The sequence below is a fragment of the Nicotiana tabacum genome, chromosome 9 (assembly GCF_000715075.1).
Source record: "Nicotiana tabacum cultivar K326 chromosome 9, ASM71507v2, whole genome shotgun sequence".
NCBI classification, from domain to species: Eukaryota; Viridiplantae; Streptophyta; class Magnoliopsida; order Solanales; family Solanaceae; genus Nicotiana; species Nicotiana tabacum.
This window is the reverse complement of record NC_134088.1, coordinates 127,452,481-127,524,569: the sequence shown is the minus strand read 5'-3', so window position 1 is coordinate 127,524,569 and position 72,089 is coordinate 127,452,481. Positions and strand designations below refer to the sequence as shown.

Here is a 72,089-nt window from a genome sequence, read left to right as displayed (position 1 = left end):
AAGGACTGAGTAAGGCCGAGGGCCTGTTAGTGAGGTAAGGATATTATGGGATGTGAGTTATCCGTGCAGGATATTATAGCACGTGAGTTGTCCGTGCAGATTATGGCGCTTGGGTTGTAGGAGCCCTTCCGGAGTCTGTACACACCCCCAACGAGCGCGAGTACCCATTGAGTGTGAGTGTTGAGGGCTGAGAGCCGAGTGGTTGAGCTGTTGTGATGAGCTGAGTGACTGTTGCCTGAGAGGTTGTACTTGCTTTGAATATGTTATTGCACTTGGTTACTATTTGTCATTGTTGTGAAATCTCTGAAAACATTTATATCCGGATTACTTGAAATTGAACTGTATAAAATTGATTTGACTTAAACTGCCGGATTTGAAAGCATGTCTATTCTTTGCTTGAACTACTGAAAGTGAACCATGATTGTGTAGCTTGCCATTATCTTCAGTTCCTTAGTTATTATTGTTACTTGCTGAGTTGGTTGTACTCATACTCCACCCTGCACTTCGTGTGTAGATCCAGGTGTTCCTGACCATAGCGGGTGTTGATCATTTCACGCAGTTGATTTTCAGGAGATTTTGAGGTAGCTGCTGTGTTCCGCAGACCTTGTCTCTCCTTCTCTATCTCCTTGTTTACTGTATTTGGTCTCAGACTATTATAGACCGTATTTTCCAGACTTGTACTCATATTAAATGCTCATATACTCAGTGACACCAGGTTTTGAGAGTGTTGTATCAAAAATTGGTAGATTCTTGGTATTGTATTAAACGTTACATTTTTAAATTTAAGGGAAATCGTGGGTTATTTATGTTGTCGGCTTGCCTAGTACTGAGATAGGCGCCATCACGACAGATTTGGATTTTGGGTCGTGACAAACATGGTGCATGGGATACCATCAATCAACCATCCCAATCAATTGTGTGAAGCTTGTCTTCTTGGAAAACATGCAAGGAGGAGTTTTCCAAAGGAGGCCATGTCAAGATCAACCAAACCGCTCCAGCTTGTTCACACTGATGTGTGTGGGCCAATCAATCCACCTTCCTTTGGTAAAAGTAAATACTTTCTACTCTTCATTGATGACTTTAGTAGAAAGACTTGGGTTTATTTCTTGAACCAAAAATCTAAAGCCTTTGCTGCTTTTAAAAATTTCAAAGTACTTGTAGAAAAAGAAAGTGGCTATGAAATAAAAGCTTTAAGGTCCGATAGAGGAGACGAATTCACTTCAAAAGAATTTAATAACTTTTGTTAATCTCATGGAAGTCGTCGCCCTTTAACGATACCTTATTCACCCCTACAAAATGGAGTTGCAGAGAGAAAGAATCGAACGATTCTTAATATGGCTAGATGTATGTTGAAAGCTAAATGTATACCCAAGGAATTTTGGGCCGAAGCTGTTTCTTGTGCAGTTTATTTGAACAACAGGTCTCCAACAAGGAATGTTAGAGATCAAACCCCTCAATATGAATGGAGTGGAAGAAAGCCAAGTGTCAAGAACTTGAGAATCTTTGGGAGCATAGCCTATGATCATGTGCCACATCAAGGGAGAGCGAAGCTTGACGATCGAAGTGTCAAGCAAGTGTTTGTTGGCTATGATACGAGTTCAAAAGGCTGCAAGTTATACAACACAAGTAGCGACAAGATGGTTGTAAGTCACGATGTTGAATTTGATGAAGAATTGGCATAGAACTGGGAAGCTCAGAAAGAAACTTCATAAGATTTTCTTCCATACTTTGGTGATGAAGAAGAACCAGAGACCGTGGAACCTGTTGTTGCGACCAAACACACTCACACAAGTATACTTGGTCGTCAAGTAATATAGTAATGAGTAGAGTATCGTTCCCACGGAGACTTATGATTAACTTTTGACTAACTCAAACTCAAATAACTTATCGATTCAAGCGATTTCTCACAAAATAGATAATTTTCTAATTTACTACCTAAAAACTATCAAGTAATGAAATACTAAAGATCAAACACAACACTTAAATGATTTCGAATAACAATCAATAGGAGATAATATTCCAGGGTCACGGGTTATCTAACAATCATGTTGCATTCTTAGCTTAAAATAACTAATTGATTTATCTGGATTGTTGATTGACATTGTTGATATTACTCATAAAAATCTGTCAAGTTCTTACTCGCCTATTCAAGCTAACTTAATGCCTATATGTCTATGGAATTAAGATTAACAAGAATGCATTTACACTTCCTGTATTTCAACCGAGCAAGACAATTAGGTATATTTCTATCCTAATTGCGAATCTGTTCCCCGATGTCCGGGTTCAAGAACTTGCTCTATTTAATTCTATATGCAATCTAGAATTCTCACTTTCGAGTTCAACTCTAGATTCATAGATAGTAATTCATTGTTAGCTACTGAGCAAATTGATTAAAAACAGAATTAAATAAACAACCCAATATAATAAAATCAACTTTGTCAAATTAAACTTCAAACATCAACATTCATGTATCGCCCATGACCCTAGAATAATAGGGTTCTTAGCCACTCATGTTCATGCAATCATCAAATAATTCACAAGAGTGCATAAGAATCAATAAAAGAAGGAAAAATAAGAACTCAAGATGAATTCCGTGGTTCCCCAGCTTTGTCGTGGCTTTTTCCCCCTTCCCAATATGTTAGATGACCTAAAAGAGGCATTTTTGGCTTATATATTGCGTACAAAAGTCGTGGGCCAAAGTTCTCCTATTCCTAATCTGACTCAGCTTAAGGGATTGATACTGGGGTGGATGCGTCGCATCCACCCTTTGTTCCTCTATCTCAGCTTTTCCCAGGTGCGGATGCTAAGGCAGATGCTACGTGCCGACTTCACTGCTAAGGGTGCACGAAATCTGATTTTTTTTCTCTAGATTGGATGCGACGCATCCAACCCTCTTCCTCTAGCTAGAGCACCTTTTCTTCATATTTTTGCACTCCAAACACCCTAAATCATCACACACAACTCAATTAGTCATAAGACCAATAATTAAACCATGTTGGGCATTTTAAAGATCAAATAGCATCAAAAAGCGGTTAAAACATGGGTAAAGTAACATCAACACATATCGAAATATGCCCAACATCACCACCCCACACTTAAACCTTTGTTCGTCCTCGAACAAACCATCACTATAGTAGACGAAACAAAATTAAGCTCTTATCATTCAAAGCACACTACACCTATGACCATGGTTATTTGCTACAATTAGGCTCTAGAATATGCATCACATACACTTCCCTTTACTTATGTCATTCTTTTAAAAATATTCAAACAAAGACAACATGCTCACAATAATCCTAACCTCAAAAACCGACTCAATGTCACAATGCACTCATGGCTTGAACACCCAACATCATAGAGAAGTCTAATAACGTTACCTATCCCTCGTGAAACCATGTGCCCTCACAACAAGAACAAGAGAGCGAGTTCAATCCACACATTCGAATCTCATGATCAAATATATTTTAATGACTCACATATATCAAAGAAAATCGCCCACTCTCACAAAGAAGTCACATGCATGCAATTGGTACCATAGGCTTGCCCTTAATGTAAATCTCTACTAATGTAAGCTCGCTCGATCTAAAATCAATTAGGAATTTTTTATGGTTGTAATGTGGGCTAAGGGACGGGTAGGATATATTTAAGGAATAGTGACTCACCCTCCTAAGCACTTTAATACATCACAAAATTACTTTAAGCGTATTTTCTTCAACACCACTTCAATTTCACAAACAATATCACCCCCAAAACAGTCCCTTTTTCTTTAAGCACTACTTTAGTTCATACCCACTAGCAAGAACAAGACAACAATTTATTCATTTCTATTTTTCCTTCTTTCTTTCTTTTTTTTTTCAATTTCCGCTAGTGGTGTAGTATTTTACAAAACAGGTGCATCTTTCTTCCTTTCATTGGTTCCACTCAAAAGTCACCCCACACTTAGTCCCTTCTTACTTCTTTTAGCGCTCATCTAACAATTAAAGTGCTTTAAGAGGTAAAAGGATCAAAACAATATCAATTAAGAATAAAAAGGGTATAGGCTTGTAATGTGGGTATCAAATAAAAGTCAATAGGCTCAAAATGGTTAACTAGGGATAAATTTTATTTATGATAAGCAATAAGCTTAAAAAGATCAAAGAAAGCCTAAAATCATTTTTCAAACCGAGCATCACATCAAATTTCGCTTCAACTCACATACTGGGCAAGTTCTAGACACAAGTACAATACATGGACTACACAAAAACCTCACCACACATGGCACATGACTCACTAAGGACGATCACATTCCGACTCTCAAACAATGTAAGTATTCACGGAGCAACGAGATATTAAGCATTAAGCACAAGGTGAACACAAGTCATGTAAACGAGACATAGGCGCCACAAAACATGCTATCCAATTTAACAAGGCATCATCAATAATTTCAAATCATACAGAAGATACTACACATGCCAAAGCATAAATATGCTACTATCAAACAAGTCAAGGGCGCCTAGGTTCATCATTCTTGCTCCTTTTATTCCCTAAATTCCTAATCTACTCTAAAAATAAACAATTACTACCCAGTTCAAAATACATCCCATGGAAAAGAACCGAGGCACAAAGAAAAACCACAGGAGATTATTACTACCTAAAGAAAATTTACTAACTACTCAAGGCTACTACTCTATTTTTGTGCTTTTCTTTAGTTTTTTGTCAATCTCCTAATACTAACACTAATTTCAAAAATCAAATGAAAATCTTTTTGTATTTTTCTAAGGACCTTAATCCCTCGAGAGAACTATCCAGGTAGTCCGTCATCGAAAAAAGTCCTTTATTTTCTATGACTACACATAACAATGAACTGAGAGTTACTCCATATAGATGAATTTACTAACTATTACAGGCCATTAATCCAGTGAATATTACAGCCCTCAACAGTATCAAAATCAACAAAAATTATAATAGTTAAGTACATTCATCCACAAAAATAAGAATAACCCCCCACCCCACATTTAAAAATGCGCTTTGTCCCCAATGCACACAAATAAAGTAAAGTAGGGTGAGAAGAAACTCCCTCAAGTCAAGGTGGAAGGCTCATCCGCAGTCGGCGGAAGAGCATCAACATCCATGGCATTCATCAAGACCCCCTCCGGCCTTGCAATAGCATCCTCACGAATAGGGAGAGCTGTCACAGTCCTATCATCACCAACTGGAGCTGAGTCTGTAGCAGGTGGTACATCGGCCTCAGTAGGCATGGTGTGTAGAGCCTCAGGGACTATAGGAGGAGCAGAAGTGGATGGTCCAGCCATGGACGATGCAAGCAGCTGTGATATGTCTATATATGCACGTTAAACCAGAGCACGAAGGAGTAATGATACCTCCCTCATCATCGTGGCCTGCTCAGTCTGGACTCGGCTTAGATCCGCACGAGTCTGACTCAACTCATCCCTGGTGGCACTCAACTCTACACGAGTCACTATCAACTCAGCCTTGTTCTCTTGCATATCAGCTTGTATCTGCTCAAACAACTGTTGAATGGTGAGCTTAGAAGACCTTCCCTTATTCGGCTCTAGTACATGAGTAACATCATATGGTCCTGGAGCTTTAGCCTCAATGTCGTCATTCTCCTTGTCCCATAGTACTCCCATCTCTGTCAAGAAAGCCGATAAGGTATTTGCAAAGAACAACCTCCACTTGTATTTCATCCTGGTGCGCTGCATTTAGTCATGCATGATGGCTCCCAAGTTGAGCGGTATCCCCTCCAATAGTGCTCGGTGTCGAGGGACATCAGTTTTGTGTTGGTATGGCATCAGGCGGTTGCATATGAAATTTAGAGCCACACGTGCTAACGCACTCATGAATTCCTTGGCCAGGGAATGGTACTCCATACTCCCATGCTTCCAATTTGCATCCTTCCTGGTAGGGCATATGACCGACCTAATGTGTGTATAATCTGGTGCTTTGCATATGGAGTCAAACCTATCTGTTAGTGTGTGTGGCACCCCTAAGAAATTATTCAGAGCTTCAGCTGAGACATTAATATCCACCCCTCGTACTCTCACAATGCTGCCCCTGGAGTGATGCCAATTGGCGTAAAGCTCTCTGACGATAGTGAGGTTGGCCTTGTCATAGACCTTCAAGATAGGTCCCCATTGTTTCACCTCTCGAATTGATTTTAGAAACTCTGGGTACTTTTTCTTAAGTGCTCCGATGTTGATTGGCTTTTCTGGAATGTACTTCTTTGAACCCAGTATCTTATTATAAGCTCGGAATGCCTTTTCATTAATAAAGTTCTTCTCCCAAGCAGCTCGGTCTATTGGTTCACCCTCATCTTTGTCACTCATGTCGACATGTAGAAGCTCATTATCCGAATCAGACTCGGACTCAGATTCTGCAGTAATCTTCTGCTTTCCTTTATCATTCAGGTCACTTTGTTTGGAGGCTTTTCTCTGGTTCGGCACAGGTTCTCTTATCTCTATCCCTTTGCTTGGCGGATTTAATGATGTTGTTGTAATACCCTTCTTCACTGTCCTCCTTACTAATGGTTCCTCCTCTTCTTGCTCTGATTCATCAATTAACTGCCTAGTCTGCAGTTCCTTCTCTTTGTCAGTCCGCTTCCTTTTTTCTGTGGATTTGGAGCACTTGTTGACTTTCCGGTAGGCTTTTTGGGCGGTTGCTTGTTATTATCTTTGTCTTGTTGCTTGGACTATTTGCTCGTTGCTGCCATTTTTGAGCCTCAGTACCTGCAATGCAAAGAAATCAACAATTAGCGTATAGAACAGTGAAGTTCAGCTATAAAGCAGTTGCAACATCTTGCACTTCCAATCATTCGCATAGTCATGTCATTCAGTACTTCATGAAACTATAGCCCATGGCTTTCAGCAGGGATATGATAACTCTTTTCAAGTTTACAAATAAGCACTTCGCTATATAGATATCATTATGCACAACATGAGGTTTATCCGAGCGACGCTCACTAACCATGTTCAATTACACATAGCAGCTCACTCGATTCAACACTTATTCTCACGACATATCATTACGCATAGAGCTCACACAATTCAAATCGAGTAACACTTTAAAATTCAAGACGTCTAGCATGTGCCGGATGTTCAATTTATTTAGACAATCTATCATAGGCTCAAAACATTCAGACAATGCTATACATTATCATGACAAATGACCCTACACTTATTCACTAGCATATACCAATGTTGCTCGGTTACTCAGACTTCACCGGCGCCTAAATTTACCTCACGGGCAATTCGTCGAACAGGTGATATGCAACAGTTGTGCCTAGTTTCTTCTATCAGTAGGGTAAGTCGACTACCCTTCCAAAATTAACGAGATGAAGGGAATTATAGTTTATCATCTCGTAACCGTTACAACTAACAGGAATGACATCCCCAAACCTCAAACTTTTTGAATCACATGTGTGACATTTAAATTGGTAAAACTTAACCTAGGGGAATTTGGGGCATGGGGTCTGTTGCTACCAGCCAGAGAGAGAAGAGAGGAGAATGAGGAGAGAAAAGAAAAAGAAAGAATGAGGAAGAAGATACATACCTGTCGTGTTTGGGGTGAGGCAGTGGTGGTGCGAGGGAGAGGAGATGTGGTGGTTGCAAGTGAGATGAGAGGGAGGGTCTGTGAAGAGGGGAATTTCGTGTTTCACTGCTAAGGGATGTTGAGCATATGATGTGTCAAAATATAACACCTACCTGTGCGTGCGAGCTTGGACGTGACGTCCCCACTGCTTTCTCTGAAATTGTTTGGACGCGGTTGTGGATGCTATAGGCAGACTTCACTGCCTTGAGCAATTGGTCCGTCAAATTTTTATTTTTTTTTATGCTGAGGGGGATGCGACGCATCCACCCTATTTTACTAAAAAAAACTAAAATATAAGAACTAATTCCTAAAAATTTAACTAACTATGAAAACAAAAGAAAAACAGGACTTGGGTGGCCTCCCAAGAAGGGCCTGATTTAACGTCGCGGCACGACGCAACATGTTCTTCATGCCTCCACCAAATCCATCGAGGTCTTGTGACGTGCAATGTCACCACCCCAATAGTGTTTAACTCTCTGGCCATTTACCAAGAATGTCACATTGGAACTCGTCTCACGTAATTCCACCGCCCCATGAGGTTTCACACTAACCACTTCAAACGGACCCTACCATCGAGATTTAAGCTTTCCGGGAAAAAGCTTTAGCCTCGAATTAAACAAGAGAACTTCTTGACCTGGCTCAAACTCACGATGTTGGATGTGCTTATCATGCCACCTCTTTGTCTTTTCTTTATACAATTTGGCATTTTCATACGCATGCAATCGAAATTCATCAAGCTCGTTGAGTTGTAGCAATCTCTTCTCACCGGCCAAGTCCATCTCCATATTTAGCTTTTTAATCGCCCAATAGGCTTTGTGTTCAAGCTCAACGGGCAAGTGGCACGCCTTCCTATAAAATAACCTGTACGGAGAAGTACCTATGGGGGTCTTGTATGCAGTGTGATATGCCCATAATGCATCATCCAGCTTTCCAGCCCAGTCCTTTCTATTCCCACTTACTGTTTTCTCAAAAATCTATTTTACCTCTCTGTTGGAAACTTCTACTTGACCACTCGTTTGGGGATGATAGGCAGTGGAAACATTATGCTTAACTCCATACTTTGCAAGAACATTATTCAGCAATTTGTTACAAAAGTGAGTTCCCCTGTCGCTTATCAGCACTCTTGGAGTCCCAAAACGTGTGAAGATGTGCTTCTTTACAAAGCTTACCACTACCTTTGCGTCATTAGTAGGAAGAGCAATGGCCTCCACCCACTTAGAAACATAGTCGACTGCCACCAAGATGTACCTGTGCCCATTAGAATATGGGAACGGTCCCATGAAATCAATCCCCCAAACATCAAAAATCTGTCACAATTTTAACAAAGGCATGTGCATCCTTAAACAATTTTGGCCAATAGAAACCTGATTGTAGCACTTTTTGGGTGGTTCTATCCCCGACGTGATGACCTCCATATGGCGAAGCATGGCAGTCATGCAGTATAGCATTCATCTCTTCCTCAGGAACACACCTTCGCACCAACTGATCTACGCACTGCCTATATAAGAATGGCTCATCCCACATGTAGAGCCTCACATCATGTAAGAATCTTCTTCTATTGTCAGGTGTCAATTCTAGTGGTGTCACCCCACTTGCAATAAAATTCACATAATTTGCATACCATGGGGCTTCACCTGAGGTGACTGCTAATAACTGCACATCAGGAAATGTTTCTTTGATTGACCCTCCTTCAGCTACACGGTTCCGACTTTCTAATCTGGACAAGTGATCAGCCACTTGATTTTCTGTCCCTTTTCGATCTCGGATCTCTAAGTCAAATTCTTGCAAACCAACGAATCAGCCTCGGCTTGGCGTCTTTCTTTTCAAACAAGTATCTAATAGCTGAATGATCTGTGTAAACGATGACTTTGGTTCCCACTAGATAGGATCTGAACTTGTCAAACGCCCACACCACTGCAAGCAACTCCTTTTCAGTAACTGCATAATTCATCTAAGCTAGATTCATAGTTTTGCTCGCATAATAAATGGAGTGAAAGATTTTATCCCTCCTTTGTCCCAAAATAGATCCGATTGCTATGTCACTTGCATCGCACATCAACTCAAATGATTGCGCCCAATCTGGGCCAATGATAATTGGTGCAGTCACCAACCTTCCCTTCAGCTCCTCAAATGCTCTCAGACAGGTATCATCAAACTTGAAGGGCACATCTTTCTCAAGAAGCCTGCACAAAGGAGAAGAAATTTTCGAAAAATCTTTAATGAAACGACGATAAAAACCTGCATGGCCCAAGAAACTGCGAATGCCTTTGACGGATGTCGGTGGGGGAAAATTTTCAATCGCCTCCACCTTCGCTTTGTCCACCTGCAAACCACTTTTGGACACCTTGTGCCCCAAAACTATACCTTCACGTACCATAAAATGGCACTTTTCCCAGTTTAGCACCAAGTTCGTCTCTTCACACCTAGCAAGCACTTTATCAAGGTTCATTAAACAATTATCAAAAGAACATCCAAACACAGAAAAATCATCCATGAACACTTCTACAAATCTTTCAATCATGTCAGTAAAATAGCCATCATACACCTTTGAAAAGTCGCAGGTGCATTACAAAGACCAAAGGGCATTCTTTTGAATGCATATGTGCCATAAGGACACGTAAATGCCATTTTCTCTTGGTCCTCTGGGGCTATAGCAATCTGATTATACCCCGAATAACCGTCCAGGAAACAGTAGTATTCCTGGCCAGCTAACCTATCAAGCATTTGGTCAATAAAGGGGAGGGAAAAGTGGTCTTTTCCGGGTGGCATTGTTCAATTTTCTATAATCTATGCAAATTCTCCATCCAGTGACAGTTCTTTTAGGAATTAAGTCATTGTTTTCATTAACTACTACAGTCATCCCCCCTTTCTTCGGCACACATTGAACGGGGCTTACCCATTTGCTATCAGAGATTGGAAATACAATACCTGCATCAAGCCACTTAATCACTTCTTTTCTTACCACCTCTTTCATGATTGGATTTAGTCGGCGTTGTTGCTCTACACTTGGCTTGTGTCCGTCCTCCATGAGGATTTTATGCATGCAAAAAGCTGGACTAATGCCTTTAATGTCAGACATTGTCCACCCAATTGCTCGTTTGTGCTCACGTAGCACCCTCAATAGCTTTTCTTCCTGCAATTTAGACAAGTGAGAAGAAACAATAATAGGTAAAGTATCAGAACTACCCAAATAAGCATATTGAAGGTGAGGGGGTAGGGGTTTAAGCTCCAATTTTGGAGCTTCTTCAATTGACGGCTTTGGAGGGGGACCACTTGGCCTATTCAGGGGCTCAAACGGGTGTATTCCTTGCATGTAAGCACATGATGCATCTAGAATATGCATCATCTCCTCAACCTCATCATCAATCATCAAGCTATCAAATAACATGAGTGCTTTATCTAGAGAGTCGTCTAGATATACACTCGTGTCAAGAAGTTGCTCATCCACCTCCACAACAGATATCATATAGAGCTCCTCATAGTGGCGGGGAAGTTGGATTGCTTTGTAGACATTAAAGACTTCTTCCTCATTGTCCACCCTCATAATCATTTTCCCTTCTCTCACTTTAATTATTGAATCACCAGTAGCCAAGAGAGGTCGTCCCAATATGATTAGAACTTATTCATCAGCCTCAAAATCTAGAATAATGAAGTCAGCTGGGAAGATAAATTTCCCAATTTGCAGCAGCACATCTTCTATCACTCCTTCAGGGTAGGCTATGGACCTATCAGCTAATTGCAACATCACAGTGGTTGGTCTTGGAGCTCCCAGACCCAATTGCTTAAATAAGGACAATGGCATCAGATTTATGCTCGCCCCCAAATCACAAAGAGCACGACCCACATCAATATTACCGATTTGCACTGGAATGGTGAAGCTGCCAGGATCCTTAAGCTTTTGAGGAAGCTTGTTTTGGACCCTTGAAGTGCACTCCTCAGTAAGTGCAACTGTCTCGAACTCAGTCAATTTCCTCTTGTGAGCCACTATATCTTTTATGTACTTAGCATACTTTGGAATTTCACGAAGTACATCCTCCAATAGAATATTTAATTGAACCTGACTCAACATAGAGAGAAATTTGTTGAACATGCGATCGTCATTCTTTTTCTGCAATCTCTAGGGGAAAGGTGGTGGTGGCCTTGCAGCCTCCACTCGCTCTGAACTTGCATCATTTTTCTTTGACTCGTGTATTGCCTTAGGGGTCAGCTCCCCCTCAGGTATAGGTTTGTCCTTTCTCTTCTTTGGCACTTCCTCTAGTTCCCTCCCGTTTCTGAGTGTAACTGCATTAACTTGAGGGTTCTTCTCTGTATCACTGGGAAGAGAGCCTATAGGTCTAGTATTTTGATTTGCTGCTAACTGCCCCATTTGCCTCTCAAGATTTCTGAAATCGGTCCTGAGCTGTTGATTGTCCCACATAGTATATAGATTCAGGATTCGTGGGGCACATGTCACTCATATGACTGCCACCACATAGTTCGCAGCAAATAGACATCTGTTGTACATGTTGCATCTATTGTGTTTGTTGCATTGTCATTCTGTTCATCTGATTTGCCAGCTTTGCAATATCTGCTCTCATGGCTGAGAAGTCATCAAGCTCAATTACCCCGGCTGCCTTCTGTTTAATTGCTCTTCTTGCGTCCCCATCTCCTTGCCAATTATGATCATTAGCAGTGAAGTTATTTAGCAAGATTTGTATTTCACTATACGGCCTCGCCATGCAACTACCCCCACAAGCTGAATCAAGATTCATCTTTGATGCCTCGTCTAGCCCATCAACAAAAGTGTGACCCAATACCTCATCAGTCTGACAATGATGTGGGCAGTCTCTGAGTAGCTTCTTGTATCTTTCCCAAGCTTGACGAAGTGTCTCGTCATCCCGTTGTTGGAACCCAAGAATTTGGCTCCTCAGCAATTTTGTCTTCTTAGTGGGGAAAAACTTGATTAGGAATTTCCTTGCTAAATCATCCCAAGTATGGATTGAGTTCGCGGGCTCCTTTTGCAACCATTCCTTAGCTCCCCCAATAATGAAAAGGGAAATAGTGTCAGCCTGACATAGTCCTTGGAACATTCGGATAATTGTAAGTGTCCGTAATTTCCAAGAAGTTCTGAATATGCCTCTGCGGGTCTTCATGAGATAGACCCACATATTGCCCTGTGGACTGAATCAGCTGTATCATGTACTGTTTGAGTTCAAAATGCCCCGTGATATCAGGCCTCACGATAGCCTGAGTCATATTAGCAATATTGGGCCTTACGGCTTCTATCACCAGACGCTCCTCATTACCTGCCATCTCTATTGGCTGTGGTTGAACTACGATGTCCAACTCTCTTTCTATTCTCGTTCTAGCTTCGACTCCCCTCCTCACTCTATGAAGTGTTCTTTCAATTTCTGGATCAAAAGAAAGGAGGTTGTTTGCACTTCTACTCCTCCGCATTCAAGAGAAGATCCTGCGTTAACACAAACAAGGAAAACTGAAAATTAAAACTTGAACAAATAAGTAATAAAAGCTTAACTCAGTCAAGTAGCTAATTTCTAGGTCCCCGGCGACGGCGCCAAAAACTTGTTGCGACCAAACACACTCACTCAAGTATACGTGATCGTCAAGTAATATAGTAATGAGTAGAGTATCGTTCCCACGGAGACTTATGATTAACTTTTGACTAACTCAAACTCAAATAACTTATCGATTCAAGCGATTTCTCACAAAATAGATAATTTTCTAATTTACTACCTAAAAACTATCAAGTAATGAAATACTAAAGATCAACCACAACACTTAAATGATTTCGAATAACAATCAATAGGAGATAATATTCCAGGGTCACGGGTTATCTAACAATCATGTTGCATTCTTAGCTTAAAATAACTAATTGATTTATCTGGATTGTTGATTGACAGGGTTGATATTACTCATAAAAATCTGTCGAGTTCTTACTCGCCTATTCAAACTAACTTAATGCCTATATGTCTATGGAATTAAGATTAACAAGAATGCATTTACACTTCCTATATTTCAACCGAGCAAGACAATTAGGTATATTTCTATCCTAATTGCGAATTTGTTCCCCGATGTCCGGGTTCAAGAACTTGCTCTATTTAATTCTATATGCAATCTAGAATTCCCACTTTCGAGTTCAACTCTAAATTCGTAGATAGTAATTCACTGTTAGTTACTCAGCAAATTGATTAAAAACAGAATTAAATAAATAACCCAATATGATAAAATCAACTTTGTCAAATTAAACTTCAAACATCAACATTCATGTATCGCCCATGACCCTAGAATAATAGGGTTCTTAGCCACTCATGTTCATGCAATCATCAAATAATTCACAAGAGTGCATAAGAATCAATAAAAGAAGGAAAAATAAGAACTCAAGATGAATTCCGTGGTTCCCCAGCTTTGTCGTGGCTTTTTCCCCCTTCCCAATATGTTAGATGACCTAAAAGAGGCATTTTTGGCTTATATATTGCGTACAAAAGTCGTGGGCCAAAGTTCTCCTATTCCTAATCCGACTCAGCTTAAGGGATTGATGTTGGGGTGGATGCGTCGCATCCACCTCGTCCTCCACTTCTCAGCTTCGCATGCTAGGGTGGATGCGTCGCATCCACCCTTTGTTCCTCTATCTCAGCTTTGCCCAGGTGCGGATGCTAAGGCGGATGCTACGTGCCGACTTCACTGCTAAGGGTGCACGAAATCTGATTTTTTTTCTCTAGATTGGATGCGACGCATCCAACCCTCTTCCTCTAGCTAGAGCACCTTTTCTTCATATTTTTGCACTCCAAACACCCTAAATCATCACACACAACTCAATTAGTCATAAGACCAATAATTAAACCATGTTGGGCATTTTAAAGATCAAATAGCATCAAAAAGCGGTTAAAATATGGGTAAAGTAATATTAACACATATCAAAATATGCCCAACATCACCTGTGCAGGATACAACTCCACCTCCTTCTCCAACAAATGTTGCATCTCCCTCTTCTCAATAAATTTCAAATGAACAACCGAAAAGGACAAGGAGTATTCAAGAGATCTATGAGGACATAAAAGAAGTTACTAATTTTGATTTTTTATATTGTCTCTTTGCTGATAGTGAACCAATGAAATTTGATGAAGTTGTTGAAGACAAAAGGTAGAGACAAGCCATGCAAGAGGAGATCGAGTCAATAGAGAAGAACAACATTTGGGAGTTAACAACACTTCCAAAGGGTCATCGAGCAATTGGAGTTAAATGGGTATATAAGGCAAAGAAGAATGTTGATGGAGATGTGAAGAGATACAAGGCACGACTTGTGGCTAAAGGCTACAAGCAAAGGCAAGGCATTGACTATGAAGAAGTCTATGCACCTGTTGCCCACATGGAGATGAATCGTTTGCTTATCTCTTTGGCAGCGCAAATGAAATGGAAGATCCACCAACTAGATGTCAAGTCAGCTTTTTTGAATGGCTATCTAGAAGAAGAAGTCTATGTTGAACAACCATTGGGATTTGTGGTCAAAAACCATGAAGATAAAGTGTTGCGGTTGAAGAAAGCTTTATATGGATTAAATCAAGCCCCACGAGCATGGAATGGTTGCATCGACAAGTATTTTCAAGACAATGGGTTTACTCGTTGTCTCCATGAATATGCTTTTTACCTTAAAGTTCATATTAATGGAGATATCTTACTTATTTGTCTTTATGTTGATGATCTTATTTTCACAGGTAATAACCCAAGTTTGTTTGAAGCTTTTAAGAAAGGAATGTCTCGTGAGTTCGAGATGACAGATGTAGGGCGCATGTCATACTAATTGGGTGTAGAAGTGAAGCAGATGGAGGATGGAATTTTCATCTCTCAAGAAAGATATACGAAGGATATCTTGAAGAAGTTCAACATGCTCGATTTCAAACCCGTGAACACACCGATAGAGAGTGGGACAAAATTGTCCAAGTTTGATGAAGGAGAAAATGTTGATCCCACATTTTTCAAAAGTCTTGTGGGAAGTTTGAGGTACTTGAATTGTTGCCAGATATACTCTTTGCAGTTGGAGTAGTAAGTCACTTCATGGAAGCTCCTACCTCCACCCATTTGAAAGTCACTAGAAGAAGTCTTCGTTACCTAAAAGGTACGATCGACTTTGGGTTATTTTATTTTTCTTCTAATGATTTCAACCTTATGGTATTTTATGATAGTGATTATGCGAGAGATATTGATGATAGAAAAAGCACAACTGGTTTTGTAGTTTTCTTGGGTTATTATGTTACTTCTTGGAGTTCAAAGAAACAGTCCTTAGTTACTCTCTCGACTTGCGAAGCCGAATATGTAACAGCAACATTATGTACCTGTCATGCTATTTGGCTAAGAAGATTATTGAAGGAGCTCAATTTACCACAAATTGAAGCTACAGAGATTTATATTGATAACAAATCTGCACAGGCACTCGCCAAGAATCCGATGTATCATGATCGAAGCAAGCATATAGATACAAGATATCACTTCATCAAAGAGTGCATTGCCAAGAAGGAAGCCAAACTCAAATATGTGAAGTCTCATGATCAGGCTGCAGATATCTTTACAAAGCCTCTTAAGTTTGAAGATTTTCAGAGATTGAGATCAAGTCTTGGAATGAAAAAGAAAAATTAAAATTAAGGGAGAGATATGTGGGACCCATAAATGAAACAAAGAAAAGGATTGAAAAGTTGAAGAAGCAGGTGGGCGGCTGATTCAACAATTTGCAAATTGTTGAATGAGGAAATTTGATTGGATGAGAGGTTGGCAATTTTGCCTATAAATATAGATGCTTCCCTCTATGTTTAATACGCAAAAAACAAAGCGAAACTAAATAGAAAGAAAAGCAGCGAGAGTAATCCACAGATTGTTGTCTGTGAGATAAATAGTGAGTGGCAATATTATTGTAGTGAGGTGTTTTAAAGTAAAGAATTTTATTTCTTTCGAAGTTGTAGTAGTCTCTTGACACTACTAAATTATAATATTATAGTGGTAATATTGCTCCGCTCGGGTATTGTATTTTACCCCGTAAAACGATTTGGTGTTATTATTACTCTCTTGTGTTATTATTATTTGTCGTGGATATTATTCGTGGGAGGGATATATTTATTTTCCCAACAAACATTGGGTTAAGTGTTCCTTATCCTATATTGATTATATTTCATGATTCCATACTCATTTACATCATAAATCCGTGAATTTATGGAAGAAAAATCAAGAGTATTGCAAAATCTTCCAAAAATGAATATTTAAGATTTGGAGGTCGAGTTGTTATCGGAATTTATAAAATTGGTATGGGTGAACTCGTAATTGAATGGGTTATCAGATTTTGTGAGTTTCATTGGATTCAGTGATGTGGGCCCCATGAGCGATATTTGAGTTAAATTTTAGATTTTGTTGGAAAATTAGTATTTTCATATGGAATTAATTCCTATAATTCGTATTAACTGAATTGAATTAATTTGGATAGATTTGAGCTGTCCAGAGATCAATTCAAGTGAGAAGGCTATTTTGAACTATCGACATAACTTCAAAAAGGTAAGTGTCTTGCCAAACCTTGAGTAGGAAAATTACCCCTTAGGCATCGAGTTTAATGCGCCATTAGTGAAATGTGAAAAACCGTGTATGCGAGGTGACGAGTACGTACTCGGGCTTATATGTGCAAAATTTATTGAGTTAAAGTCTTGGGCATATTGTGTAGTAAATTGGATAATTGTTGGTATATATTTAATCATCTGATTGCCATGCCTCAAATCACAATTATTGAACTTGTTTTTATATGACAATTCGATGTAATTATTACTTGTATAGTTATGTGGTTTCCGTGAGTTTGATGGTTTGATATTTCTTGGAATTTGATTTCATTATGAATTTTCCCTATGCAAATAATTAATTAAGCAAGCTTAAGAAGAAATGTTAATATAATTATCTAAATTTAGATTAATGAAGGTGTGCCCTATGTTGATTATTTTACTATCTCTGTTGATTGTTTTTGAGGTTTTATATACATTGTGTGGAGCGTTGGGATATTTGTTGTGAAATTAATTGATTTTGTTATATCCTTGGAATTTGTTGTGGCCATTGGGCAAATTGTGATATGAATTGATTTTTTTTACATTGTCGTGATAATATTCCGTGTAAATTGTTGTGTTAATTGAGTTATCATTTTGAGGATATAAGGGTGGCATCTCACTATTGATATTATGTGGTCATAAGGGAGGTATATCACTGTTGTTATGTGTGTTGGAGTATTGTCTGGGCGGAGCGATAAGGGTGGTTATAAGAGCGATAAGGGTGGCTATTGATATTGTCAGGGCGGGGGATAAGGGAAGCTATTATAGGAGTGATAAAGGTGGCTATAGGAGAGATAAGGGTGGCTATTGTCAGGGATGATATGTGATGATGTGGAGGTTGTTGCATTGGAAATTTTTATGTGATGTTGTAATTTTCATTGTGTTTATTTTTATATATTGTTCAATTGGTCATGTTGTTGGTAAATTGTTAATAGTATGATTTATGTTGAAATTGGGGTCTATGGCCATTGTTAGGTGGATTATGATATGAAATGTGGGCACGAGGTGTCGCGAGTAAATAATGATGATATTGGCACGTGAATTGTCCGTGCAGTTGTGACATGAAATAAGGGAACGAGGTGCCGGGGATATATGATAATTTAATTATAGGCACGAAGTGTCGTGAAAATATGAAAGTGGACTGAGACCCGTGTTTATGAAAAATATGAAAATGGGCTGAGACCCGTAGTTGTATGATTATGAAATAAAGTGTCACATGATGACGTTTTAATTGAAAGAATTATATTCAACATATTTATTTGGAAGGATTTATATTCAAAAATATTTATTTGAAAGAATTACATTCGAAAGGTATTTAGTTGAAGAAATTATATTTGAGATAAATTTATTTAAAGGAAGTATATTTGAAAGATATTTATTCGAAGGAATTATATTTGAAAGAGGTTTATTCCGAAGAATTATATGTGAAAGATATTTATTTAAAATACTTGATTTAATTGGGTGTACTTATATTTTTAAATTGTTGAGCATTATTAATGGTGTTCTTGTTGCCCTTATTGTTATTTGTTTCATATTATTTTGTATATCTTATTGCACAGGCTGTTAGACTAGTGAGTGTCTTGACTGTACCTCGTCTCTACTCCACTGAGGTTACTTTTGATGCTTACTGGGTACCGACCATGGTGTACTCATACTACACTTTTGCACATTTTTGTGGAGAGCCAGGTATTGAAGCTATTGGACTCGGATAGAGTTAAAATGTGATCGCAAGGATTCAAGGTAGAGTTGCTTGGTCGTCGCAGTCCCTTAAAGTCTTTTCATTTTAGTGTACTGTTAATTATTAATCAAATAGTATTGAGTATTCGATCCTTGAGATCATTTCATGTATTCAGTTAGAGTTCGTGACTCATTACTACCAGTCTTGGGAGGTTGTTATATTCATATTTTTTCCATTATTGGTTTTGATTATCTATTTAATTCAAATTCTATTTAAAAAAGATATGGCTTCGAAATGTATTGGAAATTGGCTTACCTAGTCTTAGAGACTAGGTGCCATCACGACGCCTGTGGTGGGATTTTGGGTCATGACAAGTTGGTATCAGAGCTCTAGGTTCATAGGTTCTACGAGTCACGAACGAGTTTAGTAGAGTCTTGCGGATTAGTACGGAGACGTGTGTACTTATCTTCGAGACACTACAGAACTGCTAGGAAATTTTCACTTCTGTCATTCCTTATCGTGCGACATTTATTCAGCTAGAAGCATATATCTTATGTTTATTTGCATCCACTCGTGTATGAAATTGTGCACTCGGTATCAACGATGCGCCAACGGTTCGTGATACTACAGGGGTTTATAAGGGAGCCAGGGTTGCTCAACCATTGTTATAACGTGTCTTCCAGATCGAGGACGCGGGAGTATTGAGAGATCATTCAGTTGTGCACATGGGGGTGAAACAGGTTCTGACATCTGGTTGATAAGTATGATCTTGAGAAGGTTTAATTAATTACCTAATCATCACAATCGTGGTAGGTTTATGAGGTGGATGTAGATCTGAAGATAGTTGGTGGTATTAGAGACTATGTAGTTCGTATGGGATTTCTATTTAGCGAAGGGTACATACTAGCAGCCAAGGCACTGAAGGAAACGAGTCTAACTGTCATGGGGATGAAATGCGCCAAATAAATGGCTTGAGGTGTCTTATGACCAATGTCGTACGAGCGATAAAGGTTAGTATTGTGGATCTTCAGAATGTGTCCTATGGCTTTGCGCCAAGTGAGGGGAGTCAACTATCAACAATTAGATTGCGGGGTCATGTGTTAGATCAATTTTAGCGTGAGATGTATTTATGTGGTATTGAAAGGTTCTCCAAAACTTGTATCTGATTAAGAGTTAAGATTTCTATGGGATAATGAAGGAACTTGTAGTATTCCCGCTTCCTTAATAATTCTACATTTCAGTACCAGCGAGGTCACAGAAACAATTTCAGAATACTCGGGGTGCTACAGTATGTTCTTTTAATGCACCACCGACACGGGGTTCCTATAATGGTTGTTCCAGTTATCCGACAGAGACTTAGTATGAGCAGCCGAACCCGCAAAGGGGTTGTTATCAATGTTATTGTACTAGGAAATTCATGATAGAATGTCCCAGACTTGGGAGAGACGGATTTCATCAGAATAGTTAGGCTACAAGCTTTATTCCAGTTAATACTCCACGTGCACAACCAGCTAGGGGTGGAGGACAGGCGGGTAAAGGGCACCCAAGAGGGGGAGGCCCGACCATTGATATAATTGCTATGACTTGGTGGAGGCCAATACACCAGATGGTGTCGTACATGCATGATTTAATTTATAATAAAAGGAGCACTATTCTTATTTTGATTCAATTCTGATTATCGAGGTGAGACCTCCTATCGTGCTCCATATAGGGCGAGTTTGTGATTTGTACACTTCTCATGTGTTTACCCCTGTTGAGAGATTTGATGAGTTAATACTCCATGTGCACAACTATATCATGCTCCATATAGGGCGAGTTTGTGATTTGTACACCACTCACGTGTTTACCCCTGTTGGGATATTTGATGATGTTAGACCGTGTCTATCCAAAAATGACATTCTATTACTCACTACATTGGGTTTTGATGTGGTTTCGGAATAATTGATTTCAATTTTATGAATTATATGCCCTATTGGTATGGGGGGTTCATTATCTGTTGTGAAAACTGTTTACAGAATTTATTATAAAGAAGAAAGAAAGGGAATGGAAAATTTCAGTTGGCACAATGTGCAAAATACCTGTGATTCAGAGATGACTACGAGATCCTCACATTTTTATATGATGTAAAATATTTAAATTGGGCTACAAGTCGCGGTGAAAGTTATATAAGGACGCGGTCCTTGTGGTGAAAAATTTATGAGTTTAAATTCTCCCTTTGTAAAATTAACTTTGAAGTATAGTATTAATGGGGAGTCATGCCTGTTAGGCTTATTTGATAATTCTTTTATATGTTTCTGTGCATATTTAGCCATATTCGTGTTGTAAATATTGTGTTTTAGCCTATAAGGTGAGTACCCAGGTGTAGTTAAATGCGACTCATTGATTCGGATAAATAGTTATGAGGTATTCATGCCTCGCGTGTTGCTGCCAGTGTTGCGAAAATTGGAAATGAGATTTTAGTTAATATGAGACTAATTGAGGATGCTGAAATTAATTATAAACATCTATTATGACAAGAGATGTGGTTATGGGCATACGTATAATATGTGTGTAGGCACGAAATTGTTACAGCCGGTTGAGACCAACACAATGTGTTAATATGATAACCATGTCTTCTGAAATTGATTGGAGTGTAAGAAATTGGCTTTAAAGTTATAAATGTGGATTAAATAAATAATCTCACCTGAGATGGTGTTGTCGGACCCATACTAAATTGCGGTGATGTGGAATCACCCGCGAGTATGTATGTAATAATACACTCAGTAATTTAAAGTCATAAGAATAATTCTTGGCACGTTCGAGAACGGACGTATGTTTTAAGAGGGGGAGGATGTAACGACCCGACTTATCATTTTAAGAATTTACACCTCGTTCAGATACTAAAGGTTTCGAGAAGTTTCGTAATATGTATTAGGACCCGCGTGTATGGTCGAGTTTGGTTTTCGGAAGATTCGAAATTAAATTTAAAGAAAATTTCTCATTTTAAAGCTTAAATGGAAAGAGTTGACCGGAGAGTTGACCTTTGAGCAAACGACCTCGGAATGGAATTTTGATGATGTCAATAGTTTCGTATGGTGATTTCGGAATTAGGCGTATGTCCGGATTTGGATTTGAAAGTCTGTAGGATAATTCAGTGCATTTTGGCGAAAGTTGGAAAATAGAAGATTTTTGAAAAGTTTGACCGTGAGTTGACTTTTTGATATTGGGGTCGGAATCCGATTCTAAAAATTAGAACAACTCTATTATGTCATTTATGACTCGTGTGCAAAATTTGAAGCCATTCCGGATTGATTTGATACGTTTCGGCGCAAAATATAGAAGTTGGAAGATTTAAAAACTTATAATTTGATTCGATGCGCGATTCGTAATGTCGGTGTTGTTTGACATGGTATGAATCCTCGACTAAGTTCGTATTATATTTTGGGATATGTTGGTATAATTGGTTAAGGTCCCGACGGCCTCGGGTGGATTTCGGAAGGTAAACGGAATGGATTTCGGACAAAGAGGGTTGCTGGAAATTTCTGATGCAGAGCTGTTCGCCAAATATTTCTGGTGCATGGAGCCATCTTTGAAAGCTTATATCTCGCAATCTATAAGAAATTTGAAAATCTTTAAAACGCCAAAGTTGCAGCCCTTTGATTCTAGTTTACAGAATATTAAACCATTCATCATTTGGACATTTGTACAGAACGTTATGATGGATTGAACAAAGGCTGGTAGGGCAGTTTCACCAGAAATTTCTAATGCGTGGAGCCGATTTTGGAAGCTTATATCTCGTAATTCATATAGAATCAGAAAAGTATCAAAACATGAAAGTTGTAGTCTTTTGATTCTAGTTTCCATAAAGTCAAATGATTCATCATTTGGACATTTGTACAGAAAATTATGATTGATTGAATGAAGGCTGGTGCAAGCAAGTTCTAGTGTGGACCTGTAGTGACGGAAAATAGACTTTTAGTGATGGATGGGCAGAAACTTAAGGACATAAATGGTCATTCCTTCATTTCGTTTTGGATTTTTGGAGCACGGTTCTTGGGTGCTTTTTGGGCGATTTTCACGGAAAAACATTGGGGTAAGTGTTCCTCCTATATTGATTATATTTCATGATTTCATACTCATTTACATCATGAATCCGTGAATCTAAGGAAGAAAACTCAAGATTTTTGTAAAATCTTCCAAAAATAAAAATTAAAGATTTGGAGGTCGAGTTATTATCGAAATTTGATAAACTTGGTATGGATGGACTCTTATTGAATGGGTTGTCGTATTTTGTGTGTTTCGTTGGATTCTGAGACGTGGGCCCCCACAGTCGATTTTTGAGCTAAATTTTGAATTTTGTTGGAAAATTAGTATTTTCATATGGAATTAATTCCTATAATTTGTATTCACTGAATTGAATTAATTTGGATAGATTAGAGCTGTCGGGAGGTCAATTCAAGCGAGAAGGCTATTTTGGAATATCGGCGTAACTTCAAAAAGGTAAGTGTATTGCCTAACCTCGAGTGAGGGAATTACCCCTTAGGCATCGAGTCTTATGTGCCATTTGTGAAATGTGAAAAGCCGTGTACGCGAGGTAACGAGTACGTACTCGGGCTTATATGTGCAAAATTTATTGAGTTAAAGTCTTGGGCATATTGTGTAGTAAATTGGATAATTGTTGGTATATATTTAATCATCTGATTGCCATGCCTCAAATCACAATTATTGAACTTGTTTTTATATGACAATTCGATGTAATTATTACTTGTATAGTTATGTGATTTCCGTGTGTTTGATGGTTTGATATTTCTTAGAATTTGATTTCATTATGAATTTTTTCTATACAAATAATTAATTAAGCAAGCTTAAGAAGAAGTGTTAATATAATTATCTAAATTTAGATTAATGAAGGTGTGTCCTATGTTGATTATTTTACTATCTCTGTTGATTGTTTTTGAGGTTTTATATACATTGTGTGGAGCGTTGGGATATTTGTTGTGAAACTAATTGATTTTGTTATATCCTTGGAATTTGTTGTGGCCATTGGACAAATTGTGATATGAATTGATTTTTTTTATATTGCCGTGATAATATTTCGTGTAAATTATTGTGTTAATTGAGTTATAATTTTGAGGATATAATGGTGGCATTTCACTGTTGATATTATGTGGGCATAAGGGAGGTATTTCACAGTTGTTATGTGTGTTGGGGTATTGTCTGGGAGGAGCGATAAGGGTGGCTATAGGAGTGATAAGGATGGATGCATGAGCGATAAGGGTGGCTATTAATATTGTCAGGGCGGAGGAATAAGGGAGGCTATTATAGGAGTGATAAGGGTGGTTATAGGAGAGATAACGATGGCTATTGTTAGGGATGATATGTGATGATGTGGGGTTGTTGCGTTGACAATTTTTATGATATGTTGTGATTTTCATTGTATTTATTTTTATATCTTGTGCAATTGGTCTTGTTGTTGGTAAATTCGTAATAGTCGGATTTATGTTGAAATTAGTGTATGTGGCCATTGCCAGGCGGATTATGATATAAAATGTGGGTACGAGGTGCCATGAGTAAATGATGATAATATTGGCACGTGAATTGTCCGTGCAGTTGTGACATGAAATAAAGGCACGGGGTGCCGGAAAAATATGATGATTTAATTATAGGCACGAAGTGCTGTAGAAATATAAAAGTGGGATGAGACCCGTATTTATAAAAAATATGAAAATGAACTGAGACCCGTATTTGTATGATTATGAAATAAAGTGTCACATGGTGACTTTTTAATTGAAAGAATTTTTTGAAAATATTTATTTGGAAGGATTTGTAATCAAAAAGATTTATTTGAAAGAATTACATTCGAAAGGTATTTATTTGAAGAAATTATATTTGAGAGAAATTTATTTAAAGGAAGTATATTTGAAAGATATTTATATGAAGAAATTATATTTGAAAGAGATATATTCAGAAGAATTATATGTGAAAGATATTTATTTGAAATACTTGATTTAATTGGGTGTACTTATATTTATAAATTATTGAGCGTTATTAATGGTGTTCTTGTTGCCCTTATTGTTATTTGTTTCATATTATTTTGTATATCTTATTGCACGTGCTATTACACTAGTAAGTGTCTTGACTGTATCTCGTCTCTACTCCACTAAGGTTAGTCTTGATACTTACTGGGTACCGACCGTAGTGTACTCATACTACACTTCTGCACATTTTTAGATTCCATTTAATAAAAATGGCTTCGAAATATAATGGAAATCGACTTTGCCATCACGACGCCTGTGGTGGGATTTTGGGTCGTGACAAGTTGATACTAGAGCTCTAGGTTCATAGGTTCTACGAGTCCCAGACGAGTTTAGTAGAGTCTTGCGCATCGGTATAGAGACGTCTGTACTTATGTTCGAGAGGCTACAGAACTGTTAAAATTTTTATTTTTTTTCATTCCTTATCGTGCGACATTTATTCAGCTTGAAGCATATATCTTATATTCTTTTGCATCCACTCGTGTATGAAATTGCGCACTCGGTATCAACTATGCGCCAACGGTTTGTGATACTACAGAGGGGTTATAAGAGAGCCAGGGTTGCTCAACTATTGTTATAACGTGTCCTCCAGATCGAGGACGCAAGAGTATTGAAAGATCATTCAGTTGTGCACATGGGGGTGCAATAAGTTCTGGCATCTGGTTGATAAGTATGATCTTGAGAAGGTTTAATTAATTGCCTAATCATCACAATCGTGGTAGGTTCACGAGGTGGATGTAGATCTGAAGATAGTTAGTGGTATTAGAGACTATGTAGTTCGTATGGGATTTCTATTTAGCGAAGGGTACATACTAGCAACCAAGGCACTGGAGGAAGAGAGTTTAACTGTCACGAGGATGACATGCGCCAAATAAATGGCTTGAGGTGCCTTATGACCGATGTCGTACGAGCGATGAAGGTTAGTATTATGGATTATCAGAATGTGACCTATGGCTTTACGCCAAGTGAGGAGAGTCAACTATCAACGATTAGATTGCAGGGTCATGTGTTATATAAATTTTAGCTTGAGATGTATTTATGTGGTATTGAAAGGTTCTCCGATACTTGTATATAATTAAGAGTCAAGATTTCTATGGGATAATGATGGGATTTGTAGTATTCCCGCTTCCTTAATAATTCTAAAATTTCAGTACCAACGGGGTCACAGAAACAATTTCAGAATACTTGGGGTGCTACAATAAGTTCTTTTAATGCACCACCGGCACAAGGTTCATATAATGGTTGTTCCAGCTATCAGGCAGAGACTCAGTATGAGCAGCCGAACCCGCAAATGGGTTGTTATCAGTGTGATTGTACTAGGCAATTCACGAGAGAATGTCCTAGACTTGGGAGAGACAGATTTCATCAGAATACTTAGGCTACAAGATTTATTCCAGTTAATACTCCACGTGCACAACCAGTTATGGGTATAGGACATGGGGGTAGAGGGCGCCCAAAAGGGGGAGGCCCGGCCCATTGATGTAATTACTATGACTTGGTTGAGGCAAATACACAAGATGGTGTCGTACATACATGATTTAATTTATAATAAAATTGTGACTTGGAGTTGAAATATATTTCTTAGTAGCAGGATTCCATAGGATGACTTCTGGTGAAGTGTATATATTATTCATCAAACACGGAAGCAAAGTATAAGAAAATATTTCAATCTTTAGACACCAACTTCTTTTTAAAAAGAATTTTTTAACTTTTACCCCCAAAATTGGGACAAACGCATGGGGTAATGTATTTGATTGCGGAAGCAAAGTATAAGAAAATATTTCAATCTTTAGACACCAACTTCTTTTTAAAAAGAATTTTTTAACTTTTACCCCCAAAATTGGGACAAACGCATGGGGTAATGTATTTGATTGCGGAAGCAAAGTCTCAGGCTTCTTGTCCTACCCAAAGACCTACAATCCGATAGCCCTAGCCATCAATGGTATGGTTCCAAAATCAAAAGCACCTCACGCTGATTTGCTCATACGTAAATCAAATGTATTAATGTAAATATTTGGTAGTAATAAATTCTTTCCAAATATCTTGGGTCATCAATGTCTCCTTCCAGCTATGCAAACAAATGCAAAATCTTCCATATTAATTAGAGAACATGATCAAATTTATATATAACATTGCCATTCCAAGCAACAAAAAACATCCCAACATCTCTTGTCAAAACTAGCACATATCCCACTTAATCATGAAAACTAGAACATGATCAAGTTTGTATATCTGTTGCATCCAAGGAAGAATGAAAATGACAAGGAAGTTAGTTTTCATCACTCACCTTCTTCATCAGACCCTTCTTCCTTTTCTTGTATGTTGCTTTTCTTGCCGAGTCATTAACTATGAAAGCTAACTCGTCAGAAAAGCAACATTCAAGAAAATGAGATTTAAGGGTAATTAGGTACTACGATGTATGTCTTCCTTTAGTTTTGGAAGCAAACAATGACGAAGACACAAATGTTAGACAGGTTTGTACATCTTAGTGGTTGCAAAATTTTTCAGTCAACTTGCATTTGCTATTTGTGCTTAGTGCTTACATTGATGTTTTGTTCAGAATGTTCTTTATGGACTTGGCCTTTGGGCGGAATATGGTCTGTCTTTTTTCAAACCTTTTGTTGGATATCGAGATTTTTTTCATCATGGAGAAGGAAATAAGAATCCTTTCGTTACGCATTTAAAAGCTCGTGAACCTGAAAATGAAAGTACATATGATAATGGTGTTTCTGCACTTGGTAAGATATATCAGTTTCATGGTGAAGGTATCGACTCAACCCAGGTATATGTCCTTTTTTGGGTTATGCATTCTTATTTTTTATTCTCTTGTTTTTGTGTTGTTTCTCCTAACTCTTAGATACCCCCAACTAATTCCTTCTTCTAGTAATAACATGCGAAAAAGGAAGATATCACGTATTTTTTTTGCTTACATGTATTCTGAGATTCTATCTCCTTTCTCAGATGATACATTCGTACACAGATTTCTAAGATTTTTTGTCCTTCCAACTATAAACTACAGTTGAAGGTGGCTCTGACAGTAGAAAAGGAACTTTAGACACTTTCATATGTTAAGAAAATTAATTGCAAATATTTGCTTCATGTGATTAGTGTGTTGTTTGTTAATACCTTTTGATAAGGTTTTGTTTCATTGTGAATATGCTAATCCATTAAATTTTGGTAAAACATAATATTCTGGTCTGTATAGACGAAATGATGCTCCTCCAATGTAATTTCCCATAATTCTTACTCCAACTCATTTGGTAGGTTATTCCACCTTGGTTGAATTGCGTGCCTATAAAAGCTGATTTGGTTGAAGCCAAACTTGTTCACGAACAGTTATGTTCAGTGGTCGAAAGGTACTGGATTCTTTTGGTCTAGTTTTATCCTCATTTACTCTTACTTTACTATTTCAAGTCTTGGTTTTGTTACCTCAGCAATATTGGCCAATTGCTTTTTGTGGTTGTTTTTCATTACTTTATAGTATTCCTGCATCAATATGATTTATCAAACTTCTTTACCTTGTTGTATAACCAAAAATGAGAACATTACAAATGGCAACATATGAGTAGAAACGTCTTCCCCAGATAAACTTGTTTGTTTGCCAGACAGAATGTTTGAAGTAGCATATTAATAGTGTAGTAACTAGTTCAAGTTAAGGATAGTGCAGCTGCAATAGTTTTGATATACTCTGGTATAACAAAAATTTCAATAGGTGGGTGAAATCATTTAATACAGATGATAATTGGCTTCTCTGATGCCGCGATCCAACTTGACAAAAGCATCTTGCTGGTAGTTGTTACTGTGTTTTCAGTAAGCAAATTAAACATTAACATGAAGTTTTTAAACTCTTATATGTGTCTCATGTATTAACGCCTTTTTAGTCTTCTGATGTTAACCCATTTTCTCACTTGCAGGTCAGACAGAGAACTTCTAGGTCCCAACTATCAATACCTTACAAAAGTTGTTTCAGTTTTTGGATGCTAGATTGAGCTGTTAATTTTTGATAGATATAAAGATTTTGCAACTGTGATTCTTTTGCTTATTATTTGTAAGCAAAATATTAAAACCTGTTGGCATTTTTATCAAAGTAACCTCTCTATATATGTAGCCATCCGTGATTGAAAGTAGATTCTGTAGAGGTCATATGTGATGGAGAGGATCTTGTTACAGAAGAAACTGCAAAACGCATGATTAATCTTTTGAGGAATTTTCAGAAAACATTACCAGCAGCCACCTGGGCATCAGCATGTTCGTTGCTATTACCTCAGCAGGAGATGGAGTTGGAATCCATTCTATCACTTAAGGAAGATGCTAACTTGTCACCAGTACAATGAAACCTAAAGTCCTGTGAACTTGTTGCGAATCAATCATTTTGATGCTTGATTCTCTCACAAATATCATTCTCTTATGGAGAAAGGTGTTTGCCAAAGTTTGGGTCTAGTCATTTTCTTTTATTGTTTCTTAAATTACATTGATTACAGTTTTTGTTTCTTTATTTCTGACATTTTTGCTGCCATTTGTTTCTATATCCGTTTTGCACCCCTCTATTGTAAAACAACATAATGTAGTACTACAACAACAACAATAAACTCAGTAAATTTTCAAAAGTGGGGTCTGGGGATAAGATGTACGCAGCCTTAGCTATTTCCGATAGACCCTCGCTGGACAACGGATGAAAGAAGAGAAGAAACAAAAACAAAAATGTGGTGGCCACAAGTAGGAATAAAACAGCATAATGTAGGAGGAAATTATCCTTTCATTGAGTCATGTTAGGAGCTCACTCTGGTTTAGGAGAATCCTTCTTTCATTGTCTTTGAATGACTTACAAATAGTAAAATGTAGATAAAAAGGTCGTATGCAAAAACTTAAAATTTGTTTAAGGGAGTAAATAAATGTGCTATTATACATGTTGACAATTTCCTTCCCCAACCGTTCGACAAGAGGAAACAACAAAATAGCTAAAAGTGTTGAAGATGCAAGCAGCTTTGTGCTGAAATCCGTTAAAAGGCAAGCCAAGCGATCACTTATGACATTATTCCATCAGCTTTTATGTCCCATTTCCCCCAACTGAAATGAGACCAATTCCACATTCCACAGCTAATGTTGGCTTTCCTTCTCAACTAGACCTCCGGCCAACTACTTTTTCTTTGTCTATTATATCAGATTTAAATCCAAAAGATCTTTCAAACGTATTATAGATCTTAAAGATCAAATAATTGAATAAAAGGAAATGTGAGCTGTTTGAGAATATAAAATAAAACAACTTGCATGGCAAAATGTCAATGCCACATCAGATGACTTTCTTGTTCATTGCCTTGTATTAGCTACTGCCGGTGGTTCATTAATGTTTAGCAAAGTTGACTCGTTTGACCCCAGTAATTTAGGCACCATATGTTTTTAAATAGATCAAGAGATAAAATTAGCAAACTTGTGCCAAAAATCCTAGCGGTCTTGTTTTCCTGGGTAATTTCTTCATTTTGATTTGGTCTATTTGTCCTTTCCTTTTCGTGTATCCGAAAGGATCAGTTGACCAACTAATCCCATTTCATGCACCTCCTACAAATGGAAATGGTGTAGACCATGTCGCCTTTCCTCGCTTTACCCTATATGAGGGATGTTCTGTGTTTATCATATACCGTTTTCTTGACCACCTGATGCCCCACTTGTATGTCAAAAATACTACTCCCTCTGTGTTACGACCCAATTTTAGATCATGACCAGCGCTTAGAACCAAGTGTCCCTAAGTAAGCTTTATCGGTATTTTACAGAAAATCGGACAGAGTTTCCTCTATTTTAGGACTATCCAAAAGGTTTTCTGTCTCATAAACAAATAACAACCAATCAATATTCACCTAAATCAGTCACAATCTTCATCAACTAATCAAAAATGAGTTTTCACCAACATTACCAACCTTACCAACATAACAATACTAAACCCGTCTCAAAAATACAGAAAAGAAGTGCAATACTAGTAACTAGCCCAATATAACGAATGAATACCCATGACACTAATAAAAATGACTATGGAGCGACTCTAAAAGTTCAAAGAAAAGACGATAACAATAATTAAACTCTTCGCCCACGCGAACAATAGCGGGGCTCACCAGGAACTATCAACTCGTCGACTATAATTAACGAACTCGCCCGCGTTAACTGCTGTCTCTATAAAAAAAAATAGCGGGGAGTGAGTCTCCAGCTCAGCGAGTAATAACACTTAACTACAACCATTTTTAATTGGGGACAAATTAGAAAACATGCTAGTATATTAAACAGAAAATATCATACGAATGCCCTTTCAGATACAATAAATAATAATTAGTCTCATCTTGTGTTTCCTGTAACATAAATTAATTTAACAATTCGGTAATCAACTCGGTAAACACTGTGTCGTAGCAAATTTTTATGTTTGCGAGGTTTCCAAGAAAGGATCATGTAATCTGTATCACTGTGTGGACCCCTTCGTAAAAGGAGTCAAATATAACTGTAGGTCCTTACTCGAGGGAAAACTGTAACTGTATGCTAGTTCTACCTTCCCGCTAAAGATGACTATAACTGTAATCGGTAATCTATAAATACAAGGTGCACCGGGTCTAACGAACCCGTAGCTACGGGATCCTTCAAAGTCTCCTTCCATTTATACTTTTTTTGTACACAATAAATATTCACATGAAAGCATTTTCAAAATAGTACAGGGAATTTCAATTCCTATCAAATCATGTAATCCGATTTCGGTAACGGCAATCATATCTCAAGTAACAGTAAAACATGTCTAATAACAGTGAGAACATTTTAAATAATTGTCAACCTCTCAGGTAAACTATTCAGTACCATATCAAGTAAAGGATTTGTCCCACATACAATTTCAAATATTCGATAACACATGTTTTTTTCAAAATAATGTATAAATCATGTAGGTTATGAAAACACAAATTATAGTAAGATTACTACTCACAGTACTCGTGAAGGAATACCAAACGCATCACCTCGAGCACTTCGTTCCACTTGTTCAAATACCTACTTATAACAAAATTAATCTATGTATTAAATTCATGAATTACCAACATAATTGGTCAATCACTGTCACCTTTAATTAATTTCCATGTTTTCATTCCTCTGAAATATGATCATTGATTCTCTTCTAAGCAATTTAGTAGTACTTAATTGGATAGAAACTATAATTTTCCATTTGTTCTTATATTTTTATTTGAATCTTTTTCTCATGTAGTACTTTACAAGTATTGCTAACCCGTACATTAAAGTTCTTGGTATAAGCTAATAGAATATATTCTTTTTCAATCTTCATACGGAATTCATGATTGTGCTAAATAAAAAGAACACATTAAGTGTAACGACCCGATTTGTCATTTTAAGAATCTATGCCCCGTTCAGTGACTTAAGGTCTCGAGCAGTTTCGTAATATGTATTATGACCCGCGGGTGTGGTCGAGTTTGATTTTCGGAAGATTCGGAATTTACTTAAAAGAACAATTCTTATTTAGAAGCTTAAATGGAAAAAGTTGACCGGAGAGTTGACTTTTGAGCAAACGACCCCAGAATAGAATTTTGATGATGGCAATAGTTTCGTATGATAATTTTAGACTTAGGCGTATGTTCGGATTTGGATTTGAAAGTCAGTAGGACAATTCGACGTATTTTGGCGAAAGTTGGAAAATATAAGATTTTTGAAAAGTCTGACCGAAGCCTGAATTTTTGATAACGAGGTTGGATTTCGATTCCGGAAATTGAAATAGCTCAATTACGTCATTTATGACTTTTGTTCAAAATTTGAAGTCATTCCGGATTGATTTGATACGTTTCGGCTCAAAATATAGAAGTTGGAAGATTTAAAAACTCAAAATTTGATTCGATGCGCGATTCGTAATTTCGGCGTTATTTGACGTGGTTTGAATCCTCGACTAAGTTTGTATTGTATTTTTGGACATGTTGGTATAATTGATTGAGGTGCCGGGGGCCTCGGGTGGATGTCAGAAGATTAACGGAGCAATCTGGTGTTGAAGGAAGCTGCTGGAAAATGGCAGCAGCTGTTGGAGTCGCACCTGCGGAACTATGGGCGCAGGTGCGACCATCGCAGAATCTAGATGAAGCTCGCAGAAGCGAAATTGGCTGGGTTGGACTAAGGCCGCAGGTGCGAAGAATTCCCCGCACCCGCGTGATCGCAGAAGCGGGCAGAGGAGGCGTAGAAGCGGAACCCATCGCAGGTGCGCACTGGCCATTGCAGAACCGACGTGCGCAGATGTGGCATTTTGCCCGCAGGTGCGAATCTGGGCAAAATCATTAAGGACCAAAATTGCTCATTTTGCCATATTTCGATTGGGATTTTGGAGCTCGGTTTTTGGGCGATTTTGGGGGAGTTCTTCAAAACTTTGACTTGGGTAAGTGTTCTATGTCCTAAAGTGATTATATTTTATGAATATATGGTTATATTCATCGTTTAATTCGAGTTTAATGGAGGAAATGAGAATTTTTGTAAAAACTCTCCCAAAAACGAAAATTTAAGATTTGGAGGTCAAGTTATTATCGGAATTTGATAAAATTGGTATGGTTGAACTCGTATCGGAATGGGTGTTCGGATTTCATAAAAATTATGCCGGGTTCCGAGAGGCGAGCCCCGCGTTGACTTTTGTTGACTTTTTGGAATAAATTTTTAAGTCGACGTTTTATTATCCGGAATTATTTTCGATGAATTTTAACAAAATTGTACAATTAATTTGGATAGATTTGAGTTGTCTGGAGGTCAATTCAAGCAAGAAGGTAATTTTTGAAATATCGGTATAATTTCAAAAAGGTAAGTATCTTGCCTAACCTTGAGTGGGGAAATTACCCCTTAGGCATCAAATCTTATGTGTCATTTGTAAAATAAGAAAAAAAGTCGTGTACGCGAGGTGACGAGTACGTACTCGGGCTTATATGTGCAAAATATATTGGGTTAAAGTCTTAGGCATATAGTGTAGTAAATTGGATAACTGTTGACATTTATTAAATCATCTATTTGCCATGCCTCAATTCACGTTTGTTGAATTTATTTTTATATGACAATTTGATGTGATTATTACTTGTATATTTATGTGAATTCCGTGAGTTTGATGATTTGATATTTCTTGGAATTTAATTTTATTATGGATTTTTCATCTATAAAAAATTGATGAAATAAGTTTAAACTGAGGCGTTAATATAATTATCAAGAATTTAGATTAATGAAGGTGTTGCCCTATACTGAGTATTTTCCATCTATGTTGATGTTTTGAGGTTTTATACACATTGTGTGGAGCCTTGGGCTATTTGTTGTAAAATTAATTGATTTTGTTATATCCTTGGAATTGGTTGTGGCCGTTGAGCAAATTGTGGTATGAATTGATTTTGTTACGTTGCTGTGATAATATTCCGTGTAAATTATTGTGTTAATTGAGTTATTATTCTGAGGATATAAGAGTGGCATTTCACTGTTGATATTATGTGGGCATAAGGGAGATATTTCACTGTTGTTATGTGTGTTGGGATATTGTCTGGGCGGAGCGATAAGGGTGGCTATTGATATTGTCATGGAGGAGGGATAATAGAGGCTATTATAGGAGTGATAAGGGTGGCTATATGACAGATAAGGATGGTTATTGTCAGGGATGATATGTGATGATGGGGGTGGTTGCATTGGTGATTTTTATGTGATTTTTCTTGTGTTTATTTTTATACCTGGCGCAATTTGTCTTGTTGTTGGTAAATTGATAATAGTCTGATTTATGTTGAAATTGGGAGCATGTGGCTATTGCCAGGTGGATTATGAAAAAAAATGTGGGCACGAGGTGTCATGAGTAAATAATAATGATATTGGCACGTGAATTGTCCGTGAAGTTGAGATATTAAACATGGGCACGAAGTGTCGGGGAAAATATGATGGTTTTATTATTGGCACGTGAACTGTTCGTGCAGATGTGATATGAAAAGTGGGCACGAGGTGCCGGGAAAATATGATGATTTAATTATGGGCACGAAGTGTCGTGGAAATATGAAAGTGGGCTAGGACCCGTATTTTTACGATTATGAAATGAGGTGTCACGTGATGACTTTTAATTGAAAGAATTGTATTCAAAATATTTATTTGGAAGGATTTTTATTCAAAAAGTAGTATTTAAAGAAAACTATAATTGAAAAAGAATTATTGAAAGAATTATATTTGAAAGATATTTATTTGAGGAAATTATATTTGAAAGAGATTTATTGAAAGAATTATATTTGAAAGATATTTCTTTGAGGAAATTATATTTGAAAGGGAGTTATTTGGAAGAATATATGTGAAAGATATTTATTTGAAGGACTTGATTTAATTGGGTGTACGTGTATTTATTATTTGTTGAGCGATATTAATGGCGTTCTTGTTGCCCTGCTGTGCATATCACTGGTTGATTTGTGTTGCCCTTATTGTTATTTGTTTCCTATTATTTTGTATATCATATTGCACAGATTATTAGACTAGTGAGTGTTTTGACTATACCTCGTCTCTACTCCACTAAGGTTAGTCTTGATACTAATTGGGTACCGACCGTAGTGTACTCATACTACACTTCTGCACATTTTTGTGCAGAGCCAGGTATTAGAAATATCGGACTCGAACAGAGTTAGAGTAGAATCGCAAGGATTCAAGGTAGAGCTGCTTGGTCGTCGTAGTTCCTTGGAGTCTTTCCATTTTATTGTACTGTTAATTATTAATCAAATAGTATTGAGTATTCGATCCTTGAGATCATTCCATGTATTCAGTTAGAGTTCGTGACTCAGTATTACCAGTCTTGGGAGGTTTTTGCAATTATTTCCGTTGTTGGTTTATATAAAAAAATAATTTGGCGTGAATTGTAATTGTAATCATCTTACTTAGTCTTGGAGATTAAGTGCCATCACGATACCTGTGGTGGGATTTTGGGTCGTGACATTAAGTTTCTTGTTTCTTTCCATTACAGTGAAATGCCAAACTAAATCTTAATATAGTAATTTATCTCAAATCTGATAAAGATCAATATATATACATGTTTAAGTAAAAAATATATATGCTACTACACTGTGTTTTTTTCTTTACATATGATTCTTTTCTACTCTAAGCAACGAGCCAAAACCAGAAAAAGACATTAATTTTTCCATAATAATTCTCATAAGTATTTGATCTTTTAATACCCAATATGATGATCGTGAATCAGAGAAAAAGAGCAAGAACATTATCGAGAACTTACCCTCCTTAAGCCGAAATAGATCTGAAACAATAACTAATGCACATATTGGCCATTGGCTTTTGAAAATTAGTTGCAATGTTTTGGTGGGAAAAGTAGTCATTACTTGTGTCACATAATTAGCTTGTTTGTATTTCCTTTTCCTTTTATTTCAGCATTTTAGCTTAATTACAATATTATAAATAGGAGATACACCAAATGTAAAGACACAGATTTGATATATGAAGTGAGTTTCCCTCTTTTCTTCTTCTTATTCTCTCTAAGTTCTGCCCTTCTTAGACTACTTCTTATGTCTTCTCTCATTTCTGTTACTAGTTCACTGTTTCATTGGAGTGATACCTCAATTTGGTATCAATTAGTATCACAGCCTGGTTGACGATGGGCCCACGACGAGCTGTTGATGTTGTGACTGGTAATCTACCCATGGATTTGCAGGAGCAGTACGAGGATCTAGTAGCTCAACAGCTAGATTTGCGAGTATAATTGGCACAAAAACAGCAGGAATTAAGAGATGATTTGGACAAACGTCATGCTGAACTTCTATAAATGGTGAGTGCTCTCAAACACTCCTTTGATGGTCTGCAATTGAGTCAACAATCAAAGGATAGTGCATCTACATCAATTGCTAAAGACAAAATGCTCCAGTCATGTCAGGGTATTCTAGGTCCCAATCCTTACTGCGTTAATGCTAATCAAACCGAATGTGTATATATATAACAACAATAACAACCCAGTATAATCTCACTAATGGGGTCTGTGGAGGGTAGTTTGTACGCAGATATTACCCCTACACTTGGGTAGAGAGGTTATTTCCTACAGATCCCGCGCTCCCTCCCTCCAAGAACTCTTCACCTTGCTCTTGGGGTGACTCGAGGTTGTGAGTTCAAGAATAAATTAATTATATTTTTTCCTACTCTAACCTAATTATGAGTAGGTATTAAATGAAGAGATATTATATTAAGACATAAATAAGGGTAAAATAGTCATAAACTTTTCTATTTGATATTTAGGCGTGTAAAAGAAAAACTATATATAATTTGAGATAGATGGAGTAGGTAATTAAGAGCCTTAGTAATTTTTGAAAAACAAGGAGAGTTGACCTTGGTATGTATGATCGCGAAGGAAACACCTTTTCTATATATTCATTTGATTAATGTCAGATACACCGCATTCCAACCAACTCCAACCTCCTCCTCTCTCTCAAAATACAGTAATGGATGTTCCGTTCGAAACATTTATTTCCGAATACATACGGAGCACAAAGGATCCTGACTCCCTTGCTATTAAGCTTTCTATCTTTATCTACTCTTCTGACATTGATTCCCGTGAAAAGTGTGTTGTCTTCCTTAGGAAGTTGCTCACTGATGATAATGACTTGTCCACTTGGTGGAATCTAAGTGAATCAACTCAATCCACCATCAAAGCTATTCTCCTTGAGCGTATCTCTATTGAAGAATCTGAATCGATCCTCAAACACCTCGGCGACACTGTTTCGGATCTAGCAGCTTCACTCCTCCCACGTAACAACTGGCCTGAACTATTGCCATTCTTGTACCAATGTCTTGTTTCATCTTCATACAAGTTAATAGAGTCAGCTTCCTCTATATTTGGGCAACTAGCTCACGACCTAGGCGATACAGTAGTCCCTTGGGTAAAACATGTGCACTTACGGTTACTTAATACACTAAATGATGATACCCTCGACCTTGATTATAGGATTGCGGGCATGACTGCTGCGATCACCTTCATTCAATTTCAATGCGTATCAAATTCAAATCAAAAAGAGCGGTTTCAGGAGCTATTGCCAGCTCTACTGAGGAGGTTGACTGATACATTGAGCAACAGTGATGAGGAGGTCGCAGCACACGACGTGCTGATACTTTTCATGGATTTTGCGAAGGATGAGCCTAGGTTCTTGAGGAGGCAGCTAATGGATGTGGTGTCTACCATGTTTGAGATAGCAGAGGATGAGAGTTTGAAAGAGGTGACGAGGCACTTGGCAACTGAACTTTTGTTAACTATGGTTGAGACGAGAAAGAGGGCCCCAGGTATGATGAAGAGACTGCCCTTGTTTATTAGCAGATGTTTTGCATTGTTATTGAAGTTATTACTAGATGTTAAGGATGACCCTGCTTGGCATAGTGTCGAGATCATGAAAGATGATACAGGGGAAACAAGTAACTTCAGTTTTGGTAAAGAGTGTTTAGATCGGTTTTCTCGTGCATTAGGAGGTAAATCTATTGCTCATATTGCCATAGAGCAGCTATGCACTTACTTGGATGCCCCGGAGTGGGAGAAGCGCCATGCAGCTATCTTTGCACTTGATTTCATTGCTAAAGGTTGCTCAAAGGTACAGCAATATATGATCTTAGTTGTGTATTTATAATGGCTATGCTTTGATTTTAATGGATATTATTTCAACTCGTAGCATTTAAGCTGTGGTTTTTGCTGGAAAACTGCTTAACTTTATAAGATAGTTTGCCCGCGTCCTATTAATTTTCCTGAATACTTTACATTATGTTTATCGTTTAAATTCGTCTCTTTGATTTTGTTTTCTCTTAGGCGATTACCTTGGAATCATGGCTTCTTTGCTATTACAGGTGATGATTAAGAATCTGGAGCAAGTGGTTGATATGGTTCTTAATTGTTTCGAAGATCCTCATCCTCGAGTCAGATGGGCTGCTTGTAGGGCAATTTCCTCATTGTTGATTGACTTCCGTCCAGTTATGCAAGAACGATATCATAACAAAATAATCCCTGCATTAACTGCAGCTATGGATGATGTTCATCCACAAGTGCAGGTCTGTCCTATGTGTTATGTACAATTTAAGGATGCTACAAGTTTTCCCAAAGAACAATGTCAAAATAAAAATAGATTAGATTATCATTGATACATGAAACAACCAGCAAAAGTCTTTTTTTCCTAACTGCACCTTTACAAGGGGGTTGCATATACCATACAATTAAAATCTTTAACCCTACCTAGGTTTAATATGCCTTCAATTTTAAAAGTTTGGTTTTTTGTCCACAGAGAGAATACTTGAGTAGTTTCTTTATCAGGCCACTCATCTTATTGCATTTGCTTGATTTCTTTATGTAAAGTTTTATCTATTGGCTTCAACAATGTGTTTCTGAAAATTTTTATTTTGACATTATTTTGGTTGCAATAAGAGCTCTCTTGCTGACTTTACAAGAACATTGAATGATTGTAATATATTAGATCATAGAGGAAGTAATTATGACTGAATGTCAGGGGATGAACCTAAAGTTTACCCTTCAAATAAAGTTTGGAAAAAAATTATAAGGCTAAAGATTTGATAGATGTGACGTTACTCCTCCATTCAGTTGCTGATGCCAACTAATTTGGTCTTTTTACTTTCTTTTGGCATTTCTATAGGCATCTTCCACTAGAGCTCTCTGCCTCTTCTGTGTGTTCGGCAAGCCAGAAATTACTTCGATATCTTACCTAGATGGAATAGTTAGCAAACTGCTTGTAATTCTACAGGTGCGCGAATATAGAGGCACCAAATTGTAGGTACTTCACTACTGACAAGTGCAAGAGACTAATGATGTCTTTTTCGGCTTTTTGTTGCTTGAAACGCAGAATGACAAACCAATAGTCCAACAACAAGCATTAACTGCATTAGCTAGTGTATCTCGTTCAGTTAAGGTATTAATTGGTGCATTTCTTTTTGGCTCAGTTCTATTTCTACTGATATCATGAATCATGAAGATCAATATTTTATACGTCAACAGGAGCACTTCAGAACCTACTATGACACTGTTATGTCACACTTGAAAACTGTCCTGAGGAACACAGATCTGAAATCTAATCTCATTCTTCAACCCGCAATAGAGTGCATAAGCTCTGTTGCGATGGCTGTTGGCAAAGAGAAATTTAGGGGCGACGAAAAGCAGGTCTTCTACAAATTATGCCCCACTATTGAACACGTATATTGTTTCCATTGATTGAACACGCATATTGATGCCATTGATTGAACACGTATATTGATTCCATTGATTGAACACGCATATTGATGCCATTGATTGAGCATGTATAATGACACCATACTAATGGGATACTGAACACATCTTTTTTGGTTCCATCTTGTCTCCGTGTGACCTATAGATCACGGGTTCAAGCCGTGAAAGCATCCACTAATGCTTATATTAGGGTAGACTGACTATATCACACCCCCTGCTTGAACACGGGATGCCTTGTGCACCCGGCTGCCCTACTCATGGGATACTGAACACATAATATTGATGCTATTGGTCGGGATTGCTTCGTTCTTGTTTTATTTGTTGTGCTTTGTCATATGGCTTTACTGTAGTCAAACCATAGCATAGATTATTCTTGTTTGAGTTATTACATCTTTCAGCAATTATGTGCAACTAAATAATGTCAGGGATACCTTTCTGCCTCTCCTGGAATTCTTTTTCTTGTCTTGGCATGCGCTGGTGTGAGCTTATTTTCCTTTGGTCATTTCTCAACATAGAGCTTACTTTTTATTTATTTCCTTTCTGTTGTTGTCATTAAAGGTTATGGAAGTGCTTATGTCATTACAAGGATTACAAGCGAAAGGGGACGGTCCTCTTATTATTGGCTTGCTAACAGTATGTGTTAATCACTTTATTTTAATATCAAAGTTTCTTTTTGGATTGGCCTCTCTTTATTTTCTTTATTTCATTGCAGGCATATACTGGAATTTGTCATTGCCTTGGACAGGATTTTCTTCCTTATATGAGTGCAGTCATGCCCTTTTTTATTCAATGTGCTCAACTTGAACCTGCTGTGACCATCTCTACACAGTTGGACTATGGAACTAATGAATTAGATGATAACAGGTAAGCTTTTATCATTGAGGTTTGACTCTTTCCAAGTTCATTTAGGTTTCTTTCTTTTGGTTGAGTTATATAGATGAACTACGTCGTGTATAAACGGGCATCCAAAGGGTCTTATAAAGATCTGGGACTCCGTTCCACCTATTGCTTAAGGTTTTAAGCTGGATGCTCAGATTCTTTCAAATAATATTAGAGTCGTATTCTCTCAGTCGTGTATCTACATTAGCGATAAACATGATGCTAACCAATAGGTATTGGATTAGCTAACTGGTAGTATACAAGATGGAATCTCTCAAAGTATACTATTTGCATATGATTCTGCATTAACTGATTAAACTAGTAAGGATACGGCCAAAAGCTTGAACTATGGAGTAGCACTGTAGAGAGAAAGGGTTTTATGATAAGTAATCCATCATCAGGCCTCTACTCACTATGTTCTGCACATGCTGCTGACTCAAAGTCTGAGTTGGATTGCCAAATCCTAATTTCAAATTCTTCTGATGCACCTGTTTCTGCCTTACCCAACAACAGTTAATTAAATAATCACTTCTCCTGAATATGATTAATATTTGGTTCTTTCTTTGGATTTATCAAGTAGTAAGACTTCTGGGAGAGGTGGTTATTATGGAGTACCTAGGATCTTACTAAAACTTCGCATCTTGCAGTATAGAGAAAGTTCTACGGGTGAAAGCTAAAAGCTGTGCTATGCTATGCTTTTGTGCTGGAATATTAAAGGAAGACTTCTACCCATGGACTCCTCAGGTTGACATGAATGATCACCTGCATGTTTTTCTTTTTCTCATGTGCTGTTGAGTGAAGTCAAATTAAACAAGTGACATCATTGGTGTATGAAACAGGCTGTTTCAATTTTTGTTCCGCTTCTGAAATTCTATACCCGCAATGGTGTCAGGATATATGCTGTTAGTGGTGAGAATTCTCGTGATTTCATATGGTTTCTTTGTTTTCATGTAAATTTTCCTGTGGCTGAAACAATTTTCTAATTTTTGCTGTCTTAGCCATGTCACTCCTGTTGAGTTCTGCTAAGCTAGCTGTTGAGAAAGGGATTGCTCAAGGTGGAAGTGAGTCATATTTCACAAAGTTGTCAGACTATATAGTACTGGCTTTGGTAGAGGCTTTGCATAAGGTTGTCTTAACATCAGTATATGTTGTTTCTTTTTCTTTTTTTCCAATTGGTAAATATTTTAAGTTTGGTCGATTTGGATTAAGAGAAAGTGACACTTAATATGCTATCTCACGCAGGAGCCTATGACAGAAATATGTGGACTCATGTTGTATGAATTGAATAATTGCCTGCAGGTTAGCAAGTTTTTTCCTATGATGGTGGTATATTTCTGTTTTAGCTTTTTATATACCAATATGATCTAACTGTTGCCTATACATTCCCACACAATAAATAACTCCATTTTTTATGGTCACGTCGATATATGACTAAATATCTAAACAAAACACTCGTCCAAACTCATACAAGTTACTATATTCTACTAAAAGTAAAAGAATGCTTAGTACAACTCTTGTATAGATTCTTGTTATGTGTGTGAACATGCAGAATTAATACCAACAAAGGCATGGTTAAACCATAATAAAATGCTTAAAGTAGTGTTTGAATCAAATTTACGACAGAGCGTAATCACAAAAGTTCTCTTGACATGACTAGGTAAGACTAGTGAGTCTGACAGAAAGATTATTAAATTTGTATTAGATGGACTCCATAGAAAAACCTTATTTCAGCACATCCCTGTTAAGTCAACTTATGAAAATTATTTTCAATGTTTTCTTAGTAGTGTCAAAGCAAGAGACAACAACAGTAGCAGAATGCAAGTAAAAACGGCAAAAGAAGTATTTCTGTTATAATGATCCTTTTGTAGTACATGTTTTCAGATATGTGGACCACTTCTCACTGAAAGTCAGGTTCGTAGCATCGTCAATGAGATAAAGCATGTCATTACAGAAAGTTCAAGCAGAAAAAATGAACTGAGAGAGAGAGAGAAAACAGAAGACTATGATGCTGAGGAAGCTGAATTATTGAGTGCGGAAAGAAAACAAGAAGAAAGAGTTCTCAGATATGTATGTTCTGTATAAGAATAGACTTCAGACATTAAGCACACAATGTTGTCTTTCTACAAGCATCTCACTTTGAATCTACCATAATTCTCAATTCATACTATCTTTTTTATTAGGTTGGTAAAATATTGCGCACATTAATCAAAGCTTTCAAGGCTTCTTTCTTGCCTTTCCTTGACGAGTTGTCGCCATATTTATTACCTATGTGGGTAAGTTATAACCAATATCATCTTAACACTCTTGCTCGTTTATATCTTATTGCTTCCAACATTCAATCTCTTGCTTTTTGAAGGCCAAGGAGAATACAACTAACGAGAGATGTATATCTATTCTCATCTTTGATTCTCTTGTGGAGGAGTGCCCTGAAGCAGCTCTAAAGTAGGTATATATATTTGTATTGGGTTTTTCTTAAATTGAGTTCCAAAATTGACAATTGCGTCATGTGAAAATTAGGTACTACGATGTATGTCTTCCTTTAGTTTTGGAAGCAAGCAATGACGAAGACCCAAATGTTAGACAGGTTTGTACATCTTAATGGTTGCAAAAGTTTCAGTCAACTTGCGTTTGCTATTTGTGCTTAGTGCTTACATTGATGTTTTGTTCAGAATGCTCTTTATGGACTTGGCCTTTGGGCGGAATATGGTCCATCTTTTTTCAAACCTTTTGTTGGAGGTATGACATTGTTGAATGTGATATCGAGATCCTTTTCATCATGGAGAACGGAATAAGAAGTGATATGTTTGTTGTGTTTACTTAATCTTTTGACCTGAACCAGAGGCTCTTTCAAGGATCTATGTTGTCCTTACGCATTTAAAAGCTCGTGAACTTGAAAATGAAAGTGCATATGATAATGCTGTTTCTGCACTTAGTAAGATATATCAGTTTCATGGTGAAAGTATCGACTCAGCCCAGGTATATGTCCTTTTTTTGGGTTATGCATTCTTATCTTTTATTCTCTTGTTTTTATGTTGTTCTCCTAACTCTTAGATACCCCCAACTAATTCCTTCTACTAGTAATCACATGCGTAAAAAGGAAGATTTCACGTATTCTTTTGCATACATGTATTCTGAGATTCTTTCTCCTTTTTCAGATGATACATTCGTATACAAATTTCTCAATTTTTTTGTCCTTCCAACTTATTTAATTAAACTATAGTTGAAGGTGTTTCAGTCAGTAGAAAAGGAACTGTAGACACTTTCACATGTTAAGGAAATTGACTGCAAATATACTTCATGTGATTAGTACGACGGTGTGTGTTGTTTGTTAATACCTTTTGATAAGGTTTTGTTTCATTGTGAATGTGCTCATCCATTAAATTTGGTAAAACATAATATTCTGGTCTGTATAGATGAAATGATGCTCCAATGTAATTTCCCATAATTCTTATTCCAACTCATTTGGTAGGTTATTCCATCTTGGTTGAATTGCCTGCCTATAAAAGCTGATTTGGTTGAAGCCAAACTTGTTCACGAACAGTTATGTTCAATGGTCGAAAGGTACAAGATTCTTTTGGTCTAGTTTTATCCTCATTTACTCTTACTTTACTATTTCAAGTCTTGGTTTTGTTACCTCAGTAATACTGGCCAATTGCTTTTTGTGGTTGTTTTTCATTACTTTATAGTATTCTTGCATCAATATGATTTATCAAACTTCTTTACCTTGTTGTATAACCAAAAATGAGAACATTACAAATGGCAACATATGATTAGAAACGTCTTCCCCAGATAAACTTGTTTGTTTGCCAGACAAAATGTTTGAAGTAGCATATTAATAGTGTAGTAACTAGTTCAAGTTAAGGATAGTGCAGCCGCAATAGTTTTGATATACTCTGGTATAACAAAAATTTCAATAGGTGGTGAACCATTTAATACAGATGATAATTGACTTCTCTGATGCCGCGATCCAACTTGACAAAAGCATCTTGCTGGTAGTTGTTACTGTGTTTTCAGTAAGCAAATTAAACATTAACATGTTAACGCCTTTTTAGTATTCTGATGTTAAACAATTTTCTCACTTGCAGGTCAGACAAAGAACTTCTAGGTCCCAACTATCAATACCTTCCAAAAGTTGTTTCAGTTTTTGCAGAGGTCAGTTTGAAATCAAACTATTAGATGCTAGATTGAGTTGTTCATTTTTGATAGATATATAGATTTTGCAACTTTGATTCTTTTACTTATTATTTGTAAGAAAAGTATTAAAACCTTATGAAATTTGAAGAATTACATTTGTCTGTATTTATGTTTGTTCCCTGTTTTCAAAGTATCAATTCAACTAACAGTTCTCTAGCTGACAATATCTGACAAAACATAAGATAAGAGTTAATTTATTAAAGTAGAGTAAAAACAAGTCCAATTATGTAGCAATAACACTGTTCCAGAATCTAAAGTTAAATAACATCCTCATGTTTCTTTCCCCTTTGATTTTAATTTTGTATAGATAGTTGATTGATACGTGGATAAGACTGTCTCATTATGTTGTTGAATGTAACATTTTATGTATATGTAAATATTTGGTAATTAACTGATACTTCTTCTGTAGGTTGTATGTTCTGAAAAGCATCTTGCAACAAAAGAAACTGCAAATCGCATGATTAATGTATTAAGGCATCTTCAGCAAACACTACCACCAGCCACTATGGAATCAACATGGTCATATCTTTTGCCTCAACATGAGATTGAATTGAAATCCATTCTATCAGCTGAAGAAAGTGTCCTTAAGACCATCGTCAACGGATACCATCATGGCAAGAGATCCCCTCAAAACCATAAGCTTTCTATGAATATTAGTACGATGAAATCCACGATCATCAGGAACATCCAAAAGTTTGAATTCGTCCTTAATCAAATCTAAACAAATAATGCATTCCACATCTGAAGTAGCAAGCCAATACACGAAACCATTTAGAGAAATCTCAGGTCCGTACCCAACAGTTTGGCTAAGAAGCGTGAATGGTACCGTTTTCCACAAACCTGAACTGAGAGTATAAACCCAAGCCAAATATGCTCCTTCATTTTTACTCCAAATTGGCTCAAAAGGGACTTTCAAATGTGGAATGCATTATTTGTTTTACTCCAAATTGGGTTGAGATATTTGGGTCTAGATGGACTTAATAATGATAGTCATAGCTCAATCGGTCTAACTCTTATTAAGTTTTAGTTTCTTTATTTGTTTTCAGATGATTTGTTTAATTAAAAACTAACAAAAAATTTCTTTTCTTTATTATGGTTATATCTTACATATCAAACAAATAAGAAACTAGAAAGTTATTTTGATAAATTTTCTTATGAGTAAATTTAGGTTACATATTTTGCTCGACTTTTAAAGAAGAAATGGCGTGGGATAACCACTTTTTAACATGGTATTTAGTTTTTATCTAGTATTTTTAATGCTGAGCACAAATAGTCACTACTCTATTAAAATTAATACGAAAAGACATTGTTACCCTTTCTTCATGAGTGTTGTGTAAATATTAAGGACATAGTGTCCTTAACATTTACACTGCACACATGAAGTTAAGGACGTCATGTACTTAACATTTACACTGAACATATGAAGTTAAGGACATGATGTCCTAAAGTTTAACAACGGAAGGTGCAAATACAAGATACTTTGTCCTTAATATTTACACAGTATTTATGAAGTTAAGGACATCATGCCCTTAATATTTACACAACACTCATAAAGTTAAAGACACTATGTCCTTAACATTTACACTATGCATATGAAGTTAAAGACGTCGTGTCCTTAACATTTACACTGAACATTTGAAGTTAAGGACATGATGTCCTAAAGTTTAACAACGGAATGTGCAAATACAAGACACTTTGTCCTTAATATTTGCACAGTATTTATGAAGTTAAGGACATCATGCCCTTAATATTTACACAACACTCATAAAGTTAAAGACACTATGTCCTTAACATTTACACTATGCATATGAAGTTAAGGACATGAGGTCCTAAAGTTTAACAACAGAAGGTGCAAATACAAGTTAAGGACATTATGTCCTTAACATTTACACTACACACATGAAGTTAAGGACGTCGTGTCCTAAAGTTTAACAACAGAAGGTGAAAATACAAGTTAAGGATATTATGTCCTTAATATTTACACTGCATACATGAAGTTAAGGACGTCGTGTCCTTAACATTTACACTGAACATATGAAGTTAAGGACATGATGTCCTAAAGTTTAACAACGGAAGGTGCAAATACAAGACACTTTGTCCTTAATATTTACACAGTATTTATGAAGTTAAGGACATCATGCCCTTAATATTTACACAACACTCATAAAGTTAAAGACACTATGTCCTTAACATTTACACTATGCATATGAAGTTAAGGACATGAGGTCCTAAAGTTTAACAACAGAAGGTGCAAATACAAGTTAAGGACATTATGTCCTTAACATTTACATTGCGCACATGAAGTTAAGGACGTCATGTACTTAACATTTATACTGAACATATGAAGTTAAGGACATGATGTCCTAAAGTTTAACAACGGAATGTGCAAAGACAAGATACTTTGTCCTTAATATTTACATGGTATTTATGAAGTTAAGGACATCATGCAAAAATATTTACACAGCACTCATAAAGTTAAGGACATTATGTCCTTAACATTTACACTGCACACATGAATTTAAGGACACCATGTCCTTAATATTTACACTACACATATGAAGTTAATGACATGAGGTCCTAAAGTTTAACAACAGAAGGTGCAAATATAAGTTAAGGACATTATGTCCTTAATATTTACACTGCACACATGAAGTTAAGGACGCCGTGTCCTTAATATTTACACTGAACATATGAAGTTAAGGACATGATGTCCTTAATATTAGCACAGAGGTATTTTTGTCCGGGCGGGTAAAAAAATTATTAAGCACTGATTAAAAAGTAAATACATTTTAAACGGTGGCTAAAGAGTAAAGACATCTCTAATTAGTGGCTAACCGTGCACTTCCCCACTTTTAAATGAGCTAACTTGGATGGTATCCAAATTACTTTAATTTGAATCGATATACAGTTAATAATTTTCTGGAAATAGAGATATTTTTATTCATTACTAAAGAGTTATAATAGTAAAGTTCTCAGTCCATTGGGATCATCTTGCCTTACATTACTAGAAGAGCTAGAGCTAGTGCATTAATACTTATAAGAACATGTAAGTTCCCATGCTTGGCTAAATTATTTCCAGTAGTAGTGGTAATATGTTTGGAGCCCATTTGGATTGGATTAAAAAAGTATTTTTTCAACAGAAATAGCTTTTAAGCCAAAAAGCAATAAGTTGGGGTTGCCCAACTTATTGCTTTTGACTGGTTTTAAATATTTTTTAATTTATTTTAAATACTTATTAACTTTGTCAAATACTAAAAAGAACTTAAAAACTGATTTGACCAACATAAAAGCCAATCCAAACATCCTCTTAGTGGTCTCCGTCTATGTGAAACAGGACTTGTATTGTAACAGATTCGATGGGCTTGGTAGGATAGCTAGATTGTTAACATAGCCTGGTTGAGACCATGGTTAGCCAAAGCGTGAGCAACTTTGTTTCCTTCACGGAAGTTGTGGTTGATCACTAGATTCTCAACCTCTTCAACAGGTACCCACATTCAGAAATTAAATTATAATAAATTAGGCAATTATTTGTTTCCCCAATAAATGGATAACCTCTGTGACATTTGTTTCAACTTCTAGGGGCATGAGGGCACATCCACAAGCCAACCGAAGTATAAGTGTGAAAGCGTGTAGTACAATATATGTGGAGTTATAAGCTCTCTAAAGAGTGTTTACATGCTATCTGGTGAAACGACTCGGCCGATCGTTTTGAGAGTTGTAGCCCCGTTTCCATATTTACTGCTCATTTTATATTTTATAGTTGTTATGTGACTTGCCGGGGTAGTCGGTTCGGGTCCGGAGTGAATTCAGAATGAAATGAGACACTTAGTCTCAAGATTGAAAGTTTAAGCTGAAATGATTAATCGGATGTCGATCAATGAGTAAACGATTTCGGAATAGAGTTTTGATGGTTCTGTTAGCTCCGTTGGGTGATTTTGGACTTAGGAGCATGTCCGGATTGTGATTTAGAGGTTCGTAGTGGAATTAGGCTTGAAATGACGAAAGTTAAATTTTTGAAAAGTTTGACCGGGAGTGATGTCACGACCCTAACCGATGGGCCGTGATGAGTGCCCGAGTTCTACCTATCGAACACTCCTAAGCATTCGTCTAAGATATAAACATGAAATAAGTGTAGGTCATGCATAACGTCTGGAAATAAACTATTGATTCATATGAACCGCATACGTGGGAAAACATGCACACACACACACACACACACACACACACACACACACACACACACACACACACACACACATATATATATATATATATATATATATATATATATATATATATATATATATATATATATATGGAATACGGTAGGGCGAGCCGACAAGGCCACATACTATATAACTATACATGACTGTCTACAGACCTCTAACAGAGTATAACTATATAAAGGACGGGATTGGGCCCCGTCATACCCATATGTATACAAAAGTATCGTACCAAAACTCAATAGCAGCTCCGGATCAAATGGAGCACACCAACTCTCGCTGAGCAAGTATCCTAAGATAGGGGACCGTCAGCCTGTTTACCTGCACCTGCGGGCATGAAACGCAGGCCCCCATGCAATATGGGCGTCAGTATGAATAATGTACTAAGTATGTAAGGCATAAAAAATAGTATATAATAGACATGAAAGAAACATGGAGTAAATGACTCAACCTGTAAATCTGAATAGATCTGTGAATCATGAAACATTTATAATGTCATGCATATGCGTACAAATGTCATATCATGCATAGGTATATGCATACATAACATCATCAAGCCTCTGAGGGCATCCCATCATATCATCTCAGCCTCTGTGGGCGAAATTATAAATGTATACCAGTTGATCTGGTGGTGGTGCGTATATAACGCCATAACCTTTCCTCATACCCCATATATATATATTATATGCGTATATAACGCCATCTGGTCATGGGTCAATATACATGTATAAATAGATGCAATGCATAATGAAGTAAGTCAATAAGATCTCTCGGAATGTCATGAGACCTATGCACAGACGATATGATAGTAGGACATATGGGGAATCAAGAACATAGGCAACCCATGTACTTCTAGGAATAGAATTATTTGTGAAAGTTGCGTACTTTCATTTCTTGCATCATATGGATCATGCCAAAAAGGAAAGAATGAATAGCCTTAACATACCTTATCACAATATTTCCAATTACCAAGTTGAACTTGCCTCTTCGTACCTTAATCTACAACAACAATAATAATACTATCATTAAGTTACGAAAGGTACAACTATCGCACAACGAACGACAAGCTTATTTTGTATTAAAACTGGCAACATCTCCCCTATAATCATTACTTCCTTCAAATTTAAGATAACACCAAACACAACAATATCAACATGTATACATTATTTTTCAACCTTATATACACCACAAAAATATTACAAAATAGCCCAACACATCACAATCTCTTCATACACAAAACGACCACCGTAGTAGTGTCAAGTGGCCCGAAAATATTACGACGAACGACCAGCCCACCACCCTGCATTTATGTCGTGTTTCTCTACAACCTTACTTCTCCAAAAATCTGCAAAACAGTAGTAAAACATGCAGCCCAACAGCAACACAAAACAGTCTCCTACAAGTGAATAACTCGAACTCACGGCTTCCGATCACCGTCCCGTGAGTTCTAACTATTAGAAAATGAATTTATCAACCTTTATTGATATTTAAACACTTAAATACAGAAAGTAAACGTTTTCCTAACTATGAAGTACCTTCCAAAACTCAAACTACAAAGAAAAAGAGAGGCGATATAGCGATACTTACGTCGTAGGGATCGTTTTAATGTTATCGTTTCTTGATTCCGTGTCCGGAATGATAATCTTGTTTGAAGCTCTTGCAGAGAGCTTAAGAGTAAAGTTAGGGGTCTTATTTGATTGTGTGTTCTGGAAAATTAAAGAAACAAACGAGATAAGGATATAAATATCCATTTTATTTGAAAAGTCAAAAGATGCTACTTGGCACCCTAGCATTGATCCTTCTTCCAACGCTTATAACTTTTTATCTGAGTGTCGTATGAATGAACGGTTAAGAGTGTTGGAAACTAAATTCCAAGAGCTTCAATTTGGTAAAAAATATGTCCCAAAAAGACCTCATATAGCATACAAAATTTATTTCTCAAAAAGCTCTGTTACAAGGCAAATCCTTAGTAAGTTTTTCAGCAACTTTAATCCGATTTTTCCCAAACTTCATATTTTTTATCCAAACATCATATATAGCCATATGATGACTTCAAAATCATTTAAATCATGATTAACAAGTCTCATATTCATTACGTCACCTTGGGACGCAGAGGGTGTAACAAGTGAACTTTTTGATATCGGGGTCGGATTCCGATTCCGAAAGTTGGAGTAGGTTCGTAATGTCAAATGTGACTTGTTGCAAAATTTGAGGTCAATCGGACAAGGTTTGATAGATTTCGGTGTCGTTTTTAGAAGTTGAATTTCCTTAGTTTCAATAGGCTTGAATCGGGGTGTGATTCATATTTTTGAAGTTGTTTGATGTGATTTGAGGGCTCGACTAAGTTCGTATGAGGTTTTAGGACTTGTTGGTATGTTTGGTTAAGATACCGGGGGTCTCAGGTTGATTCCGGATGGTTAACAGATCAAAAATTGAAGTTGAGTGATTGTTGAAGTTGGACATTTGCTGGTGTAATCGCACATGCAGAGCTTTGATCACAGGTGCGGACTGTGATGCGCATATGCGGTTTGGAGGGGAGTGTGCAGGTGGTCGCAGATGCGAAGAGTTTTCCGCACCTGCGTAGCCGCAAGTGCAGCAATAGGTGCGCAGAAGCGGAAGGCGCGCAAGTGTGATAGGGAGTTCCGCATCTGCGTAACCGCATAAGCGGCAGGAAGACCGCAGAAGCGGAAGTGGGCAGTTGAGCTGGGACCGCAGAAGCGGCTTGGATGCTCGCAGAAGCGAGTTCGCAGAAGCGAAGTGAGGGACCACAAATGCGTGGGTGATGTCGCTTCTGCGACGCCGCAGAAGTGGTTAAGTGCACGCACAAGCGGAAAGCCTGGGCAGATTATTAAAATAAGGATTCGCGATTTTGGCTTTATTTCAAACATTTCAAGCACGATTTAGGCGATTTTTGAGAGGGTTTTCGAGGGAATTCTTGAGGTAAGTCCCTTGTGCTAATTTTTTTTATCAATAATCTTGTTTTCCCATTGATTTTCCCACCTAGTTGTAGTTGGTGTGTATTTAATATGTAAATTGGGAGTTTGAGGTTAGGGATTTGGAGAGTTTGATTTGAGGATTTAGGTGACAATTTGGTGTCAAATTTTGATAAATTTGGTATGGTTAGACTCGTGGTTGAGTGGGCTTTTCGGGTTTTGTGACTTTTATTGAATTTTGAGACGTGGGCCCGGGGCCCGGCTTTTGAGCCGATTTTTGATTTTGATTAATAACTTACCATTTTCTTATGGAGTTGATTCCTTTAGCCCGTATTGATTATATCGCAATTTTTATATCTAGATTCGAGGCATTCGAAGTCCGTTTCGCGAGGCAAGGGTGTGTTGGAGTAGAGAATTTGCTCGGATTGAGGTAAGTAACAGTTCTAAATTTGGTTCTAAGGGTTCGAAATCCAGTGTTACGTGCCATGTATTTGGTTTTGAGGTGACGCACATGCTAGGTGACAGCATGTACCGTAGGAATTGTGACTTGGTCAAATTTTGTGAAAACGTGTAGTTGAATAATCTGTTCTTATCTGTACATTCTCCATGTAGTAGAGAAATCGAATCACAAATCATGTTAGACTATATGTTGGCACTGTAGGGACCCACAGAGGTCGTGTATATGTTGAATTATCTGCTAAATTGCTATTTTGTACTCAGTCACAGTTTTACTTGTTTATTATATCTCAGTCTCTATTATTCCTTGTTGATACATTATATCATTTCTGTTGGGGCTGACTTTCATGATCACTGAGAGCCCGAAAGACTGATGACTAAGTGAAGCCGAGTGCCTGATTATGAGATATTGATACTACATTACGTGAGTTATCCGTGCGGATCCAGATATTATACTATAACACGTAAGTTGTCCGTGCAAATTATAGCGCTTGGGCTGAAAGAGCCCCTCCGGAGTCTGTACACACCCCCAGTGAGCTCATGTACCTACTGAGTGCGAGTGCCGAGTGCTGAGTGAATGGAAGGGTTGAGTGACTGTGGCCTTGAGAGGATGCATTTGATGTCATTATTGTTGCACTTAACTACCATGTATCACTCTCTTGAAATTTCTGAAAGATATTACACTCTGTTTCACTTAAACTTGTCATGGAATAACTGTTTGACCTAATTTATTGAACTTGAGAGCATGCCTACTTTCCTATGTTTAAATCATTGTAATTGAATTATAATTGTATAGCTCGTCACTATTTTCAGTTCTTTATTTAGTCTTGTTACTTACTGAGTTGGTTGTACTCACGCTACACCCTGCACCTTGTGTGCAGACCCAGGTGCTTCCGGTCACGATGATTGCTGAGTTGTGGAGTTCGGATTCTCGGTGATTATCGGGGTAGCTGTTTGGCGTTTCACAGATCTTGTTTCTCCTTCCCTATCTTTCTACTTATTGTATTTAGTTGCAGATTATTATAGACAGTATTTTTCAGACTTGTGATGTATAGATACTCATGTACTCTGTGACACCCCGGTGATTGGAACTTCCGTGTTGTATTTTGGGTTTCTATCCTGTTTATGAAATCTTTTATTGTTTAAACTGCTTAAATTCGTTTTCTGTTAAAAGCGTTGAAAATATTTTTAAATATCGACTTGCCTAGTACCACGATAAGCGCCATCACGACATGTTAGAATTTTGGATCGTGACAAATGGCTAGCCCTTTGGATTATAATGCTATCAATATCAAATAGGGGAAATCAAACAAAGGCCAACATAGGGTTATTTATTATTTGGTGAAGAATTATTTATCATCATTGATACTATGAAAGTCATTGAATTAAATTAAGGGAAATTTTCATTATTACTTACGATTTTATAAAATATTTCATAATCTACAACTAATAATAGAATTACATATTCTACAACAAATGTATGGAGTCCCTATTAAAGGGGAATACCATTTTAAAACATATCTCATAATTAGCCCCTAAATTTTTTCCATATTGTTAATTATTGATGACCACTATAGCACTATCTCACATTGATATATCAAATGATCTCATCTCTTTCTATCTGTGTGAATAATCAATCAAATAAAGAGGACCCAAAATTTTAGCAAACTTTAAAGGGTCCCTTGACCACCATCAAAAAGAAAATATATATATATATATATATATATATATATATATTGAACTGATGAAAAGAAACATCATTAATAAATATATATATATATATATATATATATATATATATATATATAATATATACAATAATACATTATAAAAAGAATTGGGGGAAGTAAACACGTTTCCGCTGATGGGGAAATAAAGAAGAAGCAAATTTGAGGGAAACAAATATAATGTATATATTATTAAATGTATATAATAAAATATATATTATTAAAATATACAATAACATAATATATGTATATGTAATATAAAATAATATATTATAAAAAAAACGGGGGAAGCAAACACATTTCCGCTGAAAATTTCGTAAGCCTTAGATTATTTTTGGATGATGTATAGGGTTCAAAGAGAGAGAAATTGGGGGTGAAAATTGATATTGATTGATATGTTAGGTGAGGGAGAATCATAAAAAGATAACTTTTAAGTGGAGAGAATCTCAAGAGAGATTTTAGGCGATGAAAAGTTGTATATAATTTAATTAAAAAGATAGGATTTTAAAATAAGTTGTACTAAAGATAATTTTGTAAAAACAGTTATAGGGATTATAAATAAGTTTTTAAAGGGTTGTATTCTATGTAAATTAAATAGATATAATACTAGACTACTTACTTATTATAAAAAAATAATAATACTAGACTACTTACTTTTGTTGACCCGCAACAACAAGGTAGTACTTTTTTTTCTAAATATCAAGGCCTCAAATGTACCTAAATTGACATATAACTTAAGTTTTTCAGATTCTTATTTTTCTCTAATAATTGCTATATTTTAATTCTTTATATTTATCACAAAAAACTGCTCATCATTTTTAAGTCCAAAATTCTCGAACACAGTATATACTTATTGGTATCTATTTTTTTTTTTAAAATGAGCTAGAAAGTTCCTAATGTCATATATAAATATTGCTTCATTTGATAATGTTTTTTCTAGTATAATCTATATTATATTAAAAGCACGAAGGCCCTTAGCAAAATGTCGTTCGTCTTTTTTACCCTTTAAAAAAAAATATACACGGGACAAAGTCATTTTAATTATTTTCCTAATATTTAGGAATAGTTATTTAATTATTGTCCTAATATTTAGTTATTCAAAATCAACTATATTTTGTGTACCAAAGCCTTCCTTATTTGAATTGTGTGTAATATAATAGATTTGAAAAGGAAAAGTAATTTTCAATTTTTAAAAAGAAAAGGAAGAGTAAGATTAGTCTTTGAATGTGTTCGCTTCGCGCTTTGACTTCCGTTTGTTCAATTTCAAAACTAAAAATAAAATACACAATAAATATTTTAGATTAACACAAATTAAGTAATTGTATTGCCATCATCCTTTCTTTTTTCTCTATAGTAATATTTTACAATTAAATTTTCATCACAATTAAAAATATTAATATTACAATACATGACAATTCGTAGGAACAATATTGTTGTAATGTATTAAAATGTTCACACTTTGAAATCAAATAAAATTATAAAATATTTGTTAATTTCCTATGTTAGAAATTTTAATTTTTTTAGAATTTTAAAATCAATTAGAATAACATATATCAATTTGTTACAAAAAAAGTATAATGCATATTACTTTTATTTATTAACTATTCTTTCTTTAATACCTATATTTTATAAATTTAAAAAATTTAACAAACTGACATATTAAGGCGAAAATTAAATAGTTTGATTTTCGTATTAAGAAGTCAATTGAAAAATAAAGGAGATGATATTTCTACTTGATCTATTTGAGTCAAACATATTAGACTTATATTCATTATTTTCATGAACTTATTTTTTATTTTATTTTTTATCTCAAACACATTGTTTAAAATTATTTATCTAACTTTATAATTTTATACTCATTACTATAAGTTCAAGTACAATGTACGTACTCTAATGCTAGATTATATTAAGTTTTATCTATTTATCTATATATTAATCTCTCCCAATATATATATATATATATGTACTTCTAAATTTATTTCAGTTAGCTAAATATGATCAGCATTCATCATTCTCAAGAACTTATAATTTTACTTTAATTTTTATTTTATAATTCAGACATATTATTTAGTAATGTATGTGACTTTTAAAATTGTGTTGTAGTTGAGACGAGTTTCAAGCAAAATACGCGTACTTTAAAACTAGTTTACTTTAATTTTAGCGAAACAACTATTCTACTTCTCTTTTATTGTTTTTGTTAACTTTAAGAATTACTTGTATAATTTAGACAGTTAATATAGAAATTGAATAACCTTAGACAACACCGAATATAGTGTGTTTATTCCCATGTTTTTGGCCATTTGCCTAATTTAACATTTAATTTAACTTACAAAGAAAAAAAGAGAGCAGATCGGGTACAAGCTTTTAGAAATTTACAAATAAAGTGCTCCTCCACCTTGGTCTGCTATGTGAAACCATCCGCCGCCCCCTTCCGACGAACGGAACTTCATTGCCAGGTTTCACGCTCTCTGACTTATTCTTCTTCTTCTTCTTCAGCAAAAGCACGTACCTGTATTCTCGAGGCTTCAGGTTCGTCCAAGATAAAAGCCCTAACAGTGCCAATTCGCCCTTCCAATTTTGTTCCTATCTAATTCTGAATTGCATGCTGTTGACTTTTTATGTAGTAGTATTTACTGTTTTTATGGTGTAAATTAGTGGTGTCGAGTTTGCATTGTGGTTCAGATTTTATGGTTTTGAGTTTGTAATCAAAGATATGGGGATAATTTTAGTAGCACATAGTTGTTGAGATTTGCCTTGAATCTTCTGAAACCTAAGTATATATGTCAGTTATGAGTTTTTGTACTTATCTCGGACTAATGCTTGCTCAATTCCCCTTCATCTGCTTGTTTTTTCCCCCAAAGAATGCCAACACTTTTCCGGATAAAATGCATATTTAGATGTATTGAGAGCATAAAGTGTTTCACTAAACTGAATGTAAGTTTTTTTTTTTTAAAAAACTGAATCTGCTGAAGACATTCTGTTAGTGTTTAACTTATCAAAAACCTATCAAAGATAAATGAATTAAATAGTTAGTTTTCGGAGAATTGCTGGCTGTTTGATTTTGAAAATGTTCGTACAGTTCAGCATGATAATTTGCAAAGGTACAAATTTTATTCATAACAAGTACGGAAATTTAAAGAAACAAGATAATAGCTTAAGGCACCACATTGCATCCAAGGGTGTGACCTAGTGGTCAATGAAGTGGGTGAGAACTATGAGGTCAGGTTCAAATCCCAGCGGAGGCAAATACTAGGTGATTTCTTCCCATCTATTCAAGCCTTGGTGGGACAAGAGTGGGTTGCTCTAGTGGTAAGCACCTTCCACTTCCAACCAAGAGGTTGTGAGTTCGAGTCACCCCAAGAGCAAGGTGGGGAGTTCTTGGAGGGAGGGAGCCGAGGGTCTATCGGAAACAGCCTTTACCCTGGCCTCTCTACCCCAGGGTAGAGGTAAGGTCTGCGTACACACTACCCTCCCCAGACCCCACTAGTGGAATTATACTGGGTTGTTGTTGTTGTTGTATTCAAGCCTTGGTGGATAGAGTTACCTAGTACTTGTTGCTGGTGTGAGGTGGCAGGTATCCCGTGGAATTAGTCGAGGTGCACGCAAGCTGGCCCGCACACCACGGTTATAAAAAAAAGAAGCTTAAGGCACCACATCATAATTCTAGTACAATATGCTAATCATCCTCTTCGCTATCAAGCACCACTTACATTTCGTCTTCTTCTTCCTCTTTCTCCTTTTCCTCCTCTTTTTCTTCTGGTGGATTTTGACCCCAACCATAATCGTCATAATTAAGTTAAAGGTTCTCCTCAAGCTCTCTAATCTCCTGTCTATCATTGAGATAATTGCTCGCTTTATTCTGACTGCAATATGGCTCCCCAATAGTTGAATAATAATCTAATGTTTCTGGCAAATGCTTTGGAAGTCCTTCATGCAATGCAATTTTTCATTCTCCAAGAGATCCCAATACTCTTCTTCATCTCCTTTCCAAAACTTAATGTCTTCCAATGCATGAAACTGACTTTTCCATTTCAAGAATTCCTTTAGACAAAAGTTGAATTACTGCTCCTCTATCTAGAAAATGATTTGCTTGGTATGTGGGTGATATAGCTTGCAGAACTGGAAGACTGTTCCATCGACATAACACTTCCTAGGCGGACCGCTTAGAGTATAACTCAACCCACTTCAGAGTTTCTCCCCATATAGGCATATACGTATCCCTTTAGGTTTCCAAGAGTGTACCTCACCCTCTATAATATGACCCGTGATTTCGAGGGATTGATTGAAAGATATTGGTTGGTTCTGAAAAAAAGTAAAGGTTATCGTACCATTTATCACCGACAATGTCCAAATAGCAACCAAGCATGTTAGGTTCGAGATAAGGCTCAATCGTGTTTAAATTTCACTCCTTCCTTGAGGGTTCCTCGAACTACCTTCTCCCTTATGTTATTTTGCTAAACTGTGCAATGAAAAAAATGTTTTTTTGGCATGGTTAAATTTTTAACTAGAAACTCAATTAATTTGAATGAGAGGGATGGGTAGTTTAAACTTTGAACAAATGAGGATGTTGTTCCCTTTATATAGAGTAGATCATGGTAGGTTTTGGTATATGTCTATTGGTCATTGACTGATGGTTCGTTGGTCGACATGATTTATCAGTATAACTTTATTGATTTATTGATGCATGTTTGAAAAGTAACCTAACGCGATTATTTTTTTTTTATATATATATAGGTTCAGTCACATGGAGGATCAGAGGTTGACACAGCTACATCCTGGGTCGTTAGACCATAGCGTACTGACAAGACAAAACCATCACAGGTCGAAGGACGTATGGAATGGTGAGGTGGAAAAGCCTATTTTATGTAGACGATCAGATGGTAATTTTTGGAATTTGGTTCATGATCGTCCCATTCATCGACGTGTCCTGCAAATATTAATTGATGCAGGATTTTACGGGGTCTATCGAGTAGGACGTATACAATTAGACCATGCTTTTATTACTTCTCTTGTTGAGAGATGGCGTCCGGAGACGCATACTTTTCACCTAAGAGTTGGGGAAGCCACTATTACGCTACAGGATGTAGCTATTTTGTATGGATTGCCAGTAGAGGGAAGGCCAGTATTGGGCATTGATAGTACAAGAAAGACCGAAGAGTGGCAGAATATGTGCGACGCGTTGCTTGGTTTTAGACCACATAGTTATTGTTTATTTGGTAGTAGGCTTGAGATTAGTGCACTAGCTACATACATGGAGCAATTGCCTTTGCTAGATGATGATGCAGATGAGGTAGTTGTACATCAGAGGGCTAGGTGCTATATGTTATGGATGATCGGGGGTATACTGTTTCCTGACACATCAGGAAACAAGGTTAAGTTAATGTACTTGACGCTGCTCGATGACATCACGCAGATTGGTACGTATAGTTGGGGTAGTGCTGTGTTGGCGTGCTTGTACCGTGCATTGTGTAGAGCTACTCGGCCAAAAAACAATGAGTTATGTGGCTTCATACCACTTCTACAGGCATGTATTTCCTTATATGATTATTTATATTTTCATTTTAATATAAAATTAATTTTATTATTTATTTTTGATATACTTAGGTATGGGCATGGGAGAGACTGAAGATGGTTCATCCAGACAGACGTCAGGCAAGAGAGGGTGCTATTAGATTCTCCAATGATCTCCCTGGTCCGCCACATGCATGTAAATGGAACGTTCAGCTTAGTTGGACACATACAACGCAATACGTGTTGCCATTATTTCGGGACCAGCTAGATAACCTTGTTGATGAACATGTATAACTTATCAGCTCTATATATGTTTTATAGCAAGTGTTATATTCATTTTATGGCTAATAGTTTGTTATTTTTCCCAACAGTTTGTTTGGGAGCCGTATACTCTAGATGTGATGGAGAATCTTCCCGAGTATTGTCGATCAGGAGAGTACTTTTGGCGTGCTGTGGTGCCGCTCCTATGTTGGGACGTGTTGGAGATGCATCAGCCCAACAGGGTCCTCAGACAATTCGGAATGCGTCAATTCATACCTGTTTCCTGCAATTTTGCGGACAATCACGACATGCATGATCGTCGTGGCCGACAAAACACAGATTGGGCTAGAGAACATGCGAGGCTCATACTTGTCTGGAATGATCGTGCTAACCAAGTTTGTGAAGCCCGGCTAGCAGATGGACCCATTGCGTATGATGATGATTACCTTGTCTGGTATCGTCGGATTACTCGACAGATTATCGGAAATCCCAGTTTCCAATTTCCAAAAGGGTATGCATCCCTTGCACCAGTGGCCGAGGTTATGGTATGTACTTGCATTAAGATAAGTTAATCGCATTTTTTATATAATGTATCATTTTCTGTGGAATTCATTCTTATGTCAGAAAAACCAGCTAATTAGTTCATTTGATATATTGTATAGTGTGCACCAGTGATATATTATAATTTTTGAACCTATTCTCTAGGTGTATATTTTGGTAGATATCTGAAATTGTTCAAAAGTTGGTTTTCATTGTATCCTGGAATACATCTCTACCTTTTTCAGCCTTATGCCCAGCAAACTTTTGCTTTTTGATTGCTTTTTTCCATTTCATAATAATTTCTGGCATGTGTAACTTTTGGATAGCTGCTGATAGCATGTCTCTTGGAAGACACTTCGGTTGAATTATTACTGCTCTTTTTATTTTCACATCATTTATACCTTAACTTTTTCGGTGTATTTGTGGGCCTTATTTTCTGTCAAAAATACAGGAGGAAAAGGTTGATGAGCTAGTTAACTATCATGTCAGCTGTGGTTTTATTAGTTTGTATTAGAAAAATAATGATCCTCGATTTTGTAATTCCAGGCGCGTCAGTTGCATATGATATATCAATATGGGATTGAATTGCGACAACAACCATCAATGGAGGTTGCTGGAAGGAAAGTCATGGAGATGTGCAGTGATGGTTTGTCAGCAGCGATCGAGGCTCAGAGGCTTCGTGTTCAGCCAATGTATGTTCCAGTTGAGCAGCCTTTAGTTGATCATGCTGTTAATCCACATAAACGTGGAAGGGCAGGGAGACGCAAAAAGAGACGTGCGATAGCAGCAACTAATGTTGAAGAAAGGTCTGAAATGTCTAATACAAATTCGGATTTGGAGCGCGATAGTGGTGCAGGTGGTTCTGTTAAGGGTGATGGAAATTTAAATGTTGAAGCTGAGCTTGGTATGGATTCATCACAGTTTGCAGAGCCCCGTTTTGATATGGCATGTAGTTCAACACAATTTAGAGATGGGAATGGGGATGGTTCTGAATTGCATAATGTTGACATTCAACTTGTACTTTATCAGACCCCACCCTCTCAGCAGTTTGATATGAATAATTTCGGAGACGGGTTTGATGATGACGACGTACACCACTCCCCTGCCCGTCCTGATCGACAGGTTAACTATGATAATACCCCTAGCCAGATGACTTTAGAGGCCTCTTATGTTACAACTATTGGTTCTGTGGATGATAAGCCTATGGAGCAAGCAATTCCAAGCCGAGGAAGAGGGCGAGCGAGATTTTACAAACGTCGTGTTAATAACAATGTAGATGCACCGCGGCGACAAAATCCTGCACACCCTATAGCGCCACTACGTTGCTATAAACCCTAAAGAACCCTAGCAACTAGGTGCTCCTAATTTCTCATGAATTTGTATACTAACGCTGCTAGATAGAGTGGTTATTGGGGTTCTAAAAATCTAACTTAAGTTTTGCTTTTTGCAGTATACACAAAGTCAAACTTCGGGATGAAGTTATGTGCATGAAAGGAAGTGACTTCCTAGAGGGGATATCTACTACCTGTACCCTTCGTTTATAAGGAAGACTTGCACATTTATTCTACCCATGGATTTCCCAAGTTAGCATGAATAAAGCTTGCACGTTTGTTTTATTTCATGTTGTGTTGAGTGGCTTTAAAGTTAATAGGCGATACCACTTTATGGCTTAAATAGTGAAACAGATTGCTTTACATGGCCCTCTAAAAGAAGTTTTCTCAGATCTATTCAGTTTGTGCAGGATACCAGATGCTTTTATTGAAGATTGGAGCTTACAAGGCTGGAATATACCTTTTAGGCGACTGGCGAGTGCTGAATGATCGGGAGGTGGATAGAATTACTGAGTTCTTCAAGATGCTGGACATGTTCAAAGGCACAACTGACACTGGAGATTCCATGGGGAAGGTAATGGCAGAAAATGTTTAACAGTTAAATCAACATATAATGCATTAACTGCTACTGGATAACAAGACACAAGATGGCCTTGGAAGAATAGTTGGAGAGCCAGGACTGCTGTTAAAGTGAGATGTTTCTCTTGGTTGGCAGTAAGGAGAGCATGCCTTACTCATGAAAACCTGCAAAGAAGGGGAATACTGTTAAGTTCAAGATGCTTTTTATGTTAGGAGTGTGCTGAAAATGAGAGTCATTTGTCTTACGTTGCAAAGTGACTGGTCATGCCAGAGTCCGCTATTTATATGCTGAAGTGCTGGAACAAAGTGGGAGGCAGTGTAAGGAGTAAGAGGTGGTGGAAATCTATCCTAGTTTGTATATGGTGGACTGTATGGAGTGAGAAATACAAGATGCTTTGAAGATAGTAGTAGCTCTACACAGAGACTTGAGATGAACTGTGTAATAGCCTTATATTTCTGGTGTAAAGAAAACTTTGTAGAAGATGCTGAATCTTTACTAGACTTTTTGGAATCTCTGTACTTAGTCCTAGTAAGTAGTCCTTGTAAGATGAACAAGCTTTTGTTTAGATATTTTGTAAATATGGTTGCTGATGAATATACTGTTACCTATTTAAACAAATAGTGAAACAGACTGACTTCAAGTTTAGTTCCACTTCTGAAATTCTATATTGACAATGATGTCAAGGGATGATGCTATTGATGGTAAAAAATATCATGATTTCATATGATGTTCTTTGTTTTTCACTTCTCCAATTCCTTATCCCATGTTATAATTTGTGAGCTAATTAATGTCAATCCTGCTGTGTTGTGTTAAACTGGCGGTAGAGAAAGGGACTGCTCAAGGTGGAAACAAGTCATGCTTCAAGCAGTTGTCTGGCTGCATATTCTTGGGCTTGTGGGACACTTTATATTCGGTTGCCTTTAATTTAGTTATTTTTTTTTGGCGGGGAAAAATATTGTGCGATACATTGATTGCTATCTCATGCAGGAGCCTGAGACAAAAATGTGCGAGAATATTGTGTGGATTGAATAACTGTCTAGGCAGTGCAATCTTGAGTGAGGTCTTCTAAATGTTCCTTGTATTGCATGAGTTTATGTTATCATGGTAAATTTCACAAAGCTTCTCAATTGGCAGCCAGATGACCTGTTAAAGCATTCTACAAGGTGTTTCTTTGTTGGATACATTAATTGGTTTTGCAATCAACATATCCAACACTAACTCAAAACCTGCAATCTACTTTATTGGCTAACATGTAATCTCATGGATTTATATCTTAACTTTCTAAACTTGGATGTTTATTATTTTTCTCAGCTTGGTGGGCAGACACAATTTTCTAGTCTCAACTAAGAGTACCTTCCAAGAATTGTTCCATGTTTTGCAGACGTACTTTGAAACCAGAACCAGCAGGTGCTCACCAGACCTCACACAACATCTTCAATGCCCCATTTTCCTTGTGGTTGTATTTTGCCATTATTTGAGCTAGCTATTACTAACCTATGATGCCATGACTTTTTTTATCATTTACATAATCATTCACAACTTTTTTTGATATCCATTTCCCACATAAAACATCTAGTGCCCTGAAGTTATCTCATATTTCCTGTGACAGAGGTAACTTCTTCACAAACTATCAATGTGCAAGCATATAAAATACCATATAAAGAAATAATGTTCACATGTCAATGCAATGGATCCTTCCAAAGAAATAATTTTTCAAGTACAAACACAAATTGGAAAAGAAAATGTTATCAATTTTCCCAGCTTCCATCTAGCTGGATATGTTATTGTGCATAAAAAAAACAAAGGAAAAAAGAGAATCACTGGTTCCTTAAAATCATCCATGACTATGCTGAAGATCTATATCTCCTCTATCATTCAATCACAACCTTTCTCCTCTGCAAAGCAAAGAAACACTTCTCAGGTTTGTTTTAATAAGATTTAAGAGGTTAAATGTACAAGCTAAGAAGATGGTGCAAATAAGCTTGAGTCACTTACCTGTTAAACCAGGGTTGCATCTTTTTATTTGCTTGTCAGGCTGAGGAATCTAAGTGATAAATAATGACCTTGATCTCCTTGTCATATTCTTCCTTTTGCTCTTCCTGAATTTGCCTGACTGATTTTTCAAGAGACTCACCACACCGTTTCACTTCAATCATCTTTATACTTGATATTTCTCCAATAGCAGAAGGGATTTCTTGAAGATGGAAGCAACTTTCTACCAGAAGCCGTTCGAGGTTTTGCAAGGACTCATCTGAGGCATTCCATTCTGTAATTTTGAGGGACCTCAATTTAAGAACCTTAAGGCTCGGAAACTCTTCATCTTCAACGTCCCATTTTCCTTCCTGAAATGCTCTATGCTCCAACTTGAGAACCACTAAATTTGGTAATCTCCCGATATTAGACATTTCAGTTTGTGGCAACGAAACATCAGATAAAGTTAGCTTTGTCAGCGTCTCGGGCATGCTGAATTTCAAGATCTTACCATTCACACTAAGTGTTTCAAGTGGAAGAGCATCTAATTTGAGTTTCAAAGGCTCTTTACAGTGGCACTTGAGCTTTCGCAGTCTGGTCGCCTTCTTGATCATGTAGTCTGCTAGCTTATTAGTGAGAGACACAGTGGCCAGGGTCTCTAAGCAACATAAGTTTGTCGATTTGCGAGGAATGCGTCCATCAAAAGATGCAACAGGTTGTACATGCACATGCTTTAACCTTGGCATATTCCAGATGGCCATCGGCAATATTGTACCGCTGCCCACTGTTATTACAAGCAAAACTTCAAGGTTTGAAAGGTTTGCTATCCATAATGGCATAGATTCTATATAGCCTTTGATTCCTAAGTACTTCAAAAGAATAAGCTCTTTTGATCTCTGGAATGAACTGTCTGACACAGGACATTCCATTTGCAGAACTTTTAGAAGTTTGAAGTTTTCGAGATCAAAAAATTCTTGGCAGCCAGATTTCGGGGGTTTGAAGAATACAGAACGAACTTGCAGGTTTCCGATCCTCCCTGCCCAATAAAGGCTATGATGAATGCACAGCCTCCGGTGCTCATAAAAGGAACTAGTCAAATCTTTGTTCTCAGTACTTGTTATCTGCATAAACTTCTCTTCCTTAGCTTTTGTTGCACAAAAATCGTGTAGCATATCATGAATGTGACATGATCTGACTCCTCCGGTAGACCTTTTCTTGTTAACCATTACCAAGCTTCTACCGATGAGATCATTCAGTAAACTTTCTGCAACGAGCTCTACACTCTTTTTCTCTCTATTTGGAATAAATCCCTCAATAGTCCACAACCACGCCAAGTTTGAGATTGGAATTTCTTCATCCTCACGAAATGATGCAAAATAGAGAAGGCAGGGCTTGAGGTGATCTGGCAAGTGCCTGTAGCTCAATTCTATTATATCAAGGCACTTTTCACTAATATCAGTATCTGAATTTATACTTTCTGCAATTTTTCTCCAATTTTCCTTGTTTTTCTCTTTCTTTGTCAAAACACCAGCTACCAAAATCACCAGGAGAGGTAGTCCTTGACACTCTCTTGCAATTTCTTCTCCTACTTCACATAGTTCTGATGGGCAAGTTGGTTTGTTGAATAACTTAATTTGCAAGAGTTCCCAACTTTCTTCTGTAGAAAGAAAACGAAGTTGAAGAGGTGGTCTAGCAGGGTTAATATCTGAAGCCACATCACTGAGTCGGCTGGTTAATAAAATCCTGCTTCCATTTTCATTAACTGGAAAACATCCCTGGAACTCTTCCCATGCGTTAATACTCCATACGTCATCAATGTAGAGAAGGTACCTCTTTCCCATTAAAAATCTTCGCAGAGCAACTACTGGATCTTTCTCATTCTGTTGACTGGGACCTCGGACTTGATTCAAAATTTCCAGCAACAACTTTCTCCGGTCATATGTTTGGGAAAGACAACACATAGCATAGACGTCGAAATGATGCCTTATGGTTTCATCATGATAAACTTTCTTTGCAAGTGTAGTCTTTCCAAGACCAGGCATCCCTACAATAGACACAAAATCTAATTTCTTTGGTCCTCCAACGAGCTGCTTTATAAGTGACTTTGCCTCTTCATCAAAACCTACCACTACCTCATCATATCCTGGAGTTATCTCAACTTCTTGTGGGACAAGATCTGGTGCTTCTTCTCCGATAAGGACTTCAACTTCTTGCACATGGAACTCTGCTAATTGATCATTGACAAGCTTAATTTCTATTGTGGTCTTACATAACAAATGCTGATACCAAACAGGATAATCTCCCATAACCAGGCAATCAATTATGCGTTCTGCCTGGTATGCTAGAGATATCACTTTTGTCCAAAGATCACGTTTCTTCACCTCCTCAAAGGCATGCTGTTGCTTCACAAATTTCTCCAACAAGGATCTTAAGATAGATAACTCCTCCTGAGCTTCTGCAATAAGATCCTTGACAGCAGAATCACACTTTCCATTTTGCAGCAGCTCTTTCAGATAGCGTAAGAGGGAGTCAATAAAGCCTAGTCCATCTGTCTTGGGGAAATTATATTTTGATGACAGTGGAGATTTCAGAATCCTGTCATTTAGGTCTTTCATGACAACTTCAATCTTTTTCAATAAGTCAGAGAATACCAAGTTAACTTCTGCTGCTTTGTCAACAGAGAAAGAGTAAGCAACAGAAGCTACCTCAGCAATAAGACCTTCAACGTGAGTGAGTATATCACTCAATTTTCCCTGGTCAACATATGGATCTTCAGGTGGATAAATAAGCAATGTTAGCAATTGCTTTGATGCCTGGCAAATGCTTTCGGCTTGATCCTTCATAGGAGGAAGCATCAAAGAACATGCTTCACTATTTAATAACTTTGAATGGTCCTTCAAGAGAAAATGAACGGAATCTTCAACAAGTTTTATCACATCCTGGTTGTACTGATTTTGTGACTTAACCAAACATCTTAGAGCCCCTGTATATATTTTCGCGACTTGGGGCTCAATGGGCTTGATCTCTTGCAAAACGTTTGAGATCTTAAGAATCAAGCAAGATGCCAGGTCTTCATCCATTTCTTCCACAAAACATAGGTAACAGATGTAAGCAGCATTCCGAGTGACAACCTCCATATGATTAAAGAGAATTCTGGATTTCTCTAGTTCCACACTTGCATCTTTTATGAATCTGAGGAAGGTTTTCAGATACTTTAGACTTTCTTCAAGGACTTGAAACTCTTTCTTTAGAAGATCAAACTTGTTCAACTCTTTCTTTTTTTTGAAAAGATCCTTCACATTCTGAAGGATGTAGTCAATGAACTTCTGAAACAATGGACTGCATAAATTTGGTAAAGGCCACCTTCCTGGATCCAGTGAAAGGAGAAACTCATAACCTTCTTTGACTTCAGCAGAAGATAAGTCTGCCCTTGGACCTGAAACAGTATCTCCAACTTGCATTCCATGTCCTCTCAACCTCCCATCCTTAATCCTCCCTTTTTGAGTTGCCCAATACAAAAATGTATCAAGAAATCTCCTCTCTATTTCAGACATTTGTTCTCTCGCGGAGTAGTCCTCAGAATGGCATAGACAGGTCTGCAAGTAAGAAATTAAAAAGAAATCACATTCCAAGACCAAACATGAGCTTATAACATTTTTTCCTACTGTATAAACATGTAATGCTTGATGACAACTAACAATTAATATTCCAGGAAAAAATAAAGGATAAGTTCTGCTTTTACATTGTTTTGGTGCATGAAATAGAATAAGTACCCTGTATAATATTTTAATTTCTTTTTATATGCAGAAAGTGATCCTACTTTACCCTGTAAACTAATCCATAAGTTATATCTGAATTCACAATGCGTATTGTAACTCTATATAGTACAATTAGGCAACTAGGAAAAAATTCACCAGGATAATATCAGGGAAAAAACAAATCACAGAATTGTTCAGAAGATGGGCATTTCATACGAACTAGAGATGTTTCCACAAGTCATAAAAAGTAGTGAATCTGATAAATTGAGTGATGCATTGGTAGATCTAATCACAGCCATGAATAGCAAGCACAATATGGGAATTAGTTGAATTTTCAGAAGGATTTACACTTACTATGCATGATGAGTCTTTCTGAACTAAATGTGACAAAAATATATTGACCAACAAAGAGCTGGATAAGTTGCCAAAGAATGCATTATATAGGAAGGTTTGACTAGCACTAGAATTTCTCTCTTGGATCTAAGAAGGAATCTTTCAAAACTACTGTGACTTTAGCAGCTTATTCTAATGGAACTACATTAAACGTACATGAAAACAACATTCTCAGATAGGATCTTGATGGAAAATTTACATGAAAACCAGAATGTTTTGTGACAATAAGGATTCAATCTTTGTGCTAACAATTGAAAAATCATAATCAGTGGCAGAAGCAGGATTTTTGCTAAGGAGGTTCAAAAAAGAAAAAAGTTAAAAAAAATTGTAGCTTGTGGGAATTGAACCAATGACCTTACAAAAGTTTTGAACCCCTTGATCACTAAGCTATGCTTATGGGCTATGTCAAGCAGATTCGCAACATATATATAGAGGTAAAAAATAGATTTTGCCGTGATTTTTCGGCGATCCACCCCCCCTAAATCTGCTCCTAATCATAACACTCCTAGTTGTTATTGTTCATAAAGAAAGTATGAGCTAACAGAAAGAAGCTGTGAACTAAAACTGAAGAAATGCAAACCTGGATGATTGTTGTGTTCTTCTTCTTATTATGATAAAAAAGCTGCAAGAATGATCATGGACCTGCAGCAAGTTAAGCTAGAACAAATGCAGGAATTACCCAGCAAAAAAGGAAGATGAAAGAAAGAAATGGCAAAAGAAAATTAAGTAAGTTTGTTAAAAAGTTTATTACCTTTGGTAACTTTGACAGAGCAGAAAGAAATGATCTAGGCTTCACACCCTTATTACCAATTTGTTCTACACATAATGCTAATCAGTTTCCTGCTAAGTATATTGTTGCTGACCGTTTACCAAAAAGAAGAATGAACAAGAGATTTGAAGAGTACTTGGTGAGAGCAAGTCAAGGTGGGTTCTTTTTAGTTTTTACTAATAAATTATTATATATAGTACTCCATTTAGGTTTTTCTTTTTTCAATAACCATTGACTTGTTAATAATAGAAGACTTTAGAGATTTAAGAACATGAACGCGCCATTATCATCACTAAATATTGCATATAAACAAATTACAGCTAATAAATAATAAATAATTATGCAACTTGATAGCAGAAATCAATTATCTATATGCTTGAGATTGACCTCTTATAATTACCATTTGTCTATACTTGATCATATCAAGATTCCTTTCCCACTAGGTGTTTTTTGCTGAGCATTTTATTTACATTTGTTCCTAAAAAAAAGAAGACCATGAACAAGAGACTGGGAGGCTTGGGAGAGCGAGGTTGTTTCTTTTTAACATAGTATATATATTTTAGTAATTTACATTTGGTCGGCCATGTTAGGTGCGACAGATTTTTTATTTAACTAATGTCTGGTTACGCGGTTGCACGTGTACCCATATCAATAAATATAAAAATTAAAAAAAATATAAATTAATATTATAAAAAAATATTTTTGAGCGACAAAAATTAAAGAAAGAAGTATGAGTTCTTGATATCTTATGGTGATCTAGATATATTTGTTAGCTTGTTTCAAAAAACCAAAACACCTTCGGCGTGGCAAAAAACTATATACTTCGAGTAAAAACTAAAGAAATCATACCGAAAAAATATTTATCTGAACACAAAAGAAAAAAGTGTTTAGCCCTGTAAGCTCTTTGATTTTTATAGTAGACTTTATTAAACTCTCATTGGCACAAACATGTCCTCTAACTTGTTGCAACCCCAATGATTGTCCAAAGCACCACCATATCCAAGAATTTATTAGATATGTCATCCATATCAGCAAGTGATTTGTTAGGCTCATAAGGTAACCCAAAATTGTGAAGTTAGATTGCCATATTACCATTGACGAAAAAAATGGCAGACTTAGTCTTCCTTATAATACAAGGAGCGCTAGCTAGTAAACATTACTACTATATTTTAGTTTGATTATAGAATAATATGCCTATCAAATATCATTAATAGTATTTTTATTTCGAATGTTCTCAAAGCAAAGATTCTATGAATTTAATTGAGAATACAAAAAGCATAAGATATTTTTAATAGACCAGATATATTAAGTAGTTATCCAATTAAGACTAATGGGCAAGACTATGAAAATGAAAATGACTAAAAGAGTTTCAACTGGATATTAGATAAATTTAGTTGGGACTACAAAAATGTTTTGCAAGTTTCAAAAAACATTTATACGGTACATTGTATTTTACGTTTTCATGTAAAGTGTAGTAGAGAATTAAAGGCTCAATTTATTATGAGATATTTTTACCTTTTGCTTTTGGTACAAAAATGACATAAGAGTAGTATTTAAATGAAGGGCAAAAATGTTAATTAGCTTTTAATGGATATTTTGGTCTTTTAACTTTGCACTTTGGTTTTCACACTTATAATATAATACTAGTTTCTGGACACGTGCGTTGTACATGTATCCTTAATTTTGATTTAAAAAGTTAGAAAAATAACACAAGCTCATAATTATATTATATTTTTAGAGTTTCGTTCATTTTGTGATTTTTCCTTGTTTTTTAGAAGCAACATGCAAATTCGAGGGAAATGCTTCTAAAAATCAATAGAACTATACAAGGAAGAACACAACCGAATGAATTCTCTAATTGCATGTATCTTGTGTATCGTGACATAACTCATAGCCCATAGGTAACCTTTAATAAAGGGACACTCCATGCATCTTAAAAAATTTAATAAAATAAATCAACAAACAAATTTCTAAAAGAATTTATAGGGAACTTTTTAAAAGAAAAAAGAAAGAAGCAAAAATATAATCCATCCTCGTTAGTGAGATTGAAATGTTACCTACTCAAATAAGTTGTTGGATCAATAATTACTACTCCCTTAGAAGTACATAGATAACTCCATCAATCCATCAAAACTATTTCTTCTATGACATTAGTGATGCTTCAATTATTAAAAGTGAAAGTACTTCAAAGTGTCAAACAACCACCTTTCAAGAATGATCTTGTATTTGACTTCAACAGGTCATATTGCCACTAAGATTAGCATTATAAAACTTGAAACCTAGCAATATGTACACCTACAGATAGACCGTTAGTTCCCCGACAACGACGCGAAAAATTGATCATGCCCAACTATGCCTTATAAAAAGGACTAAGCGGTCGTTGCAAATATAATCCGGTTTACAAGTCCGGAGCCGAATCCCACAGAGAACTAAGGCTTAGCCACAGCCGTTCAATATTGCAAAGAAACACAAGTTTAAATAATTTTCTAGTTATAAAAATT

General features: G+C 36.7%; 3 protein-coding genes across 15 annotated transcripts; 2 read left to right on the top strand and 1 right to left on the bottom strand.

Moving 5' to 3' along the window:
• The first annotated feature begins 36,287 nt into the window (after positions 1–36,287).
• On the top strand, positions 36,288–46,309 carry LOC107817027 (uncharacterized). 5 transcript variants are annotated; one of them, XM_016642796.2, is made up of 21 exons: positions 36,288–36,627; positions 37,795–38,428; positions 38,679–38,879; positions 39,476–39,583; positions 39,683–39,748; positions 39,835–39,996; positions 40,621–40,695; positions 40,775–40,926; positions 41,589–41,685; positions 41,781–41,850; positions 41,940–42,067; positions 42,184–42,240; positions 42,823–43,008; positions 43,122–43,214; positions 43,298–43,383; positions 43,459–43,525; positions 43,611–43,677; positions 43,781–43,917; positions 44,411–44,502; positions 45,027–45,093; positions 45,545–46,309. In XM_016642796.2, the coding sequence occupies exons 1-21, from the start codon at positions 36,590–36,592 to the stop codon at positions 45,854–45,856; spliced, it is 2,895 nt and encodes a 964-aa protein (XP_016498282.2). In that variant the 5' UTR covers positions 36,288–36,589; the 3' UTR covers positions 45,857–46,309. The 5 variants fall into 5 exon arrangements, with proteins under 5 accessions (XP_016498282.2, XP_075078378.1, XP_016498279.2 ...); XM_016642794.2 differs by lacking the exon at positions 36,288–36,627 and having other exon boundaries at positions 37,115–38,126; positions 38,307–38,428; XM_016642793.2 differs by lacking the exon at positions 36,288–36,627 and having other exon boundaries at positions 37,114–38,428.
• A 10,469-nt stretch (positions 46,310–56,778) lies between these two features.
• On the top strand, positions 56,779–63,342 carry LOC107781995 (serine/threonine-protein phosphatase 7 long form homolog). Of its 7 annotated transcripts, none has more exons than XR_012695097.1 (7): positions 56,782–57,003; positions 59,209–59,998; positions 60,079–60,273; positions 60,357–60,791; positions 61,333–62,141; positions 62,237–62,369; positions 62,528–63,342. XR_012695097.1 is itself a non-coding variant. In XM_075222274.1 (6 exons), the coding sequence occupies exons 2-5, from the start codon at positions 59,219–59,221 to the stop codon at positions 62,122–62,124; spliced, it is 2,202 nt and encodes a 733-aa protein (XP_075078375.1). In that variant the 5' UTR covers positions 56,779–56,930; positions 59,209–59,218; the 3' UTR covers positions 62,125–62,141; positions 62,237–63,342. The 7 variants fall into 7 exon arrangements, 4 of the variants coding, with proteins under 4 accessions (XP_075078375.1, XP_075078377.1, XP_075078376.1 ...); XR_012695098.1 differs by having other exon boundaries at positions 62,519–63,342; XR_012695099.1 differs by having other exon boundaries at positions 62,237–62,429; positions 62,528–62,666.
• Positions 63,343–64,332: 990 nt separating this feature from the next.
• LOC107781996 (putative late blight resistance protein homolog R1A-3) lies at positions 64,333–69,752 on the bottom strand. 3 transcript variants are annotated; one of them, XM_016602825.2, is made up of 4 exons: positions 69,571–69,752; positions 69,400–69,441; positions 64,693–68,264; positions 64,333–64,592 (listed from the first exon to the last, which is right to left on the bottom strand). In XM_016602825.2, exon 3 carries the CDS (start codon positions 68,220–68,222, stop codon positions 64,728–64,730), a length of 3,495 nt encoding a protein of 1,164 aa, XP_016458311.2. In that variant the 5' UTR covers positions 68,223–68,264; positions 69,400–69,441; positions 69,571–69,752; the 3' UTR covers positions 64,333–64,592; positions 64,693–64,727. The 3 variants fall into 3 exon arrangements, with proteins under 3 accessions (XP_016458311.2, XP_016458310.2, XP_016458309.2); XM_016602824.2 differs by having other exon boundaries at positions 69,400–69,461; positions 69,571–69,751; XM_016602823.2 differs by having other exon boundaries at positions 69,400–69,476; positions 69,571–69,709.
• Between the last annotated feature and the right edge of the window lie 2,337 nt (positions 69,753–72,089).

Bases quoted from the DNA above. Each gene is read 5' to 3' on its own strand.
- LOC107817027 (XM_016642793.2), top strand. From the start codon at position 37,232: ATGTCAGATACACCGCATTCCAACCAACTCCAACCTCCTCCTCTCTCT. The intron at 41,686-41,780 runs GTTGACATGAAT...TGTATGAAACAG, and splicing joins TCTACCCATGGACTCCTCAG to GCTGTTTCAATTTTTGTTCC. The intron at 43,678-43,780 runs GTATGACATTGT...GACCTGAACCAG, and splicing joins TTTCAAACCTTTTGTTGGAG to AGGCTCTTTCAAGGATCTAT.
- LOC107781995 (XM_075222274.1), top strand. From the start codon at position 59,219: ATGGAGGATCAGAGGTTGACACAGCTACATCCTGGGTCGTTAGACCAT. The intron at 59,999-60,078 runs GCATGTATTTCC...TGATATACTTAG, and splicing joins GCTTCATACCACTTCTACAG to GTATGGGCATGGGAGAGACT. The intron at 60,274-60,356 runs GTATAACTTATC...TTTTCCCAACAG, and splicing joins ATAACCTTGTTGATGAACAT to TTTGTTTGGGAGCCGTATAC.
- LOC107781996 (XM_016602825.2), bottom strand. From the start codon at position 68,222: ATGTCTGAAATAGAGAGGAGATTTCTTGATACATTTTTGTATTGGGCA.